General features: G+C 45.6%; 1 protein-coding gene across 1 annotated transcript; it reads right to left on the bottom strand.

The window, feature by feature from the left end:
• Window positions 1-12,426: 12,426 nt before the first annotated feature.
• Window positions 12,427-61,534, bottom strand: LOC144723907 (gamma-aminobutyric acid receptor subunit gamma-2-like). The gene is made up of 6 exons (XM_078602685.1): window positions 61,472-61,534; window positions 44,486-44,706; window positions 41,843-41,925; window positions 40,351-40,488; window positions 32,016-32,168; window positions 12,427-12,656 (listed from the first exon to the last, which is right to left on the bottom strand). The coding sequence occupies exons 1-6, from the start codon at window positions 61,472-61,474 to the stop codon at window positions 12,427-12,429; spliced, it is 828 nt and encodes a 275-aa protein (XP_078458811.1). The 5' UTR covers window positions 61,475-61,534.
• Window positions 61,535-72,089: the final 10,555 nt, after the last annotated feature.

The raw sequence follows: 72,089 nt of genomic DNA, 5'->3' as shown, positions 1-72,089 counted from the left end.
AGGTGCAGGGGGGGTATTGTCCTGCTCCTGCATGGCCAGAGCTGATTTTGCCTCCTGCTGAACCTGAGTTCCTCTTTTGTGGTTGAGTTCTTTTGTGGGCGCATGTGCGAGTAGACGTGATGAGCAACAAGGTCAGCCACCCATCCTACCCTGACACATTCACAGTGATAATTATCACTGTGAATGTCACAGTGATAATTATCACTGTGAATGTCATAATTATCACTCTGAATGTGTCCACAGTGGGCACAAAGAACAATCGAAATTGGTTGGGGTTTGTGAGCTATAAAAATAGGCCTGAATAGAAGGTAACCAACAAACACAATGCTGTTGTACAACTACGCGACGATCACATTTGTTTAATTATTTTCTGTATTGGTTACACGAGATAACGAGTGTATCTTCGCGCACGTGACCCGTTGTCAGTAGGTAAACAGGACCGCCAGTATTAATGCAGTGAATTTGACAAGATGGTGGTGGGCGATGCTGGATCTTAACTATGCTTATGCCAAGAAGTGTTTCACGTAATGGATGTGCATTAATGAGAGTGGAGCACACTGCTGCTTCTCCATATCTCCAGTGAGTCTATAAACAATAAGCACACTTTGCACAGCTGGCTCAAAGCTGTTCTAAAATCTACTGCCATGGCTACATTGCACAATGATAGATGTGATAAGAAATATATATTTTAATGGACTTTCACTGAACGCAACATCCAACCTAAGTGTAGATTACGCACGGGTCTGTGTACAAGATGTGTGATTTATTTTACTGGGAAAATGCCACCGAGTGCCAATATGAAAGCCATTGTGTATATACAATGGCTGCCATCATAGACCGCGGTTGTTGAAAAAGACTGGATATGCAATGCATCATTTTGCTGTAGCTGTTATTATTTGTGGGCTCGACACCCTCCTCATGAAGGCGAAGCAATTTTATATAGTTTTTGCAAAAGTCCATGCAAAATCATTTTCAAAGCAATTGATACATAGCTAATTAGAAAAATGGTCTTAAGTGGAATATGTCTTTTCATACATCAAACTGTCTTAAGTCCAGCCAGTTGCAATATAAATTAAAACCCAACTGGTGTTTCTACTTTTCAAAATATATTTCACTCCAGAAGATCATAGTATTTCCATTATTGAAACTCAAAATCACACTTCCTTTCGATATCAATTGGGTGCAAACATATGTCACAGCATTTGCTGAAAATTGTCTGCCGAAGACAGTCAACATATTAAAAGTTTTCAAAATAAAGTTGACATTTTAATCCAATGCCACAAACGTAACATTGTACCATGTTCGTGGCTGAGGTTGAAGGAATTTGAAGGTCCACTCTTTCCACTGTTGCTGGAACAAGTACGCACTTAGAGAAAGTGGCATAGAATCCAAAAACTGTTTAAGAAGAAAAACATTCTAGCTCAAAAGTGCCAACGCACAATATATTTTATAAATATATTCACAGTGCCACCTTTATTTTTCATGTGTCCAAGTTGCAACACCAATATTCATAAAAATAGTTGAACCCTAAAACCCATTTTCCATGCCCACATTCATTATAGAAGAACGGAGAGCCATGCGACTTACTCTTTCATCTTAAAGGGTAAATCTGGAACCTTGTAAGGGATAGATGTGCAAATCTGTAACATATATTGTTCATAATCAACGTTTTTGGGTTTAGATCGCGTTATTTATAAATGTGTCGTAACCCTCCACCACCCGACACGGCCAATCATTAAAAATGTGTCACGTTGACAAAAGACAAATAGTTCACTGCTTTAGCCCACCGGTGTGTTGAAGCCACAACATTTACAATTTGACACATTTTTAATGATTGGCCGTGTCCGGTGGTGGAGGGTTACGACACATTTATAAATAACGCGATCTAAACCCAAAAACGTTGATTATGAATAACATTGGTCGCGAAAGCCTACGTGTTAAACATATATTGTGTTAACTAATCTCTATTAATGTTCTTATAACTAGAATTAATGAACTGACATTTCATTTAGGTTTTTGAAAGGAACATTCAAAATTTTTTTTATGAAAAAACCTTCATTATATTCTATTGTATTTCTTATTCTGTTATATTAACCCTGCCCTCTAAGATAAAATGAATTAATGTTACAGTGGTCGCAATAATTTAGCTCTATTAAATATATCAGTAAGTCACGTAGAATATAGCAGTGCAGTGCTACACGTTGCCATGCCACGATTTTATATGGCAGAGTTTGTACTCTCAGGCTGCTAGGATTTGGGCCATATATATACCAGTCTTATACATGTGTGTGTGCATATGTAATTAATTCTTAAGTTCACTGAGCCATAGCAAAGCTATGATGAGCTGTGCAACCTTATACTAGTGTCGAGGAGTATTGTGAGTAACCATGAGGGGGCGAACAAAACGAGGTGCGAGCGGGTTGACAGTTATGGATGACGTTATGTCACGGGTGGTGTAAGAGGTACCTTCGGGAACAAAGGTGGGTTCGAGCTAGGGGGAGGAGCTGCCAAAGGGGATCTTAAGGGGGACCCCGTGACAAAGGGGTGGTCGTTGTGTGGAGCCAGGGCAAGGATCTGCTGCAAGGTGTCTCTCCCTCCTCGTCGCGGGTGATGTTAGTTGAACCCCTGCTCCGGGCAGACGAGTGCGAGAGCCAAGGGGATAGCCGAGGGTAGGGTCCTGAGTATTCAGTAAGGGTCGACTGGGAGAGGGTTCCTCTCTCCTCATCACAGAAGCAGTGTTGGCTGAACCCCCGCTCTGGGCATACGAGTGAGAGAGCCCCAAAGGATAGCCGAGGGCAGGACCCAGATAGCATTCAGTGGCTGGGGTAAAGGACCGAGATAGAGAGCACCTACACCCCCCCACCCCCCCCCTGGTGTGAGCATAGTGTTGAGCGTAACAGTTTTAATAAACGGCAACAGCCCTTATAGTATTCCTCATCTCCGCGTGGTTCTACTGCACGACAACTGGTGTCAGAGTGGCCGGAAAACTTCGCCACCATGTCCAAGTCGGCTGCAAAGCAAGAAAACCCACCTGTTGTGCGGTCGGAGGACGAAGACAGCACAGAGGAGGTCCCCACAACGTCCCCGGAGTCCGGGGCCCTAGAGATGCGCCCCGCCGAACTTCGGCAGCCATTTCAAGAGGAGGAGGCTGATCTTGTTGCTCATCACGTCTACTCACACATGCGCCCACAATGGACTCACCAAAAAAGAACTCAACTACAAAAGAGGAACTCAGGTTCAGCAGGAGGCGCCCGCACCAGACTTCAAATCCGGTCCTTTCAAGCTTCGGCGTCTGTCCCCCATTCGCCCATTTATAAACGCCGGTTTGAAGTGGCTTACACCTTGGTGGGAAGGCCTATGGACGAAGCACTCAAGGCACTTGGACGATGATTCCTTGGCTGCCTTCATTTACATTCCGGCTGCGGATCGGGCTACGCTCCCCCTGGTGTGCATTTGCATGGCCACAATTTTCGAGCTGCCCTCGAGTGCTCGCCGGAAGTTCTTGCTGTGGAGGCGAGGGGAGGCTGAGATGCCTCTCGCCATTCACAGCACCTTCTTAGCGCTTGGACGGGCGGCCTACCCCAACATGGACGAGGTGACGCTCGACTTCCTGGCATTGGAGCGGCTGCTCTTGCTGGTGTAGGAGCTCGGCGTCATCTTAGCCATTGTGGAGGAAGCAGACATATCTACTCTGAAGGTGGCTCAAGGGATCCAGGCCCACCTCGAGCTGTGCCAGTGGCCCAGTGTGGCGGCGTGTGCTGGGGTCCTGGGTCCAGCGGAGGTCGTCACGCCACATGACGGTGAACGTCTCGCCGCTTTCAGTGCACGCGACCAGCGCGGAAAGGGTGCTGGTGGACGTCGGCCAGAGCAGCGGTGGCTCCTCTCTCGCATGGGCCGGCACCCACCGCGTGACCAGCCCGGCCACATCGCCAGGGGCTGCCGCAATGCCCCTGGAGCCTTCGGCAGGACCCCATCAGCCTCCGCCTCCACATCGGCGTCGTCAGCAAGGCCACATGCAAGTCGCAACACATCAGCCACTCGGCAGCTTCCCTCACCTCACACATCTAGCGGGGATTGGGTTCACGATCACAGGGGCACTGCTAACGTTCTTCAACCTCACAATGTGAGTTTGCGGTCGGTCGCTGGGTGGCCAAAGCCAGTACACCAATGGGATGCGCTCGCACATCGGGTTGTGGCGGTTGTGGCAGCTGCGGCAGGTTCCTCCACGGTCGTTGGTTCTATTCAAGTGGTAGAAGTATGTATTTTTGTGGATTCGGGTGCGTCAGCCACCATTATATCTGAAATGATCTTCAGCATTTTACCACACAGCGTTGGTCGGTTGAGCCCTGTAAAGGGGGCCTGCATTGCCGCAAACGGAGATAGTTTGGGTATTTTTTGGACACATCGTTGCCTCCATTAGAATTGGTGACATTGAATTGGAGGGCCCTGTCTTGGTCTCAAAGACATTGGCCGTGCCATGCCTCTTGGGCACAGCTTTTTTTGCCAAAATGCCCCTTAAAATCATGATCAACCAAGGTTGTATGGAGATGCCGTCGGGCCGTTGATTAAGCTTTTTAAACTCTCCTACTTTGCTGACTCCTGTTGCCGCCAGTGTACAGGCTTTGGTTAGAGAGTCGGTGAAGGTTCCACCGGGTTCCCAAATGCTGGTACCCCTGAGGTTGTATAAACCCCTGCAATTGCAAATGCCTGAGGTGGGAGTCCTCTTAACTCCCTCTCACTTCTTCTCATGGACCTCCTGCTTGGTGGGTGCCCTGATAGTCGTGTCGAAGGACCAGGAACCCTTTTTGCACATTTTTAACGCGGGTCCTTCGCACGTAGTTATCCACGCTGGTACTGTTTTAGTGCACGCGACGCCTGCTCATTCAGCAGAAGATGCCATGAAGACGCCACTGAATTTCAGTTTTGTGACTGGCGTAGTAAAGGATGACAAATCTGACTATTAAAATGATTTGGTGACGTTTTTAGCCAAAGTAAATTTGATATCAGACACACGTCCCTACTATCTGATCACATAGACATGGGGAATTTGCCCCCCATTCGATTGAACTCTCATCATCTTAGCCCTAGAGAGAAGGATCATGTCCACTTGGCTGTCGATGAATGTTGGTGGCGGACATCATCTCTCCCTCTAATAGCCCTTGGGGGGCCCCCGTAGTATTGGTTAAGAAAGGGATGGAGGTCTCCGATTTTGCGTTGATTTTCATAAATGTAACAAAATTCCGGTGGCAGATGCCTACCCGCTTCCCTGCATGGACGATTCACTTGATGCCCTCTCGGGTGCACGGTTCTTTTCGATGCTAGATTTGCTATCAGGCTTCTGGCAGTTGCCATTGGATGAGGACTCCAAACCAAAAACTGCGTTCCGCACACCCCAGACGCTGTTTCAATTAAATCGGCTTCCTATGGGCCTCCACTCGGCCGCGGCCACTTTTTAAATGCCTCATGGAGAGGGTCTTGGCGGGACTACAGTGGGACTCCTGTCTAATATATTTGGACGCTATTGTTTTCAGCCGCACATTTGACGAGCATTTGCAGCGTCTGGAATCGGTCTTCGTCAAAGTGCGTGCTGCTAACCTCAAATTCAAACCACAAAAGTGCCATTTGCTGCAGTCTTCTGTAAAGTATTTGGGCCATGTGATCAGTGCGTCAGGAGTCGCTACAGACCCGGAGAAAACTGCTTGTGTCCGTGCGTGGCCGACCCCCACATCTGTCGCAGAGGTTCGCAGTTTTGTAGGCTTTGCCTCATATTACCGTTGCTTTGTGTGGGATTTTGCGATTCTCGCAAACAGCCTTTATAGTATTACTCGTCATAACAGTATTTACAGGTATGCAAATTGGAAATCCTCATCTTAATCCCACTAACAAATCCTCCCGTGCACTGTCATATTTCATTGCATTTCAACTCACAGTCTAACATTTGTTTAGTTTGTTGCTGCATTAGAAATGCTAACGTTTTTCTGTTTCCAACATTCACATACATACAATTATTTTCTTGCAATACGTGAAGTTGTATTTTTAAACATTATCTATTGCTCCCTTTGGAATAATACAATGCCCCATTCTGATCCGACGAACCTCATCACATGTTTTTACTGAAAGGACTTTTTCACCGGTGTCCCATCGTCCAGTTCCCCAGCTGGCACTGCAGTGACGAAGTTGCTAAATAGCATACACACTCATCGAAAGCAACACACCAAAACGTGCCAAAATAAGAACGTTTCTAATCAGTGCATATTACCTGATTTTACATATGGATCAGCAACATTGACAATATATAAATACAATGGGGGGGGGGAATGAAAAGTGTGGAAGTTTCACAGACAATCGGAGTTAAAACTAAAATAAAATAATACCGAGGCACCCACAAGACAATGTGGGAGGGGGCATGTGACACAGTTTGGCGCCAGCTATCATAGAGGGAGTATAGTCGTGTTTCTACAGTTATCTGCAGTGAGCACAACGTGTTTAAAAACAATGGCGCTACACATCTCTAAATAAAAATAACACTAACCGCTTGCGTGTTCCGAATTTCAGTGGTGAACGGGACACCCCAGCCTGTAACTTGCAGACATCTCGGAACGGAATAAATGTTAGGAAGATAAAAGTGAGCTTAAGTAGGGCGCCTTGCAATAATGGCAGATAGCGGGTGGGCGAGACAAAAGATGCAGGTGGCAGCAAACAGGGTAGAGGCCGCACCCAAGAGCATGAACACCGTGGCCGTGGAGTCATGAGATCGGCTTGTGCACAGAAGTTGGGTGGATTGTTGCAATGCAAAATCAGGAGGGAAGGCAACGGCTTAGCGAGGCCTTCATTCTGCAGTGGATAAATCATGACTGATGAGCTGCGTGACTTTGCATCCAAGTTATTGCTGCTTAAACACGTGGCTTTTCCTCCGTCACTTATTTTCTTAACTGCCCATTTGGAATTCATGATCTCCATATAAATTTAAATGAACAGAGGTCTCACAGACAAATCCATATTAATGATACAAAGTGAAAAGATGGTGTTAAACAACAATAATTTGCACAACAGCAAAACCAGTCATACAATAAAAATACCAATGTACACTTATAATAACAACTCCCCAAACCATTTGGTTCTTACCCGATTCACCCTATCTCACTTCAACACCGTATCAAGTGTTAACAGATTCAGTCCTGCACTCCAACCATAATTGGTGTCAACGGAGGCAGCCTATTTAGAACAGCACATTCAACTTATCTGGAATCAACAACATCGGGAAAGTTAAACCAAAACACTCGTCAGCATTTTCATGCTATCTACCATCTTCAATTTCACTGTGCTTCCCATAAACAAATTCAGCTTATCTATCATCGACATCCGCCAGAGTGCTGGATCAAGACACACTCCCCCTGCCCTCCATCTGCAATCAGCACATTTCTTGCATTACCACGTTGACCTACACTATAAACCACTCGCCCGACCCACCCTACATCTTGCTAGAATAAATAAGCACACAGATAGGATAGCCACGCATGCTGATAAACAGATGTATGTCAGACAAATGCTCATCAGTGTCCTGCACGGTACCATTACAATTCATGCACAAGTCTCAACTGGAGAGATGTTTCAATGTGACTTTCACCCGGGTCTAATGCACAATTAATCACGAAGTCTACATCCACTTTTAGGTAAAATGATAGTCGTAGTTAATACTTTATGTTGACAACTTATAGATAATAATATGGATAGGTGACACTGGGATAGGCGTACTGGAGGTCAACTCAACCCAACATCCCCCTGTGGTCCATATAATGCCCACCGCTCTTTGGGAAATTAACAGTGGGGAAAATTTGGACGATGCCATAGGATTGTGGAATTCCCACTGCTGGATAGGGCCACCAATGTGGACAGGTCCTCCTCATGCATACTGCAACATGGGTGCACTTAGACCTTTGTCTTGATTATAAACGAAGCACAGAGCTAAAGTATAATGCAGTGAGACATCTGAAATGATAATTATTGACATTTTAATTCTGTATATTCACCGTTGTAATGCTGCACGTGTAGCGATCTATGGATCATGGCTGTGCAGGACCATGATGAATGGCAATGGTGTGGAGAGATATTCATCCAGCAGTGGAAAGAAAATGACAGGTTATCATTAGACAGGTCAATTTTCCCTGTTCCTTCAGTGATGGTAGGGTGCCTGAGAAAAGACTTATCCTAGCCAGTTCAAAGTGCCAGTTGATCTCACAGTACTCAAAATAAACTAACTGCCTGTTAGTAACTCTCACCAACAAATCCATATCGTTAAACTAACTCACCCTGATTGTATTCAATTGCACTCAGCTTCTGCTGTTAAACAAGCAGCTGCAGACCAAGCAATGGAGGTGATAATTATATTTTCTAAGCTAGTTGTTAAATTAACTTCCACAATTATCGCTAAAGACCATCAGAGTTGACAGAGGTGGTAAAGTGAAAAAGAGAACATGGCAAACATTGGATGTTGGGTGTCAACGGTGCAACAATTTTAAATCTCGTGCAAGGAAGTTGTAACCTGTAATGGCTTATTGGCCTCAGCGATCTCTTGGACGTGAATATACTTCAGTGAACTTCAGTGAAACGAAATAAAAAAAACTGTTTTGTCTGTTACCGAATGGTAAGGAAGATTTTAGATCATTTAGATTATTTGGCTGATATACATTTTCACGTGATAAGCCACTTCGTCGCTTCTGAAAAAAAAGCTCAAAGGTCAGTAGGCTTTACCTGGTAAAATGCTCTCAGATTTACCTGATCTTACATTTACATGCAAATGTAATCATTAGCCCCGCCCACTTTGCTTATGACCCTTGGGCTAAACCCATCTCAAACCTCTATAACATCCTGCCTCAGCAGCTCTCCCGCTATTGTTTCACCTGATGACGATTGCTTGTGTTGCGATCGAAACGTCGTGATATATATTTTTTTCTATTTACGTGGCTTTAACCGAGAGACACAAAGAATATGAATTCCTGCAGTCATGAAAGCTTTAAGTCAAGATTTAACCGCCTCTACGGAGAGGGTTTCCACACAACTACTGTATTAGATCTTTTAACAAACTTCGAGACAAGAAGGCTCATCTGATCGAGTCGCTCACTTTTCTGAAGAGATGCCGCGACACTAAGGTAATACTGATCGCCTTTACACTGACATCTGCTGCCGTCTCCTAATGCTAAACGGATCTTGTTCAGGGCCGGCCTAGTCCTGATCTCAGAGAGAATAATACAATACTCTCTTGCAATCATACTTACCATTGACGGAAAACATGTCTAAATCTGATTGGGAACATGTAGAAAACATGACAGCCTCTTCAACTGCCTCAATGTCAGCTAAATGCAAAGATAACCTGATTTCCAAGTTCAACCTCCTGTCGAAGAAGCCACATCCACACGTTAAAAAGTTAGACGGTGACAAGATTGTTATCAATCAGAGTAATAGCCCAATTTCCGACAGCCTAAAATCGGTTCTAGCTAAAGGGTTGAATTTCGCAGTCACCCCTAAACACATCCCAGTTGATGATATCATTGCCCAGGTCGACATAGCCCTTAAGGGTTTGGGACACATCCCTGCAGACGTGGCAAGATCAGAAATCGCTGTAATCCTCAAAAACGACACCTAATAGCAACATCAGTAAAGATGAGCGCTTTGAGCTTTCTCAACAAAAAAATAGAGATGACATAGTCATCCTCTCAGCTGACAAGGGATGCTAGACTACCCAGATTTTATGGCTTACCAAAAATCCATAAAGAAGGTACACCACTCTGTCCTATTGTCTCCACCATTGACTCACCCACCTACAAACTTGCCCAATTTCTGTCTGAGACCTTACAACCATTCACTGGCAAGACCACCTCAGTTGTACTTAACTCAGCTCACTTGGTATCGTTAATTTAGCGCATTACACTATCTCCAGGTGATTTGCTTGTCAGTTTCGATGTAGTATCTTTGTTTACCAAAGTTCCTGTGCCTGACACCATTGCAATCATTGAAGATTTGGTCCAACAAGGACTGAATGCTGATGTACCGGCCCTGGTAAGACACTGCCTCACCAACAATTACTTCACCTGGAATGGAACATTCTACAAACAAGTTTAAGGTACCCCAATGGGTTCTCCCTTATCTCCAGTTGTAGCCAATGTTTCATTGAAAATTTTGAGACAGATGACATCCAGGCATCCACCCTATGTCCTTACTTGTGGAAGAGGTACATAGATGACACGTTCGTGATCTGGCCATATGGTCTACCAGCTCTGGGCCGATTATTAAACCACATCAATTCCATACACCCAGCCATCAAATTCACCATGGAGGTGGAAAAGGATGGCAAGTTACCATTCTTAGATGTTTTAATCGAAAATAGACCATATGGCTCAATGGGACACTGTCTACAGAAAAGCCACCCATACGGATGCCTATCTAAAACCTGACTCTCACCACCATCCATCCCAGAAGAATTCCCTCATCAAAACTCTACACCATAGAGCTCGATGTATTTCCGACCATCACCACCTAGCCAGTGAACTGGAACATGTACACCAAGCCCTCAAGATGAATGGATATTCAGACTACACAACCCGTAAAGCTATCACCCCAACCATTGGGAAAGAACCATCTGAGGGACCCAATCAAAACCATAACCTTGGCAAACATAGCAGGGGTCATGAAAAAGATTTCCAAAATCATGAGCAAACACAAGATCCAGGTTCGATTCAACACAGTACATACAATTTTTTATCCCATCTGTGAAGGATGTGAGCCCTGACATGCAATACCCCGGCGTCTATAAACTAAGCTGTGTCTGCGGCAGTAGTTACATTGGGGAAACTAAGCGACATGTCTTGGACCATGTTCGTGAACATGAGGCAGATCTGAAACATGGTAGGACCAATACCTCAGCCGTGGCTGATTATTGTTGTAATGCTGTGGGCAAACATGAAAAAAAAAATTCCAAGACAAAGGTACTCTGCAAATCCACTGGCTATCAGCAAAGATTCGTTCATGAAGCCATCCAGATATATAAACACAGACACAATTTCAACCGAGAAGATGGGTACAAACTGAGCAATCATTGGAAGGACGTTATTAACCAGTTTAAGTAATAACCGGCTGTGATGTTTCCATCTACCTACCGATGTTAGTAGTTATTTTCGACTCTCTGGTGTTACATTAACAGGTTAAATGTCTTAACATTAACAGGTTAAATGTCTAACTAACACAGCCACCATTGCTCGTTTTCCTCGATGTGGCAGTGGCTCTACGATCTTACATTGACATGCAAATCTCTCACAATAAAATGGCCACCTCTGCAGCTTCGTCGTCGTGGAGGTGGCTCTCCGATTTACCCAATCTTACATTTACATGCAAATTGAATCGCGAGCCCCGCCCACTTCGCTTATGACCCTTGGGCTACACCCATCTCAAACCTTAAAACATCCTGCCTCAGCAGCTCTACCGCTATATTTTCACCTGATGACGATGTCTTGTGTTGCGATTAAAACGTCGCGATATTTTTTATTATTTTTCTATCTACGTGGCTTTACTGAAAGACCCAAAGAATATGAATTTCTGCAGTCACGAAAGCTTTAAGTCAAGATTTTAATAAATATAGTTTAGTCTAATTTGTATGTTTTTGTGCCTTGTTTACCTTTCCAATTATTTTCACTCCTATCGTATTTTTTTTATTGCTTGTTATTGTAACATTCTGACCCATCCCTACTGAACGTTTGTGAAAAAAAGCTTTAAAGCTCATCAGATTCCTCCAAGATAAATAATTATTCGGATTCTGATTCTGAAATGAACTATTTCCAAGTGATAAAAAGGTTTGGAAATGTGATTCTTCAATGCAAAATGAATGTATCAGCAATGAATGACAATATGGGAGGATCACAACTGTAGTGTTGGGGACACAGCCTGAGGACAGATCCCAAGGCGTGGGATGGCAACGGAGAGTTATTCAGACAGACGTCCAACGCAAGAAACCAAGAGGCAGAACGAAGATGAGGTGGACTGGGAATGGCGAGAGTTGATCTAGGGCAGGAGGATGCCGAAAATAGTGCAACGCGAAAAATTAGAGGGGCTGACCCCGTTTAAACAACAAGAAGACGACTGGATAAGACAGGCGCTGTCTTCTATTGCAAAAACAAGAACGATAATTTCAGTGTCCAGATCAACTTTCAGTATCCAGGTCAAAAGAAATAGTGCCAGATATATGTTTTTTTCCCACACATTTAGCTTTGTTTTTCCTCCCTCCTTCAAAATATCAGCACAAAAGCCATTTACGGGGGCGTTGAGGTAGGTTCAACGTCTCTGCAATGATTGACCGGCTCTCTGACACTGCTCACAGCAGCACTGTCACGGCCCCGAGCCACCCAGCCGCCTGTCTGCCCATGGTGTAACAAAGCATCACGGCGTTCCGCGTCTCACCGGCGCGTGCCTTTTCTTCTTTTTCTTGCCACCACTGAGCTTCTTCTTGCTGACGAAGAACGTGAGCATGGCGAACTCGATCATGGCGGCAAAGACGAAGAAGAAGCAGACGGTGACGAAGAGGTCCATGGCTGTTGCATAGGAAACCTTGGGCAGCGACTTGCGGGAGATGGTGCTCAGAGTGGTCATGGTCAGCACCGTCGTGATCCCTGCGATGGGAGAAGCAAAGCATGGCAAGGCAGGGCAGGCGACGCTTCACTCAGTGGAAATCAAACCATCGCCTCAAAAGCCCAACGAGCGATGGAGTCGTGGCCCATCGCTAAAGGTGGACTGAGCGAAAACGAAACCATTTTATTTTTATTTTACGAGGTAAGGCCCACCGAGCTATATAGCTCTTTTTCAGAAATGACCTGGCCACAAATGATCGCTCAATGCAGTGGGCTTATCGCGTGGAAATTCATAGCAGCCCAATACTCTGAAAGCAGGTATCTAAATGTGCAGGGGAAAACTGGAGGACCCGGAGAAAAATCCAAGCGACAATGGGAAGAACATGAAAAGCCAAAATATACAGGGATCAGGGTCGGGATCGAACCCACGACCTCCTGTATACCTGGCGAGGTAGTTAACATCTCGCCACCGTGGCGTCCCTGACTGAGCCAGTGTTACACATTCCACAGTACAATATTTAAGATTTAACCATATCTGGGGAGATGATGGCCCGATTTAAACTCGTGGTATTCTGATGGCTATGACCAAGGCAGGATGCGTGGTTCACATTGGTTGTTCGATTAAACCAGCTGAGTACAGCTCCAGTACCAAAATATAAACATGCAGTGCACTCATATAGTTTACATTCTGTAGGCACAAAGCCCATTATTTGTAAAAAAAATAACAAAACCAAATTGTGGATTTCACATCAAAGTTGAGTGTTTTTTGTTTGATCTACAGTATCAGATTACTCTTGCAGGGCAGAGACAAATATTAGAACTGAACATTAAGAAAAGGCTTCTTATGTATTGCAATCAGCTTGGCCAAATTGTCAATTATTTGTTTGCAGTCATTGTTGAGCAATATTAAGAACATCAAACGAAGCTGCGCATGGGAATATCTGGTCTTCTTCGTATGGCTGATGTTTGATGCACAGCAACAATGATAATTTTAGACTGAGGCGGTTGAGCCAGATGCTTGTATCAGGAGTAGTTGGAGTGTATCACCGCTGTGACAATGCCCCCTTGGTATTTGCGAATTGGGCATTGAATCATTACACGTTCCAGGGTCTGTTCTGGGTGACCAGTCACACACCGGAGAGTGCATCAAGCATCCAGATCTGCCTTGATTCATACGGTTTAGGATTGTGGCCCATGAGCATTGTGGAAGATCAAAGCTAGGGACCTCAATATCTGGTGGGAACCTGGGAGTTGAACTGGGATGAACGCAGTGTTGGGAGCTTCAGGACTTGTGACACTGTCACAGCATTATCCCAATAAGCCATAGAGTAATTTAACAAAAAAAATAATCTTCATGATGAAGAAAATCCGTTACACTGAAGCAGACCAGCAGCAACGAAATAAATGTTGAATAAATGTTCCTGAACATGGCCTCGACGCACTGTCATACACAGTTTGCATGACAATTGCATGTGTTGCAATCGCTCCCACTCAGAGTTGGAATAAGCCAGGCATTGCAAGCGTCTGGAGCACACGCCAAATTGTTGTAAAACTGTAAAAAAAATATGTAACAGGGCAGTGTATTAGACAGTGCGATTGAAGCATGTGCATCGGCTGCCTGCACCAACAACTTACTGAGATCGCTTACAAAATTCAGGTAACACGTTGTGATATTCATGAACCGCCTACAACATCATTCTGAAAGATATATGTGTTTTTAATGTGTCTAAATCGCACAAATTTCCACCAGTATTTCAGCAAAAAGCCCTTTGCTGGCAATAGGTAACACTGAGAGGCAAAAAGGCACATATTATTTTTTAATTAAACACAACGTGGATTGCTTCACCTTTAACCTAAACAGCATTCTCACACAGAGCCTATATTAGAGTTACCATGAGGAACAGTAATATAACACAGGGAATTTCATTTAACACGTCTTATTTTTTAGTATTCAATCATCTTTAACATTTGATGTCTAACATCACTTTTTTTTCTTAAAACGAATATTAATACGGAAAAATATCAATACGTGACGTAAATCATTATAACGTGCCAACTGTAATGTTTCAGATTCGGCATCAAATTCGTATTGCGTTGCCTCAAAAAATAAGGCATTTAAAATAAATGCCATTCTCAGAATCATGCAATGTTTTCTTGATGTAATTTTGAGAGATACAACATCTGCTTTGGAAAAAAAAAATATATATATATATATGTATACACTATGTATAGTATATTTTGTGAGACACTTGGACAGAGACAAATAGTACAAAAAACTCAAAATTATATAGAACAGTTGTTATTAAGGCATGAGAAGACTGATCATTGGTTGAATATATGTCAATGCGCAATTAGTGTTAAGTTGCCATCATTTCACGACTCATCACTTGCTCAGTTTACTTGCAGTGTATTTTGTGAAACACATGGACAGGGACCAATAAAAAGAACAAAAGCTGAAAATTACACAAATAAGCATGAAGAAATGTGTTCTCAGATTTGACACTGAGACACAATAAGAGGAGTTCATGCATTAGAGAACAGATCCAAACCAGCGACATCGTATAAACTGTGAAATTAACATTGTGGTTAGGCAGGATACATTCCCAGAAGAGAGATGGCCATTCTTAAACTATTAAACTGAAGTTTTTTGTTTTATTTTACCAGGTAAGGCCCACTGGACTATATTGCTCGTTTTCAGAAGTGACCTGGCCACAAATAATAGCTGGCTTATCATGTAGACATCTGTAGAAGCCAAATACTTAAAACGCATGTTTATAAATGTGAAGGAAAAAATCCACGTGACCATGGGGTGAAAATGCTAATTCTAAATATACAGGCATCAGGGTTGGGATCGAACCCATATGCTCCTGTATTCCAGGCGAGGTAGTAAACATCTCGCCACCGCAGCAGGAAGCTTTCATAGAGAAGTGGATAAGGCATGGCTGATTATGTTGAAAACATATCAACCAGTTTCCACGATAAAGCACTAATATCCCCAGCAGGGTTGCTCCTCACGGGAACCATATATAATCTATTATACGCATTTCACTGTGGGCATAGTGACATTAAACTTTGGCTTGGCTCAAATACATGAATTAGTTATGCTGGCCTTTATGGTCCTGTAATGCATAGCAAATAGTATCACATTCTGCTTTAAGGAGGGAAAGTTACATGCAGGTTGGACACGTGGACAGCCACAGCTCATTACGGAATAGCTTTTCGAGAAGGCAACTGGGTTCACAAAGGCTTAAGGTCCGTTCTCATGAAGGGTAACCAGTTATTCAATTTATATTTACATGTCATTCGTTGCATTAGTTAAGAGAGGGGAAAAAATACTGCTGGTGATTTGCCATCCGTAAAGTTTGCTCAACAGGTCGACATAAATTATTGGCTGCATACACAAATACATACATATATGCATTCATCAAGAGAACAGATTTTTTTATTACACGAGTCTGAAATAATGCATCAGGGGTTTGTTATGCGATGGAGGTAGAGTGCGGTGAATTTTGCATGCAGCGTCTGCATTGTGAATTCAGCACCCGGGCTTTTTTTTCCCTTCCTCCCTCTCCTCAGCCCTTTGGCTGAACGAGCTCCACATGAGTCACGCTCATCCAGAATGGAATTCAAAACCTTTCAATCATAAGGTACAGTACGTGCCCTGCCACCGACCCACTCACTGGGTGCCTGTTGCAATGTTAATCACGGCAATATTGAAAGTTGCTTTAAGCAACGTTTACGTAGTTGTCGTGCTTTAATGTCGTTCAACAGCATTAGCCTGTTTTGAGTTCATTTGAAATCATAATCTTTTTTTCATTAAATCCAATATAAAAAAACTAAAGACAATGAAATCATACGTCAGCTGCAAAAAGTGTATTTCACAAACGTGGGTCCCAAGTAAGTATGCAATTGTACTGTGTACACTTCACTATATCCTGTGCATATGAGAAATAAACTTGGATTGATTGACTTTCATTACCCGACGTCATCTCGTCTGGTTAGGCATTTTGGAATCGGGAGGATGCGTGGATGTTTTATCGTCACCTTTGCATTCTACACGCAGGCAACTCACTCTAAGAACCCAAAAAAATATCTCCACTTAATGCATTTATGTAACGTACTTTATATATCGAGCTATCGATCTGGGAGCCTTTGTCGGTAAAGCGAGCGCCTTGCGATCGCGAGGGTTGCGAGTCGAAATTGTCTTTGGGTTATTGTGTCCACCCATTGGTTGACTAAACGAGTAGTCTTCTGTAGGGAAGCCATCAGTGGCTGTCTTATGGAGAGAGGTTCTCATCCCTGGCTCAGGCTAGAAACAGGAGATGAGCAATGTCTTGCTTCTCGTTTGAAATCACTTTGACTATCTAATTTGTTAAAGAAAATTGTTCAAGCCATTACTATGGAGTACTTATTTTTACTTTCTTTGAATCATTCTATTTAAACCTACTTCCTAATCTGCCAATGTTTTAACGTGATACCTCAAATATTAAACCAAAACAGCTGCGGTTATAATTGACAAATAATTTCGAGTGATGCTATATTTGGTGAGAACAAGGTCAAAAGTAATAGAGTCTCTCCATGCTCATACAGAAGCCGTGGATTATCGTTCGTCTCTGTTGGTAACCAAGAAATAAATCCCACATTTATATGGTCGAGGCCAAGCCTAGCTCCGGGAACAACTAATGTTGATTCGGCACAGAGAAAAAACATTTATTGAGCTATAAAGCATGATAGCCTGAGCCAACTGAAACATTAATTTGCAATTTCCAAAAGTGGATTGAATACATGCTTTGTTCACATTGTTGCCTGGCAAGAAAATAACAGGCGGTTGTGAAAGGAATGAAGGTCATCAATACAAGTATCGCTATGAGTGGGGGAAGAATGGGCGAGTTTGGAGAATAATGCTCGTGCTGTTGAGGACCAAGGTTAAAATGCGAGGAACTAAATGAGAGAGAAAATCGTATTGTGATGAGTTAGTGCTTAATCGTCACTAATGAATGGCAAAACACAATTACTCAATTGGGATTACATGTAGCAGCCATCACTCCCGACTGAGAGACCGATGCCCACTCACAGGCCAGGAACTGAGCCACCTTGTGCCCACAGGGACAGCTGCCACTGGGTGTGCCCCTTTTCAAATGTGCTCTTATCAGATGTGATGTAAATTGCTTATCGCGTACAAAGCTTTTAAATATATGCCCCGCTGTAATAGGCATTCGATAAAAAAAACGAATCATTAGTATATTGGCATTGATAAGACCGTGATGAAAAAAAATATTCTGCATTTAATTTAGTCAAATTCAGATGTGATGACTTATTTATCAGACAGACAGAGAGACATCTACTCCTCCGAATTGCTGGAGACAGAAACATAGAGATTGTGCTGAGATTGATCAAGCAAGGATGCTACTTGGTATCCAAATCTGACATCACTGCTGAGTTATTGTGCTTCTGATATCATACACTTTCCAAATCTCATTGAATGTAGTTACTTTAGTTATCTTGATATTAAAGTGATATATATATATACAGTGAGGGAAAAAAGTATTTGATCCCCTGCTGATTTTGTACGTTTTCTCACTGACAAAGAAATGATCAGTCTATAATTTTAATGGTAGGCTTATTTGAACAGTGAGAGACAGAATAACAACAACAAAATCCAGCAAAAATGCATGTCAAAAATGTTATAAATTGATTTGCATTTTAATGAGGGAAATAAGTATTTGACCCCCTCTCAATCAGAAAGTTTTCTGGCTCCCAGGTGTCTTTTATACAGGTAACGAGCTGAGATTAGGAGCACACTCTTAAAGGGAGTGCTCCTAATCTCAGCTTGTTACCTGTGTAGTGACATGGGAGGGGCTGCTGGGGGGCTCTGGGACCCTGGGCGGCCCAGGCGCGTGGGCCCCTTGGCGCCGGGCGCTGGGTTCCCAGGCGGCCCAGATGCTTAAGCCCCTTGGCGCCAGGCGCTGGGTTCCCGGGCGGCCCAGGCGCTTAAGCCCCTTGGCGCCACCAACGGGGGGGGGGGGGGGGGGGGGGGGCTGTGTATGCTCTGTCGGATATCTGGAAGCGCACACGGCCCCACCCCTCGTTGGGGACTAGGCATAAAAGGGAAGCTCCCTGGACGATCAGGGCCAGTTGTAGCTCAAGACCCAAGACCCAAGACCAGCCATCTGAGGACCCTGGGACGATGTGAGGGCCAGTGGTGGGACTCTGGAACTCCCGGCTCTATGTCCTTGTGAGGTGAGTTCCAGAGCGTAGCCAGAGTAGTGTACCTAGGCTGTGTACCTAGGCTGTAACAGAGTATCAGGACTGTTGGAGTGCTGTTGGATTGTAATAAAGAAGTTACCTCTACAAGTGTCTCCGGAACCCGTTACACCTGTATAAAAGACACCTGTTCACAGAAACAATCAATCAACCAGATTCCAAACTCTCCACGATGGCCAAGACCAAGAGAGCTCTCCAAGGATGTCAGGGACAAGATTGTAGACCTACACAAGGCTGGAATGGGTTACAAGACCATCGCCAAGCAGCTTGGTGAGAAGGTGACAAACAGTTGGTGCGATTATTCGCAAATGTCAGAAACAATCTCCCTCGCTCTGGGGCTCCATGCAAGATCTCACCTCGTGGAGTTGCAATGATCATGAGAACGGTGAGGAATCAGCCCAGAACTACACGGGAGGATCTTGTCAATGATCTCAAGGCAGCTGGGACCATAGTCAGCAAGAAAACAGTTGGTAACACACTACGCCGTGAAGTACTGAAATCCTGCAGCGCCCGCAAGGTCCCCCTGCTCAAGAAAGCACATATACATGCCCGTCTGAAGTTTGCCAATTAACATCTGAATGATTCAGAGGACAGCTGGGTGAAAGTTTTTCTGGTCAGATGAGACCAAAATGGATCTCTTTGGCATCAACTCAACTCGCCGTGTTTGGAGGAGGAGGAATGCTGCCTATGACCCCAATAACACCATCCCCACCGTCAAACATAGAGGTGGAAACATTATGCTTTGGGGGTGTTTTTCTGCTAAGGGGACAGGACAACTTCACCGCATCAAAGGGACGATGGACAGGGCCATGTACCGTCAAATCTTGGGTGAGAACCTCCTTCCCTCAGCCAGGGCATTCAAAATGGGTCGTGGATGGGTATTCCAGCATGACAATGACCCAAAACACACGGCCAAGGCAACAAAGGAGTGGCTCAAGAAGAAGCACATTAAGGTCCTGGAGTGGCCTAGCCAGTCTCTAGACCTTAATCCCATAGAAAATCTGTGGAGGGAGCTGAAGGTTCGAGTTGCCAAACGTCAGCCTCGAACCCTTAATGACTTGGGGAAGATCTGCAAAGAGGAGTGGGACAAAATCCCTCCTGAGATGTGTGCAAACCTGGTGGCCAACTACAAAAAACGTCTGACCTCTGTGATTGCCAACAAGGGTTTTGCCACCAAGTACTAAGTCATGTTTTGCAGAGGGGTCAAATACTTATTTCCCTAATTAAAATGCAAATCAATTTATAACATTTTTGACATGCGTTTTTCTGGATGTTGTTGTTGTTATTCTGTCTCTCACTGTTCAAATACACCTACCATTAAAATTATAGACTGATAATTTCTTCATTAGTGTGCAAACGTACAAAATCAGCAGGAGATCAAATACTTTTTCCCTCACTGTATGTGTGAGATGCCGAAATGGAAAAAGGGAGCAGTGCATGCGGGACTAAAATGTCTATTAAACCATATTTTTATAATTATCAATGCATCGGTGATTCCTTATTCAGATGGCATGGGTCTAATTACAGTGTGTGTCGTACACCCTCCTCCACCCGACACGTCATGCATGTCCATTGTATACCACACGTGGCGATTTGATCCAAAAATGTATTACGAATCTTACACTGGTGGTAATAGAGCATGCGTTTTAAACGTACAATACCCGTTAGACTCTATGACTTTAAAAAGTAGCCTCGGGTACAGTGACGGACTGGGACTAAAAATCGGCCCAGGCATTTGTAAACATAGCAGGCCCAAATTTATGCACAATCTCATTGGCACATTTGGAGCTGGGTCCAAAAATACATGGGGTACCGGTGAGGAAGAATCTTTGAAGCAGCCAAATATATAGGACTGAATGCCCAACTGAGAGTGTAAATAAGCAATGAAGCCTACACATTTGAGGTAAAAAAAAATTACATTTTGACTTAAAACTTTCGTGACTGCAGACATTTATATTCGTTGGTTCTTTCGGTAAAGTCACGTAGATAGAAAAAAATATAATAAAAAAAAAGTTAGCGTAATGGGAGTCTATAATGTAGACTGTAGCCCGATAGACTGTAGCCTGGTTTTTAAGCTGGTGAGCGTATTGACAGTCTATAATGTTGATACGTTTCGATCGCAACACAAGTGGTCGTCATGATGACGACCGATTGTGTTTATTTTAATTTTATTTTTATTACTTAAAGAACCAGAATAAGTCTACATTATAGACTGCCAGTACGTTCACCAGCTTAAAACCCAGGCTACAGTCTACCAGGCTACAGTCTACATTATAGACTGCCAGTACGCTCACTTTTTTTTCATTATTATCAGTTTTTCTATCTACGTGACTTTACCGCAAGAACCAAAGATTACAAAAAAATGTTATATATTTTTTACTCTGATCACATTTGCAATTTCCCCGCACAGAATGGCCCATCGGCCCTCGGAATGGACCGGCCCACCTGGAATTTGCCCTACTGACTACTGCCCTAAGGCTAGTCTGGGCCTGCTCAGGAATTTGCAATGAATCTGAAGGTAATTCTAAATTTGTCGCAAATTATATAGTGCGTTGGCAATGGTGCACAAGCAAAATCAACAACAAAAACACTTAACACAGCCGTCAATAACACCACGGCCTTAAAAGAAACAATACATAACGGGTGATGTTTGAGGCAAATGGCCCTTCTTCATGGCATATAGAGAGGCCAGAGAGATTGAGTTAACGGTTGGAGACAGCGCTTAACACCATGGAGCCTGATGAGAATAACATTTTAAAAACATTTCTGGCTGACCAGTTTTAAATAGGCATTTTACCTCGTAAAATAGTTACGTCATGTTCAATGTATGCACGTTTGGCTTGGGTAACATATGTAACCCACGACACACATCAGCAGAGAATTGTATTTTTACTGCTTTGAAACTAATGTTGAAAGTGTTGACACATTATTTTTGTCCGTTGTCTGTCTAGAGTAGGGAGTCACAATGACTCTCGTAAAGATAATCTAGTGTAAATGAAGGATATATAAAGTTCTGATGTTATTCTTTGGGTCTTTCGGTAAAGTCACGTAGATAATGACAATAAAATAATAAAAATGAAAATTAAGTGAATAAAAAATAATACAACTATAACGAAGTTTCGATCGCAACACAAGCAATCGTCATCAAGAAAACAAAAAGAGGGGGAAAGCTGCTGGGGCAGGCTGTTTTAAAGGTTTGAAATGGGTGTAGCCCAATGGTCATAAAAGAGGTGGGCTGGGCTAGTGATGCTATTATGAACAAATAGTCCTTGGGCCAGACCAGATATTGGTACCACCCAAGGTGGCAAAACTTTAATGGTGCCATTTTATTTGTTACACCAACAGAAGTGTAGTGAGTTCATCCGAGTCGCAGACGCACTTCTTTGAGGCAATTCATTTATTCAAACCAACACATGGAGTACTACCCCTTAACACATTGACAACCTATGGTGGTGGACCACCAGGCCAACTACACTAATTACACTTGAATAAGCTACGATGGACCGGACCCTGGTGCAGAACCAGGTCCACGTGTTGGTGACTCTTGTAGGACGTAGAACGTAGAACATAGATTCTTCAGGATGAACAACAGGAGCCAGTCACGCTCGGGGACCCGGCTTATATCCTCTGTTATATAAGCCGAGTCCTCTAGCAGGTTCTTGACCCTGACACGTAACCACCCCTAGCCCCCACCTGGGGCCCCTGTGTAGACTTTACTGGTCACATGTCCTTTAGGGTCAACCAGAGTCACATGGCCCTTGGTAACCCCGTTCCCATGGCCGGGACTCTCACAGCCTATCCTGTAGGAGTCGGCACTGTACGCAGAGCGTGGTGCCACTCAGCACTGTCAGACAGCGCTCACTGAGCCCCTTTAGGGCCGGTACTGCACCCACATATACATGGCGCCCGCAATGGCAATACATCGCACGCCGTGCCTGTCTAGAGCCAGCATTACACAGTGACATCTGTGATGTCACTACAGAAGTAAAATAATATATAATAACCTTTCCAAACGAGCAGCTGTTTAATTTTTCTAGCGGAAAACCTGTTTTTGCACCTATCGCAATCACGCATATTTGCCCGGACGTTACAACTGAAAGATTACAACACCTCTGCTGTTTATTAAGACGATAAATAATGTATAAAATAGATGTATGACCCCAATGCATGTATTTCATACATATCCTTGCATTTATGCACGCTTGTTCTTCAATTTCAGTGACTTAGTTAAGTCAGGAATAGATTAGTGATATCTATTTTCCTTCTGTTCCTAGCAGCTTGTTTGCTCATGATCACGTACTGGCAGGTGAGGCAAGTACTGGTGGTTCTGTATTATTTATGTTCAGTAAAGATATATTAAGTGCTAACTTTACCCCCAATGTATTGGTAACGTACCTGTTAAGATTACTGTATTAGTTAAGGCCAGACACTACAGGCAAAAATAAAGATTGTTGCTCAGTTTGTCAATTTTGATATTTTGCTTATGTAAATTGTAAACGTTCATAACATGCACATAATTATTACCATTAACTTTGTTACCATTAACTTTGTTATTGGTAATAATTGATGATTAAAATCATAAAAACTAACTATTTATATTTTATAAATGGTTAGTTTTTACGATTTTATACAAACTTTGCCAAGTACACAAAGCCTGAAATTAGCGTTTTCTAGCATCTTTCATCGCAATTTGTCTTCACATTTAAAGAAATAACCTAGTTGAATTGCATATCATTGTATATTTTTTGTTTGCATTCTGACCACAAGCACGGCGGTTAATTCAGACATAATTCCTTGTTAAAGGTTTCAGTTTGGTGTTTTAACATCTTAACAACTGTTTTGTTGCCAGAAAAAAGGGGAAAAGCTATTATCATATTTTGGTACTGGCAAAGGAGGTCCCATGATGTAGATGCTCGCCCCGAGCTCTCATTACTCTGATAGTGCATTGTCTTTGTGCTGTACGTCTTTTGTCATCCTCTGGTCTAACACCATTTGAGACGAGGCTCAAAAGAAAGCTGTCTCTGGTGTGGACCAATCAGTTTCAAGGACAATGCATATATTATCACAGTATATATTTTTTTGCATTATGACCACAAGCATTGTGGTTAATGCAGACATGATTCCTTGTAAAAAGTTTCAGTTTGGTATTTTAACATCTTAACACCTTCCATGATAACATCGTCAGGCTTGGGGTATTCCGCACCATCTGCACACTGCTGGCAATAATAGGAAAGCGTTTCCAAGATGCTGGACTCCGAGATCTCTGCATTCAGTCTGGAATGATTCTGGTGTTATGGATGGCCGCAAGTACAACAGGGCAGTGCGACTACACAAACACCTGTATGAGGCTCTCATGTGACTGACATGGAATGATTTCCTGTCCTGGTTGGAAACAACTCACATGAACGATATGGTTCATCTGGATGAGACACTGAGGACCATTGACAACCTTGGGAAAGAAGTCTCACAAGCCGCTTTGAAGGAGGTCCTCGAGAACAGCTCATGTACACACATCATGGAACTGTTTGAAGTCTACCGCGAGTTCCTCAGTGGTGGAAATGGCAGCCTCTCGACCTTCTGGATGTCCTATTTGGACATGGTTGAAATCTTGTTGAGGCTCATCTGAGCATCCAGAGAGGGAGACTGGATGCTACACTTGGCAAGCAATGTAACAATGATCCCATGGTGCTTCGCTTATGATAGGATTAATTATGCATGCTACCTCCCCTACTACTACGTCCAGATGTCCCAGCTGCCCATTACACACCTAGATGTGTATACGGAATTCATGGAAGGAGGCTTCTCAGTTCAACTGGGCTCCACCAATCCCTTTGGTCGAATCTCTGTTGTCCAAGCTTTTGAAGAAGCGATGAACAAAGACACCCAGACAGCTGGAGGGACAAAGGGATTCAGCTTGAAGCCAGGAGCCGTGACCAAACAGTTCAGTACAGACGCATGTACCTCAGACAGCTGAGATACCTGATAGGTCAAGGCAGGTCCAAACTGTCCCATCCAGATCTACAGGGTCCAAGGATCAAGAGAGATTAAGCAAATGTCCAGTCTCTCATTGACCTTATGGAGAATAACTGGATCAATCCTATGTCCCCTGATGAGACAGATCTGGAGATAGAAGAAGAGACCTACCAGGTATTTAAGCAAACAATGTTAGCTGAGGACCCACCATCTGTGAAATTCCACGACAAGATGACCAAGCAAAGTCTAAAGACATTCTCCAATATCAGCACAAAAACATCACGTGGAAAGAAGGTACAGGATGTGGTTCTGAAGGCAGATAGAAACCTGTTCAGCCAAATGATCCTGGTGGCTGAAAGCAGGAAGGCGAATATGAAGGATGTTCTTGCCCACCCACTGGGCACACTGCCATGGGCACTGGCAAAAGCTGATGGGTCCCTACGAAAAACAAACAAGGCTGCACTTGCCAGAGAGCTTTAAAAGAATGTGTCCCCTGCAGAAGACATCCAAACCCCATCTACTTCCATCATTGATGGACGTAGATGGGGTTATATCGACAGACTTCGATCAAAGATGCTGAACGACTTAACCGGGGTGCAGACACCACTCTCCAGTACAAGAACCTTGCAGGGGGACACGACGTCCAGCAGTGGAAAAAATTCCCGTGCAGTCCCTCCAACAAAACCAGTCTCATCAAGTGTCTGGTGGAAGAGTGGAAACTCCCACGATACAGAGATATGCTGCATGGCAAGGTGTTGCACATGACCTGTGAGGAAACCTGCTACAAGTTGACAGAAGATGAGTGTGAGGAAGTAGCAGAGATGCACTCCATGCATGACGAAGCTGACACCCGTCTGCTCCCGCATGCATTGCATGCAGCAAATGTGGGCTAAAAGGCAGTTATCATCACAGCGGAGGACACTGATGTCATGGTGCTTTGTCTTGGCTCCCAGAAGGACATCACCTGTCCCATCTACCAGAAGTGTGGGACACAGAACCACACACGGTTTGTCGATATCAGCAAACTGGCAAGGTCACTTGGAGACAGCATCTGTGACAGCCTAATTGGCTTACAGGCCTTTACAGGCTGCAACACTGTCAGTGCATTCGCTGGTCGAGGGAAGCTGAATGCCCTGAAGATGGTGAGAAAGGACACTTCCTGCCAAGAGACTTTTAGTCGACTGGGGCAGTTATGGAATGTGAGTGATGAGCTGTTACAGAAAATTGAGCAGTTCACCTGTCGCATGTGTCGTGACATAGAACGGTCACTACTGTGTCGGCCTGTACGAAGGCTGGGGGCCCCAAGGGGGTGCCTGGGGGGTCACGTGGTGGAGGGATCCGGACCTTCCCAGAGGTGGGGGAAGTGAGGCGTTTCCTGGGAAGGGAGGCGTGGCCTGAAGAGAGCCAGCCACGCCGGGGCGGAGCCAGCCACGCAAAAGCAGATATATAAGCGTGGTGTGAACGCAGAGCGAGGCTGTTGTACTGTACTCCGAAGTGAAGACATCATGGGTCGTCGTCCTGGGCCAGGCAGGCCGTTGCCTGCCTGGTCCAGTCTGTGTCGCGTTCCAGAGTGTTAGTGAGTTGAGGAAGGTGGTCACCACCTCATGTACAGTGTTATATTACTTACCGTTTAATAAATAGTGTTGCCTCCAAGCTGTGTGTGTGTGCACCTAATTCGAACGCACTACATTTGGCGTCAGAAGGTGGAAAAATAAATATTGCTAGGTGTTATCCTAGGGAAGTAAAATGGGCACACGAAAAACAAATATAAAACTCACCTGGACGCCTTCGTACAACGGGGACGGTGTGACGACCATCCTTCGGACAGCCCCGGGGATGGCAGCCCCGGTGACAGAGAGAGAGAGATGGCGCTGCGCGCGGAGCGGCGGGACTGGCATCGCACTGCTGCTTCGCCGCCATCGGGAACGGAGCGACGGAGCCGCGGGGAGAGGACACCATCGTCGCTGCGGGGGCTGGCGGGGGAGGCCCGGGCATGCGGGCCACGTGGTGGGCCCGCCATTTCGGCGGCTGGTCGGGGCGCGGTTCCCGCCAAAACGCCGCTCCCGCCAACTCGGCGGCTGATCGGGTCGCGGTTCCCGCCAAAACGCTGCTCCTGCTGCCGAAATGCCGCTCCCGCCGACATCAACGCCTGCAGAGGGGGAGTTCCAGTCTTCTGCTCGAGCGCGAGAGGTGGATGGGTTCGCAAGAGCAGGCCGTGTTCACCATGAAAGATTCTTCGGGCCGTCCCAGTGCTCCACCTTGCCGCCCTCCGCTATTCACAGTTTGCCAGGCGAGTCGTGACATGACAAGCACCCGGCCTCAAGAAAAATAATAATATCTTCACCCATCTTGCGTGTGCCGGGTTGCGATCGCGTGTTTTTTTAACTCGCTGGTTTGCGGAGCGTGTTCGTCCGGTTGTGTGCGTGATAAATTGACGCGGCGACCATGCGGGTTTCTGCTTGTAACAAGTGTTGTTGTTAATTACGGCGTCGAGATCGGTATCTTCTGGGTGTAGTTAATGATTAATTCGTTATTGGGTGTCCCGAGCTCTGTTGATATCCTGTAGGTTGCGTGTTAATGACTCGTGTTGTTACATCGTTTTGTTGCGAAATCGCCATTGTTATTGTGTATACTGTATGGAGTTTCGCTCGTGATTGTCACGTGTAACTGTAAGAAACTTTGATCGTCATTGTTGCCAAGGTACAGACCGTATGGAGCTTTGCTTGGAATTGTTAACAGTGTATGGACTGTTGGGTACTTGCTTGTGATTATTTACTATGTACGGATTGTCTGGAGTATTGATTGTGTGTGTTGCCATGTGGGGACTGGATGGAGCATTGCACAAAATGATTGACTGTACAAATTTCATATACTGCATATACTGTATTAATCAATTCGGCGATTCTTGGGGTTTGTGTATAGTTTTTTTGCTCTCAAAATTCGAATGCCCTGAGTCCCATGGTTAATGTTGAAGGGGTTTTTGAAATGACAGGATCGGTGTGTTTCAACCTCACTGGTTGGCTCCTGTCCGTTGTTGCACAGATGATGTCTTTTGTGCGGGAATGCCCCTTGTGTTCTACATCGATCGGGGGTGCGTTTCCGTTAATTGCTGTCAAATTGCGTTGCTCTCTCCACTCGGTTGGTACAGCTGCATGCTGCAATGCGAGTCTCGGAGATGATGTGTAAGGATACGGGAAGTGAGGTGTATTGTTGTGTCCATTGAATATTCGGGATCGTCACAAATTGTGCGTACCTGTTCGGCATTGGATCAGTTCTGTGGGGGATCATAATTCAAATTGTATGTGTTGTGATGGTTTTAAATTGCGATGGTGACATGCTGCCAGGGATTTTGAATTGTGGTGCTGGCTGTCACTTATCTTGGGGCGCAGATCCTGACCAGGATGGCCCATTGTGGTCCCGTCATGCTGTGTCTGACGGCTTGACCTGACAGCCCGGAGATCGAGACACTCCGTGGCTTGTCTAGCCTAGTGGGCTGTGCGCTCACATGGCTCAGAGAGTGTGGTCCCGTCATGCTGTGTCTGACGGCTTGACCTGACAGCCCGGAGATCGAGACACTCCATGGTTTGTCTAGCCTAGTGGGCTGTGCGCTCACATGGCTCAGAGAGTGTGGTCCCGTCATGCTGTGTCTGACAGCTTGACCTGACAGCCCGGAGATTGAGACACTCCGTGGCTTGTCTAGCCTAGTGGGCTGTGCGCTCACATGGCTCAGAGAGTGTGGTCCCATCACGAGACACTCCGAGGTGCGTTTAAACAGTGGGCTGGAGATTTGTAAGGTTCAGGTGGAGTTGTCCTGTTACGTTGGGACTGTATCCCTCAGTTGTTAGGGGGCATGTTGTGTAGTGAGTGAACGATGGGTCGTCTCAGCTCGGTCGGTACAGCTATATGCTGCGATGCGAGTCTTGGAGAGAGACTGGGTCGTCTCAGCTCGGTCGGTACAGCTATATGCTGCGATGCGAGTCTTGGAGAGAGACTGGGTCTCAGCTCGGTCGGTACAGCTATATGCTGCGATGCGAGTCTTGGAGAGAGACTGGGTTAAAATCCCCCTGATATGGCCGACGCGTGCTACTGGTTGTGACGCCGCGTCGGAAAGGCGGTGGGGTGGTAACATGGAAATTCCCCCCCCGATATGGCCGACGCGTGCTACTGGTTGTGACGCCGCGTCGGAAAGGCGGTGGGGTGGTAACATGGAAATTCTTCCCCCCGATATGGCCGACGCGTGCTACTGGTTGTGACGCCACGTCGGAAAGGCGGGGGGGTGCTAACGGGTGACTGTCATGTCCGAAGAGCGGAGGCGAGTGTTCGTTGAGTGATGCCTCAGGAGGGTTTGGTTCTCGTCACAGGAGGCAGTATCTACCTGGCACCTTGGAGTCGCCGGTTATGCCGACCGGCTATGGACTGGGGGGGGAGTGGAGCATGCGTCAGCTACTCCTGCTCCTCCTGTTCTGACTCCTGGGGGGAGGGGCCGTGCCCTTTGGGCCGCTTCTGGTTCCCCAGGCCCGGCCACATGGACTCGTTGAAGACTGGCTGCTCTACATGCCTCTCAGACTCCTTGCTCATTGCCTACGCCGTCGTTCCAATGGCCACACTCACATGTCAGTGCATGCGTGATTCTCACAGGGGGGGGCTGTGCTGGAACGTAAGTGGGTTAGCCAGTTTTAATGTATATTTGTTGTTAATTCCCCATTTTCTATGCAGTTCCCTTTTACCCTCGTCGATTCTGTATATATTACGTGATTGTATTTCTTATCAGTCGCCGGTCATTTATTGATGTTGCTGGTTCGGAGGCACACCTTTTCGATGTTTCACAGTTGTGTTACAGCCGGGGACGGCTGTGTGTTTATACAGGGCGGGGTGATGTAGTGACATAGAACGGTCACTACTGTACGAAGGCTGGGGGCCCCAAGGGGGTGCCTGGGGGGTCACGTGGTGGAGGGATCCGGACCTTCCCAGAGGTGGGGGAAGTGAGGCGTGTCCTGGGAAGGGAGGCGTGGCCTGAAGAGAGCCAGCCACGCCGGGGCGGAGCCAGCCACGCAAAAGCAAATATATAAGCGTGGTGTGAACGCAGAGCGAGGCTGTTGTACTGTACTCCGAAGTGAAGACATCATGGGTCGTCGTCCTGGGCCAGGCAGGCCGTTGCCTGCCTGGTCCAGTCTGTGTCGCGTTCCAGAGTGTTAGTGAGTTGAGGAAGGTGGTCACCACCTCATGTACAGTGTTATATTACTTACCGTTTAATAAATAGTGTTGCCTCCAAGCTGTGTGTGTGTGTGCACCTAATTCGAACCCACTACACATGTATGTTGCTAATAGCAGCACTGGTGAACGAACTGCACTACCATCTCTTCTGCACCAAAAGGGGAGAAGTCGAGTCCAGCTAGCTGCCACCATGTAGAGACTGTCTCTTCATGCATGTTCAACGAGCCAACTATCAGGCAGCAGTCTGGAAGTGCCGTCTGCAGGCTAACCCTGTGGTGAGCATGGATAGACAGACGATGATGGCAAGTTGGCCATTTACTGGATGCACTCCCCACCCACACCAGATATGGTCTTGGAACTGGTAGCATGCAAGTGTGTGCGTTTATGCAAAATGACAAATTGCACATGCCTGTCAAATTGACTGACATGCACAGACATGTGCAGGTTACAGACCTGCTGTAACCAAAAACTGCAAGATGATCCAGAACCTGACTTTGACTTCTGGGAGTCAGATGACGAGAAAGACGAACAGTTTGATGAGTGACACAGGGTGGTGATTCTGATAGTATTACTGTGGTAGTAGTATACATTTATGCACAGTGTGGTGATTCTGGACATGGTTACCCTTGTTAACACCATCTAAGTACGCACATAGCTTGATAAAAATGATGTAACCTTCTTCACATATACCCATCACTAACTATATATATATGGGATGACATGTATCATTGACTAAGTATATGCGAATGTTAATGTATTCCTTATTATCCTGTGTTTTCATTGTGTATTTAAACCAATAAAGACCAGTTTGTGACCTAACTGGCTTTGGTCTAGGTAGTTTTTCAGTAATAATGCCCATTTTATTGTTCCAGACGCCTGTCATAGGGTATGGGTATAAAATTCATGGTAACTACAACTAAGCTGCCACTCCGCAAACGTTATCATATCAGAATATGTCCCACACACATGGAGGATTTAAAAAATAATTACGAGACTTTGCCACCTCAGGTGGAACCAATAAGTCATTTTTTTGGTCCAGGCCCATTGACTAAAAACTGGGAAAGGATTTTCTACATGCTCTTGTGAATATTTTCCATTCCTTACACCCTTTCCATTGTATTTGTTGATATCCATTTTTCTGATCCATATTTCAAAGTAGGCAATATGCATTCAAATACTTCCAAGCATAACGGATAATTGGAAAGCATTGCAGAATGCTGCATGTACACGATTATCCTCATGTAAATAAAAACATTACAATTAATGACAATGGTTGTTCAGTAACATACTGCAAAAACACGCGATCTAAACTGCCCACGGTTTCTCCCCTTTGTAATGTTTCAATGACAATAAGAAGATACTAGCGTGAATTAGATTTTCAGCAGGGACAACACCAAATCTTTTTCTTTGTTTTCTATATACAACACATAGTTCGATGTAATTTTAAATACAGATGTATGCATCTCCCTTCCTGCGTGGGAACTCAATAAGTGCTTTGTGCCTGCACAACAACTGGGAATGGTTATATATACAAAGACAAAGATCCCTCGTATAACCAATAACAGACTGTTGAGACAAGTACTGTTCGCGAGCACCTATGAAGGCCGGCACGGCACACGAGAGAGTGGGTGGCCAGCACCACGCCCGGCCGCCTTCGTCTCCCCAGTGACGATGTTTACAGATTGCGCCAGGTACTCATTTGAGGCCGAGCCATCCTAGGAGAGGCCCAGGACTGGTTTAGATAATCATCACTGGTTTTGGTGGCCGTGATCAGGAATCGAACTCGGGTCGCTGAGTTAGTAGCGCAGAGCGCTACACAACCGCTCCTCCTATATATATACACACACATATATAACAATCAACAAGAGTCTAGTTAAAAAATACATCCATATATAACAAAATCATGCAGAAACATTAACACTGACCAAAGTCATCAATTATGGGACTCACCGAGGGATGTTCTGGCGGGAGTGGCATCTTTGTTGATCCAAAAGGACACCCATGACAGCACAACGATCAGTATGCAGGGGATGTACGTCTGAATGGTGAAATATCCCATTCTTCTCACCAAATCAAAATAAACCGTCATGACGATGTAATCACCTGGAAAGAAAGGAAGTGACAAAATGACAAAACACCATAGGCTTACTTGTTTAATAATTCAAGTGCACCCACCACCAATATATAACAACCAACAAGAGGTCCAGCTTAAATAATTCACAAGAGTTAAATACAAGGGCAGTGCTGAGGTTGATAGGTCAGACTGAAGACCTATATGCAATATTGGTGAACTGGCTATAATGCCAGATTTTAATTCGTAATTGTCGGTGTTCACAGTTGACATGAGACATGCAATATTTCAATACACTTAAGTCACAAATTTAGCAAGAAGCTGCAGGTGTAATCTTTGAAAGTCTTTACATTTTTTACGTGCATAAGCAGCCAAAAACCTTTACAAAACTAAAGATGGTGCACCAACTTAATATAAGGATGATCTAAAAACCCACAGTAGGTGCACTAATACATTACTGGTAAGAGATACATTTGGACAGGTAAAGTAAAATGAAAGTATACATTGTGTTTTACCATATCGTTCACAAAACATTGACTTATTGCACAATAGAAAGGTATCCTGTTTAGTATACAGACCAAAGGGGTAAGCGATGTCAGTAACTACCTATCATGGTTGTATTTACACAGCCCATCAAATACTCATTTTAAACCCAAGTTAACCGAGGGAAAATCCATTACCACATTCAGATATAACGTGGCAGGAATGTGTGGGGTTAGGAAGCAATCCAATACCGCTGGGATCATAAGGTGGTGCTTGGTCCACTGCATCACTGCTCTTGCACACGCACACAACTCCCACATCCTCTCCCACATCCTCACACACACAACTCCCAAATGCTCACTCACACACAACTCCCAAAAGTGGCCTTGCACACTGGTGGGGCCAGCACAGCCAATGCCGGGTCAGTACAAGCATGTGGTGGTGTGGTAATCTCTACGCACAACCACTTTTGTCTCCCCAATGCTGATGGGACCAAATCATGGCCATTTTAGAGGCCAAACAATCAAGTCAGGAAAAAAAATTACATTCATCATATACACATTGTCTATCATATCCAATACCATTATGCGTGGCTCTGATTGGTTGTCAAACGACGTTTTAATTCAATGGAGGCCGAAGCAGTCATCCAATTTATCGAAACCACTTACAAAAAAAACATAACACTGAAGAGATGTGCAAAGTTTTGAACTTCACAAAATATTTTACGAAAACGTAAGTTGAAGAAGTGAAGATTTTTTTTAGTATTAGCCATTCAAGATGTGCTGACCATCATAATTGTAGAATGGCATAAAGAAGCCTACATAACAAAATTATGGACAACAATTAAATAAGATCTGAAGGGATATTACCAGAAAACACAGCGGGATGTTTTAACAAATAAAAAATGTTAAAGGCAGATCTGGATAACGATTATGAAACCGATGTGAATGAGAGCAGATGATTTGGCACTGTTGGAAAAGCTCAAATTGACAACAGAAAGCTGCAAACCCACTGTGCCCAATCAAGAAGGTTTTCTATTAAAGCATATAACCTACATTGACACGAGATCAGCAACAGAAACACATGGATCAGAAATCAGGTGCAAATAGCAACCTGGCCACAAATGATAGGTCAATAAAGTGCCAAATACTCTAAATGCACGTTTATAAATGTGGAACGAAAAACCGGAGGACCCAGGGAAAAAATTCCGCGACCACGGGGAGAACATGTAAACTCCAAATATACAGGTGTCAGTCGGGATTGAACCCACGATCTCCTGTGGACTAGGTGAGGTAGTTAACATCTCGCCACCGCGACGCCATTGTGGGCTTGAGCAGGAGACACCACTAGAATAGCCGATGGCCATTGGACAATACGAGCAATGGAATGATCGCCAAAGGAGAGGGCGCTGTGGAGAAGCACAGTGGGAATGAGGCAATGCAATGGGTTTCAGGTGCAGAAATGAGATGGATCATGGCATTGTAAGACAGTGTGGAGAGGCCTTCATCCTGGGCATCATTTTTATGTGTACTGGAGGAATCCGATGAGCTATAAAGCTCCTTTTTTTGCACAGACATCCAGTGCAGATTGGTGATGGTGGGCCCCAGGCAGAGGCGTAGCTAGGGGGGGCAGGGGGGTACATATGTCCCCGGGCGCCAAGGTAAAGGGGCGCCAAATTGAGGCTTGCAACGTTACATTATAACTTATTGCGGCGGGCGCGGCAGCCTGAAACTACTGCACAAATCTACACCTCAACCTAAAAGTTTATATATCCCGCCACACACAGCCTACATGTCATGTAATTACATTTTGGTATGTGATTAAACGGGGGGGGCGCCAATTTTATAGTTCGTCCCCGGGCGCAAAATATCCTAGCTACGCCACTGGCCCCAGGACCAGTTCAAATATCGCTCGCCACCAATGTTGGCCGCGGCTATAAATAAAACGCAAGTGGTCGAGGTTCCGAACACAGTGGGCTAACCATTGCATCACCACTTCATCCCTGCATATAATTATAATCATATAAAAGTAACTGCATGACTAAAAATCCACCCCCTCATCCCAATACCCCCAGGTGTCAAGTGCTCATCACATTCAATAATAAAGGTCATCCTAATACAGTCACATGATTCTTTTTCGATTTAAAGCTTTCGTGACTGCAGGGATTCATCTTCTTGGTTCTTTCGGTAAAGTCACGTAGAAGGGAAGTAATAAAATTATAAAAATAAAACAATAAAATAATTATCACGTTTCGGCTACAACGCAAGCAGCCGTCTTCAGGTGAATAATTATTTTATTATGTTTTATTTTTATTATTTTATTACTTCCCTTCTACGTGACTTTACCGAAAGAACCAAGAAGACATATGATTCTAATTAAAAAAAAAGAGTGGTGTTGTAGTTATTGTATAATTTATAGGAAATTAGTTGTCACAGTCAGAAGAGCACTCACAATGATATGCAAACCACGAGCAACTTGAGCACCAATTTGCATGCATGTTTAAGATATTTTGGAAGGATTATTTTGATTGGATAAATGTAAGGTTGGACGACAGTAAAGAATAATGTGCACCATGTTTAAACATCGGTTAACCATTATATTGCTGGACAATGGTGCAGCACAAGTTCAATAATGTACAGCCCGATCTGGCGTTAAGTCTGCTTTTAAAATGCGTTTTAATGTTAAATCTGATCGCTGTATTAGAGTAGTGCATTGTCATTTCTTTGAATACATTGCCTGGAGGAATGTGCATGATTAGCAGTTAACCACAGGGTAGATTGTGTTGAAAAATCTGGAACGGTCCCATGATGAACGGTCTTGTTATTAACGTGATTATTTCTGGTATCTATAAACGTATTGCTGAATTTAATATTGCGATTGTGCAAACATTTTAAATCTATATTAATTAGAGCAAAGTCGCAAGTCCAAATACCCTTTCATATAGAATCATGTATTTGTAATCTCCTTCGGAAGCCCTTAGTCAGAGGTAAAAAATGCGATATTTCTATGGCAGTGCCAAAAATTATTTCAATATGCATTTAGTGCACATGAACGGTTATATTTTAAACACGTGCAATATAATAACTATTAACTTAGTGTGACCTAGATGCTGTCGGAAATGTAATTCCTGCACCCACCTGATTATATTTGTAGTTTATTGTACGCTGCTACATCATGATTGACAGGAGTTGGCCAATCCATGCCAATGTCAAAGAGAAAATTTGAAAAATATTAGTAAAAATAAACTGCCATAAGGCAGCCTCAGCAACAGCATATCAGGCCAGGATGACATTTCCCTCGCTAACTGTACCCATTACTTCGGCCCCTCGAGTTTAGGATGCTGTTAATTAATAACACCAAAGAGTTCTAAATAAGTGCATAGAATATTCCGTATATGGCATGCACGAACACCTAGTTCGAGACCCAAAACCTCCTGGCTTTGACATTCCCTCGAAGACACCGGTGGAACCATGAACCACCGCAAATAAACAACATGTCGCTGTTACGCATCTCCTCCATTGATGGGATATTAAAGACACAAGTCACGAGCAGTGCGATTATGGCCACCGCAGCCTCTTAACTACGGGTCCCGCAAAGTAAACAACCCGTCGCCTGCTCTCCGTTTCATTGCGTTTGAAGCGGAGCTCGACGTTGTCGCTGCTGCCCATCACGGCGCAAGAATGGACGCGACATCATTGCGCCCTTGCACAATATTGCACGGAGGCACTAAAAACCACGGTCGTGACAATTACCGTGCGTGCGACTCGGCCCCGCCCCCGCCGCCGTTGACGTCACCGCGCCATGATGTCACCGTCTCAGAAGCCCCCCCCGCAGAGCACGAGCGGGGCGCATTGTCGTCCCCCGTGAATGTAAATGAGCTCGTGTGCGGATGATGGTGAAGTGGGGGGTGTTGACGGTGAACGTTTGCCACTGCCCCCGCGCTCTTTCTCTCCTGCGCTGCTGTTACATCCATCCCTTCTGCTCCAACCCACTCCAAGCGCGAGCTCATTTCATTAGTCGCGTCCCACACCTGAACGTTTCATCGCCTCGGGTTATATGCATAGGCACGTTTAAATTAACTTTTAAGAAAAAACGACAAATATTAATACATTTGGAATGTACGCCTTTTCTAGCAATACGCAATCACTACTTTTGCTTGAGCTCAAAGTTGCTGAATTAAGGTCTTACGATTGTGGAGCCTACTGAGATACGGGAAACAAAACCTAGAGCATATCGTATACATATGGCGCCTCAAATGAAAAGAGTAGAGCTGCATCTTCCTGCGGGTGAACTAAAAATAACTCTCCCCCTGTGATGAGTCACAGAGAATTAATGTAGATGGACAGTGGCTTGGCTGATAAAAGTACAACCAGGCATCAATCATAAAGAGCAGGTAACATGTATAGATTAGCTACTGCGTAAACATAGAACAATATTTCTATTTTTGTAATGTTTAATAACCGACAAACAATCCTTATTTAACCATTAGACAGCACATTTAAATGCCATATTCCTTTTTCATGGAACAGCCGAAACAAAAACTCTCCGAGGAATGGATACTATATTCGCAGACAAGAGAGTTGAAGTTTGTTTGGTTGGATGACCACGTTTGTGGAATGGGCAAACAGTGACTTCCTTATGCATTCACGTTTGAACGTTATAATTTCACGGGGTGTGTCCACTTTACAGATCATGCTTCAGAGTTGTTTAGGGGAAACTAAGAGAGATTCATCTTAACAGTTTATTACATGAGTGCAATAAAATTGTTTGAATGTTTAACGTACGTTGTATCGCAACTCTTCTCATGGAAGTTGTGTCATGAAGTGAAAAAGGCCTTCCGGGGAAAAACAACAACTTCAGGCAGCACGGCGTTACATGTCAAGGGAATGGCTTTTGAAGCCACCACCCTTTAAAGAACTATTTTTATGGAGGAACTTCAATAGGCCTCTCTCAGGCAACGCTACTACGCGGTGCCCTTTCTAGTGCTTTAGAGGATGGTTTGGCACTTATCAGTCACAGGGTGCACGCAGTTGGTCCACCCCGACACCGGGCGAGGCTGAGTCGAGAAAGAGGTACGCATCGCGGTTTTATCGTGCCATCTCCGGCTATATCGGGCCCGCGAGACACAGTGCACTGGTTTAAAATCTCAAATGTTGCTGCCAGGATTACAACTGACAATCTCGACAGTGCTGGCTCAGTCTTCCAACAAAAGCGTTAGCCTCCTCATTGAACCCAGACACTGATGTTTAATTTCATTTCATGATACCAGGTGCATTTTCTCAATATATTTATTGCCCCATATGTATTTAATTTTGGGGATAAACAAATGCCCTCCAGAATGAACAGAAACGGCAAACAATTAATTAGCAAGAATGTAATCATTTTCGCAAAAGTAATGTACACCCAAATGAGATGGACTAATTAATATGATACTCTGGTGGCTCGTAAATTTACTTATCAAATTGTGCTCAAATAACACCATGAAATATGTATTCTCATAGGCGATGACAGTGTACCCATCCGTCAGCATGCATGAACATCTCAAGTTGGATGATTTCCCATCTCGTTATAAGAAGCTGCTCGTAGTTCTATATTTATCGTGCTGAAAAAAACTGACAAAATTATAGCAAGGAACATTTTGATATTACAAACTACAATCAAACACAATCATCCCCGTGAAGCAAGGAAAAATAGGGCCTTATATACGTAGGCTTTCACAGCCAATATCATGATTCATAACACTGTGTAACACAATTTTTTTTCATGGGTAGTAACTGTTATTTTCAGTTTTCTTATGCCTCAAAAGTACAGAAAATGACTATTATTCCCCGCAAACTTTGCTTTTGTGACCAGGACAGTCATATTTTGAAATGTACCTATTTTCAATGAGAAAACGTGTGCATTTGTGTCATTCCTTCAAGTAAAGTCCTGGTCACAAAAGCAAAGTTTGTGGTGAATAATAGCCATTTATTTTCTATACGTTTGAGGCATAAGCAATTAGAAAATAACGCTTACTATCCAGGAACAAAAAAACGTGTTACACAGTGTAATAGGTTTCCTTTGGGTTGTCGTCATGTAGGTACAATGCCAACTTTTAACCATGACCTTCCACCACCCGACAGAGCCAATCAAATAAATGTCACGTCATGGGCAAAATGTGCACAATTTTTTGGTTTATTAGCAAAATCAGAATGTTAAAGGACTGGTATGTACAACGTGTACAGGACTGGTATATACGTGTACAGGACTGGTATATACAACGTGTACAGGACTGGTATATACGTGTACAGGACTGGTATATACGTGTACAGGACTGGTATGTACAACGTGTACAGGACTGGTAAATACGTGTACAGGACTGGTATATACAACGTGTACAGGACTGGTATATACGTGTACACGACTGGTATATACGTGTAAAAGACTGGTATATACAACGTGTACAGGACTGGTATATACAACGTGTACAGGACTGGTACAGTGAGGGAAAAAAGTATTTGATCCCCTGCTGATTTTGTACGTTTGCCCACTGACAAAGAAATGATCAGTCTATAATTTTAATGGTAGGTGTATTTGAACAGTGAGAGACAGAATAACAACAACAAAATCCAGAAAAACGCATGTCAAAATGTTTATAAATTGATCAGTTAAGATCCGAAATGGTTTATTACGTCCTTCCAATGATTGCTGAGCCAGAATCCATCTTCGGATCTTAACTGATTGTTGTTCACGTTTACGGTGACTTTCAGACCGCAGTCCACTCACTGGCATTGACTGTGTATCTTGTGTTCTCCACAGGGAATGCATTATTTGCTCCGCTGCGGGTCTTCTACCACCGCTCTCCCATTGACATGTTTCGTGGCTTCTACATACTATTAACATTATCTCCCTTTGTTAATGCTACCCCCTACCCCCTCCCTTTGATGCTGCTAATCCTGCATAATGCATGGGCATAATATGACTTTGAAACCCCCCCGCCCACCTCCTACGCATTTCCCATAAATATGCTAAATTCCTCTTGATATGCAAATTATTTTGTTAAGGCGCTCTTCTTCCACCTCCAACCCAACTTATATATACGCTCCAAGCTTGGCAGTGTTTCATTCATCACCTGAAGACGGCTGCTTGCGTTGTGGCCGAAACGTCGTGAGAATTATTTGATTATGTTTATTTTTATTATTTTATTACTTCCCTTCTACGTGACTTTACCGAAAGAACCAAGAAGGTAGGTCCTAAGATGGGATATCAGCCATCGAACAAAGACGGTTACCGCATCGTACGCTTTCAGATCCGCTTCTGCGGCCGTCTGGAATGCTCTTCCTTCCGATATTAGGAAGACACTGGAGCTATGCACTTTTAAATAATCTAGATTGAATACTAATTTATTTAGAACTGCTTTTGTGTTTCGTTTGTTGTCCTTCCCCTGCACCTCTGATTAGCACGGTTGACAACACACGGTGCAAAAGAAGTTCAACACTTACATGAATTCCACATTACCCTGCCTTTGGTCAGTCTTCCCACGAAGACTCTCCACAGGGTGGTGCTCATTTTATATCAACCCCAGAGGGATGATGGGCTGCGTTGATCCCAAACCTACGGGTGAACTCATTCACGACCTTCTAAATCGCGAGTTGTGCGCTGCCCCATCGCCGCACGTACGGATAGCGCACATGAATGATACAGTACAAGCCACGGGCTTTCACGTGAAGGTGTGATGAGCAAGGGTCTCACCGGAATCAGTCGACAGGATATTGGTGGTGTTCCTGAGGCCCAGGAAGGAGAACTGGTAGAGCTTCCAAGAGCGTTGGTTGGCAACTTCCACAGAACTCTTGCTCCATTTGTAAAGGATCTCATCCTTGGGATAACCGTCTGCAAAAGCAATGGTTGGGTGCCATTGCACTGATCACCTACTCGCTAATATCATGAGTAAACGTTATAATATACACATGTATCTCTTAGATCATAAATAATAGACCACTATAAAACACGTGAATATACTGTACTGTCCATCATAGATGATACTCTACTGTGTATATACTGCATATATAGGACACAAATATTTGTACAATCATTTCACGTTTGCTGTGTGTGTGTCAATCGACACCCTTGCAAACGAGATGTTCCATCTCAAGATACTTCCGAGTTAAAACATTTTCACAAATTTTATTTAAGTATTTAACTCTTTGAAGAATGTTCCCCTTTTGTTAGGCACTGTTTGGCAACGGCCTACGCAGCGCCTTAAGGGTGTGGGTACAGCCATTGGCTGTACCCACACCCTATTGGCGTAGGCGCACCGCACCTCGTACTCATTTCAGGTCGAGTGGATGGGACGAAGGCTACAGCAGGGCCCAGTAACCACTCTGACATTGCCTCTTGCACAGTTTAAATACCCCAACAAAGACAAAGACCCCGTGTATAGCCTTAACAGATTGTTAGGGCAAGTGCTGTTAGCTAGCACTTATAAAGCCTGGCACGGCACGAGGGGGTGGGTGGCCAACAACAACGCCCGGCCGCCTTTGTCTCCCCAGTGGCGATGTTTACACAACGCAGAAAGTACTAATTTAAGGCTGAGTGTCCCTAGGGGAGGCGTAAGACCGGATCAGATAATCGTCACTGGTGTTGGTGGCCATCACTTGGAATTGAACTCGGGTGGCCAAGTTCATAGCGCAGTGCGCTAACGGCTACACTACCGCTCCCCACATGCACGCACGCACCGTGCCCATTACACTACACCGCATAAATAACGATAGCGCATGGTGCTTCAACTTGATAGACAAAGGAGGCATTGATGCAAAATCATTACCTCTAAGAAGTTACCGAATTATAATCAGTATACACATATACCATGCAGACAATGCATTTTAAACAAATTTTATTCATGAAAAACATGACCACATTTTTAAAAATGTGCAAATAATTGACATTGCACGTTCACATGAACTACGCACGCGTCGTGTGTTTAATGGATTTTATTGTGGTTGGGTGACTTTACAGGAATGAATGTATTTCACCCACGTATGGTAGACAAAGCTCACATATATTCACAAACTCACGCATACTTACATACAAACATACTCCATGCACACACACACTGTGAAGAGAATGATTTGTTATCACATGCGATGTTCTGGTTCATATCAAGACAGGTAGTAAATGAGTTTTATGAGTCTGAATGAATCGCAATGATTTTCAGAATCATCTATTAACACGTTTTAATACTTACAACTGGAAAATTCCAGGGGACAGGAATGCTCATCCATAGGAAAGTTATGGAGCTGAAGCTGACATTCTGCATTTATAGTCAATCTAATAATAGAAAGAGGCATAAGAGAAGCATAACCCTGCATAGGTTAGCAGCGCAAAACATAGCATGCAGCAAAGTGAAAAATTTGTGCACAAAATAACGGATAAACAGTTGCTCTTCGAAAGAAAAATACAGCACGGTGTATATACAACGCAATTGTCATGATAGTGAAAAAGCAGTTTCTGTCAATATTCATGACAACATTAGCACATCACACGTATCTAGACCTGGGTGTTGTGCTTCTCGTCAGTGAAAAGTAAATTCCAGAGTGTTTATCAAATGAATAATCCACACCCATGCCTTTTAGAAAATGAAGCTTCGATAGCTGGCTTAACAGGAGCTTGTTTTTACAATTGCCTTGTGGTTCATTTTTTTATGCTAAATATGATCACGTCACGGGCACACTGACCTACGCCTGCAAACGCATGCCTTCTGCTGTGTCCCCCTTAACAGCAGATGCCACCCACGAGGAGCTCCCTGTGTGCACTGCAGCCGGCCAGTGACGAGTCACTCCAGTTTGGACTCACTCATTGCAAGTGCACCAAACTACCAGGAAATACAGTTACCTGGATGTAAAATATCAATAGCAATAGCTGCCAGTGATACCACCAGACAATATGGTCTGAGACCTTCCGCTTGGTTACTTAACCTCAGAGTATCCTCTCCAATACTAAACTATCACTATTTTATTTATTTTAACAGGGAACGCCCACTGAGCTATATGCTCATTTTCATGAGCGACGTGGCCACAAATGCATGCATGTTGAACTTCTTTCACACCTTACAGTGAGGGAAAAAAGTATTTGATCCCCTGCTGATTTTGTACGTTTGCCTACTGACAAAGAAATGATCAGTCTATAATTTTAATGGTAGGTTTATTTGAACAGTGAGAGACAGAATAACAACAAAAAAATCCAGAAAAACGCATGTCAAAAATGTTATAAATTGATTTGCATTTTAATGAGGGAAATAAGTATTTTACCCCTCTGCAAAACATGACTTAGTACTTGGTGGCAAAATCCTTGTTGGCAAACACAGAGGTCAGACGTTTCTTGTAGTTGGCCACCAGGTTTGCACACATCTCAGGAGGGATTTTGTCCCACACCTCTTTGCAGATCTTCCCCAAGTCATTAAGGTTTCGAGGCTGACGTTTGGCAACTCGAACCTTCAGCTCCCTCCACAGATTTTCTATGGGATTAAGGTCTAGAGACTGGCTAGGCCACTCCAGGACCTTAATGTGCTTCTTCTTGAGCTACTCCTTTGTTGCCTTTGCCTTGTGTTTTGGGTCATTGTCATGCTAGAATACCTATCCACGACCCATTTTCAATGTCCTGGCTGAGGGAAGGAGGTTCTCACCCAAGATTTGACGGTACATGGCCCCGTCCATCGTCCCTTTGATGCGGTGAAGTTGTCCTGTCCCCTTAGCAGAAAAACACCCCCAAAGCATAATGTTTCCACCTCCATGTTTGACGGTGGGGATGGTGTTCTTGGGGTCATAGGCAGCATTCCTCCTCCTCCAAACACGGCGAGTTGAGTTGATGCCAAAGAGCTCCATTTTTGTCTCATCTGACCACAACACTTTCACCCAATTGTCCTCTGAATCATTCAGATGTTCATTGGCAAACTTCAGACGGGCATGTATATGTGCTTTCTTGAGCAGGGGGATCTTGCGGGCGCTGCAGGATTTCAGTTCTTCACGGCGTAGTGTGTTACCAACGGTTTTCTTGGTGACTATGTTCCCAGCTGCCTTGAGATCATTGACAATATCCTCCCGTGTAGTTCTGGGCTGATTCCTCACCGTTCTCATGATAATTGCAACTCCACGAGGTGAGATCTTGCATGGAGCCCCAAACCGAGGGAGATTGGCAGTTCTTTTGTGTTCATTCCATTTGCGAATAATCGCACTAACTGTTGTCACCTTCTCACCAAAGCTGCTTGGCGATGGTCTTGTAGCCCATTTCAGCCTTGTGTATGTCTACAATTTTGTCCCTGACATCCTTGGAGAGCTCTTTGGTCTTGGCCATGGTGGAGAGTTTGGAATCTGATTGATTGATTGCTTCTGTGAACAGGTGTCTTTAATACAGGTAACAAGCTGAGATTAGGAGCACTCCCTATAAGAGTGTGCTCCTAATCTCAGCTCGTTACCTGTATAAAAGACACCTGGGAGCCAGAAGTCGTTCTGATTGAGAGGGGGTCAAATACTTATTTCCCTCATTAAAATGCAAATCAATTTATAACATTTTTGACATGCGTTTTTCTGGATTTGCTTGTTGTTATTCTGTCTCTCACTGTTCAAATAGGTTTATTTGAAAAAAATTATAGACTGATCATTTCTTTGTCAGTGGACAAACGTACAAAATCAGCAGGGGATAAAATACTTTTTTCCCTCACTGTAAGGATGAACTCTCTAAATGTACACAGTATATGCAAACATTTCTTTCATTCAAGGCATATATTGAGTAAACCATTAAGGGTATAATAATATTACGTTCATCATTAAGCTCAACCAGCCAGTTGTTTGTGCTGAGAATGGTAGAGGAATGCTTCAGGAGGTAATCTTACCTCAGTGTGTAGAGCACCTTTCCGTTGTTTGATATGCGCAGCAATTGGTTTGGGGTCGTAATCCAATGGGCGTCAGCCTGCTTTGAGTTCCGGAAGAAGGTATCTGGGATCCAGATCTTCCCCACCATGTTGCTGTTCAATCTCAACACTTTCATGGAGCTGTTGAACCGAAGTCTGCTGTCAAACCACGTCTGGGCGAAGAATATATCGATGGTGTACTCCTGCAAAGAACCATAATTATTAAACGCAAGATGGTAAAAAGAGGAGAAAAGCAAACGGTGAAAATACGAGAACACGTGAATAAAGTTGATGATGGTAGACGAAAGAGATGATGAAAAGTAAAGACATTGAAAGATATATATAGCAAAATGAAGAATGATCAGACGAAGGAATTGACAAGAGATGATGCAGATACATATGACGACACGAGTAAAAAACGACAATGACAAAAGGAGAAATGGAATGACCCCCCCCCACCCCCCAAAAAAAAAAAACAAGGGAGAATTATAAGGGAAATAACGAAGAAGGCAGAGAAGAAGAAATAGTGAGAGTATTAAAACCAATAATGGCCAGCGTAATTTAACACGAGCTGAGGAGCGAAGTGTCAATTTCTATAGGCGTGAATGATCACACCGGGGCGAGCAATCAATAAGCTAAATCTGTAGCCAGCACCGATTCCCTGCAAGCAAGATGAATGCTAATGTCTACACGGCGGCTGCTGCTGCTGTTTGCTGCTGCTGCTGCAGCCTTTGCTCAGCAAACACGCTGGCTCCAGACAAAATATTTAAAAAAACGTCGCTCCGTTATTTCAGCGGCAAAGGTGGTGATGCTGGCGGTGCTTTACGCCAATGGGGCCGTTTATTGTGAATCGAGTTTTGGTATTCACCGGTAGTGTGCATCCACGCTGACCAATGAGACCTCTATACTCGAACCACTAATTACGGATTAATGACAGGTTGAAGAGAAGACTGCCGTGTTTGTGCCGAACACGTTTGGAGAGAGATTGTGTGTACCCTCTGTCTTTGTTTACGAACCTCGTCAATATTTGAGGATGGGTAATTTTTTTATCATCCACATTATTAATTGCAATTTAAAATGACAAAAAATGTTCACTATCATTGTTCACCATCTACAAAAAAAATTATGAACGGAGATGGCCAAACATCCCAATACAGGGCCACAGAGTTTGGATCAATTGCTATCAAAACCCACTTCACACGTGCCACATTGGTCTATCGTGACGGTGGCATCCTCTCTCTTTTGCCAAATATGTCATCTCTGATGAACACATAGTCAGCTTTCGCGATGAATATTATCCATAAGAGTTTTTTTGGGGTAGATCGCGAAAATATGAATGTGTTGTTAGCCCCTCCTAACCCTTATCTGGCCTTGGCTCACAAGTGACGATATCACATTTACCTCCTCTATTTAAGACCGAAACAGGAGGATTTCTATACAACTCTGGCTGTCGCCTGATGATGCTGGTTGTAATTACTGGTGAAACGTCGTACTGGAATTGTAAATGTGGGTTTACTCTCCAACACACCGGTGTGCTGTACAAGTAACGGATTGGCATGTTTTGTTTATCTGACAAACCTTATTATGTGGCTGTGTCGGGTGGTGGCAGGTTTAACGACGCATTTATATTTATTCAATGTAACCCAACAACCTCTATTATGTATGGCATTTCTGATTTTTGCTCTGTTCCACAATGTGTGTTCCTAATTCTCCCTCAGTGCAATTCTTAGCACGTGTCTCCATGCTTTCCTGCGCACTTTTTCAGTTTTTGATCCATTTTCTTTTCCAGTGTTCCTGTGTCAGATATGCATACCCGAGCGAGCAATACGCTCCGATTTAAAACATTCTTCTTCCGGCGCATCATTACATTGCTTATCCCCAGCATGACGCCGATGATGGCAGCCTCGGCCGGTTGGTGCACCCTGTTTTGTCTTGTTTTGTCTGTTAATTCAGTGTTCTGTCAAGTTTTTCGGAGTTCTCTAACAAGAGACGAACTTTAAAACATTACGGAAACAACCCCTGTGGATTTATTTCCCACTTTTCTGCTTCCAGGCAGAATTAGTGGGCATTCTAGTCAAAGCCGCGCTCGGCTTTGCTCAAGCAGCGAAACGCCGTCGAAGGGGTAAACGGTCGGGGGCTCTAGTTCGACTACGCAAACGCGGGATCCGAACAGTGCTTCCAAGCTTTTCCCTCTCCAACGTACGTTCACTGTGCAATAAAATGGACGAACTACAGCTACTGATGGTGAAAAACAGAGACTTTTTTATCCTCTGTCTTGTGGTTCACGGAGACATGGCTGTGTGATTTGATCCCGGATACTGCATTACAACTGGCAGGCTTCCAACTCGTAAGATCGGATCGGGACATAGCACTCTCCGGCAAGACGAGGGGCAGTGGCAGAGGCGTAGCTAGGGGGGGGCAGGGGGGTACATATGTCCCCGGGCGCCAAGGTAAAGGGGCGCCAAAATGAGACTTACAACGTTACATTATAACTTATTGCGGCGGGCGCGGCAGCCTGAAACTACTGCACAAATCTACACTTCAACCTAAAAGTTTATGTATCCCGTCACACACAGCCTACATGTCATGCAATTACATTTTGGTACGCGCGCCTATTAAGAACTTACATGGAAGAACGTCCCAAACAACAGAGAGGCGCAGTCTTTCAGCCTTAGTCACTGGCCTGTTTTTTGGTGGCGGAAACTACGACGGCCTGAAACACACTGGAGTGCACTATCAGAAGCTGTTAAAGCTATCTACGAAGGACTGGATGAACTAGTAGGGCTGCTAGACAAATTATCGGAGGACGTAACTATGACGCCTGAAACCAGAAGTGATGCAGAACAGTTACAGGCATGCGTATTAAATTTTAACTTCATAGTTTTATTACATTTCTGGAATGTCATTCTTGGAAAAATTGATCGTATTCAGAAGCGCTTACAGGATCCTACTATGAATTTCAAGGAAGCAGAAACTGATCTTGAATCTTTGGGGCATGCATTTGTGAAGCTTCGTGATGATTTGAGCCAATTTGCTGTAGAAAACGCCAAAACAAGATGCACAGCCTGGGAGATCGATGTGGACAGAAGAATTAGGCGACGTCGGAAGATGCCAGGAGAACTGGCAAGAGATGCAGGACTTTCAGCAGAAGAAGAAATTGTGCGCGTTATGAAGAGCGTATTTTATCGACTTCAACAGGAGATGTCAACACGGTTTTTACGACTAAAAGACCTGAACACAAAATTTGGATTTCTGCTGGACGTCAAAACTCTTCTATCCGACACAGATGTCGATGCAATTCGTCGAAATTGCAAAGATTTTGGAAATTTCTATGACACCGACATCAATGGCCACGAACTTTTCACAGAAATTGGAGATTGCAAAATGCTGCTCAGTAACCGGAATCAAGTTCTACCAGAAACTCCTTTGGATCTTCTTGGTTTGTGTTTTATGGAGACGACATATTTCCGAATTTGCGAATTTCACTGCAAATTTTATTAACAATAGCAGTTTCAATTGCAAGCTGTGAGCGGTCGTTCAGCAAATTGAAACTTATTTTGTCGTATTTGCGTGCTTCAATGGGACAAAATCGTCTCAGCGATCTTGCTCTTCTCAGCGTTGAAAGAGAAACATTGGAAAAAACAGATTTTGATTACGTGATTGACCAGTTTGCGACAGTGAAATCAAGAAAAATGTATCTTTTGTAGACTATGTCAACCAGTCTACGACAGTGACTGAGTGAGCCATGTAATATAATTTCTATAAATTTGCTTTTTTAAATACAATGTTTCATTAAAATTTAAATTATTCCTTATTCGATGTAATAGGAAAATGTGATTAAACGGGGGGGGGGGCGCAAATTTTATAGTTCTTCCCCAGGCGCAAAATATCCTAGCTACGCCTCTGGGCAGTGGTATTTGTTTTTACACTAACAGTGGCTGGTGTGTAGATGTAACAGTGATTCTGCAACATTGTTGTCTGGACCTGGGATCATTTTTTATAAACTGTAAACCTTTTTACTCGCCTCGCGAGTTCGCGTCGCTCATATTGGTCGGAGTTTATTTGCCGCCGGGTCCTCAGGTTAAAGAGGCCCAACGCATGCTCGCCGACCAGATTCTGAATGTGGAGCGAGAAAATCCGGATTCCCTGGTTATCGTACTCGGCGATTTTAACAAAGGTAATCTCCCCAAATACAAACAATACATTAAATGCCCTACCAGAGAAGGGAACACTCTGGAACACTGCTACACTACAGTCAGTGGAGCCTACCATGCTGTCCCCCGAGCAGCACTGGGACACTGACCATGCCATGGTCCACCTGATTCCTGCATACATGCAGAAACTAAAGCTCTGTAAACCTGCTGTGAGGACATCTAAACAGTGGACCAGTGAGGCTATGGAGAATCTGCGGGCGTGCTTGGACTGTACTGACTGGGATATGTTCACGACTGCTACCAATAGCTTGGATGAACTCACAGAGGCTGTGATGTCGTACATCAGCTTCTGTGAGGACTGCTGTATTCCAACACGCACCAGGGTGAACTTCAACAACAAGCCCTGGGTTTCAGCAAAGCTCAGAAGGTTGAGGTTGGAGAAGGAGGAGCGTTTAGGAGTGGGGATAGAGACAGATTCAAAGAGTCGAAGAACAGGTTTAGCAAGGCGGTGAGAGAGGCTAAACGACTGTACTCAGAGAGACTAAAACATCAGTTCTCTGCTAACGGCTCTGCTTCTGTCTGGAGAGGGCTCAGGCAGATCACCAACTACAAGCCCAGAGCCCCCTACACCACTAATGACTCCCACCTGGCCAACGACCTGAACGAGTTCTACTGCAGATTTGAAAGACAATTGGACTGTCCTGTACTACCCCTTCCCACCCAAGAAGCCTCCCCCCTCCCCCCCCACTACAGAGATGACTCTCAATTCAGGAGGGAGAGGTTAACATACTTTTCAAGAGGCAGAACCCCCGCAAAGCAGCTGGGCCAGACTCTGTCTCTTCAGCAACCCTCAAGCACTGCGCTGACCAGCTGTCTCCGGTGTTCACCAACATCTTCAACACCTCACTGAAGACATGCCATGTACCAGCCTGTCTCAAGTCCCCCACCATCATCCCTGTGCCCAAAAAGCCAAGGCCAACAGGACTTAATGATTACAGACCCGTCGCCCTAACCTCTGTGGTAATGAAGTATTTTGAGCGCCTGGTGCTGGCACATCTCAAAGCTATCACAGACTCTCTCCTGGACCCCCTGCAGTTTGCCTACAGAGCCAACAGGTCTGTGGATGACGCAGTTAACATGGCCCTCCACTTCACCCTGCAGCACCTGGACTCCCCAGCAACCTACGCCAGGATCCTGTTTGTGGACTTCAGCTCTGCTTTCAACACCATCATCCCTGCCCTGCTTCAGGACAAGCTTTCCCAGCTGAACGTGCCCGACTCCACCTGCAGGTGGATCACAAACTTCCTGTCTGACAGGAAGCAGTGCGTTAGGCTGGGAACACAAGTCTCTGACTCCCGGTCTATCAGCACCGGATCTCCTCAGGGCTGCGTCCTTTCCCCTCTGCTCTTCTCCCTGTACACCAACAGCTGCACCTCCAGTCATCCGTCCGTCAAACTCTTGAAGTTTGCGGACGACACCACCCTCATTGGGCTCATCTCTGGTGGGGATGAGTCTGACTATAGGTGGGGAGCTGACAACCTGGTGACCTGGTGTAGCCAGAACAACTTAGAGCGTAATGCTCTTAAGACAGTGGAGATGGTTGTAGACTTCAGGAAGAATACAGCCCCACTCACCCCCATCACCCTGTACGACTCCCCAGTCAACACTGTGGAGTCCTTCCGCTTCCTGGGCACTATCCTCTCCCAGGACCTTAAATGGGAACCGAACATCAGCTCCCTCATAAAGAGAGCACAACAGAGGATGTACTTCCTACGGCAGCTGAAGAATTTCGACCTGCCAAAGACAATGATGGTGCACTTCTACACAGCCATCATTGAGTCCATCCTCACCTCCTCCATCACCATCTGGTATGCTGCTACCACTACCAAGGACAAGATCAGACTGCAGCGTATCATCCGCACTGCTGAGGTGATTGGATGCAATCTGCCTACCCTCGAGGACCTGTACACCTCGAGGACCCTGAGGCGAGCGAGGAAGATTGTGGCCTATTCCTCCCACCCTGGACACTCTGTTCCAGCTACTCCCCTCCGGCAGAAGGCTGCGGTCCATCAGGACCAAAACCTCACGCCACAAAAACAGTTTCTTCCCATCCGCTGCTGGCCTCTTCAACAAGGCCAGGGGCTCAAACTGACTTTAACGCTCAAACAGACTTTAACACAATATCTGCACAATGACACCCTTCCATATTTGCACTATGTTACCCTATTTGCATTTTTGTAATTTTATATTGTATATTGTAGCTATTGTATATTTTAGATTTTATTGTATTACATTTTTACATACTTCAGCTCCTTAGTATTAGTTAGACTTGTACCTTTAGTATAGTTAGACTTGTAAACCACTTATTTAAGATTTAAGATTCCTATATGTTTAATGTATGCACCTTCCTGCCAAAGTAAATTCCTTGTCTGTGCGAACTTTCATGGCGAATAAAACCCTTTCTGATTCTGCTTTTCACTATCAAGTTTCATTTACAAAAAATAAATATTGTTCACAGCAACATTAGGAAATTGGTTCTGAATATTGGATTGGAGAAATATATTTTGCTTATTGAGTTTGTTCAGCCAGCTGGCCAGGATTGGCCAAGGACATTAGCCCACTTTACACCCAGACGACTGGAGAACACAGACGATACAGTACGTGAATGGAAAAATGATTTGGCGATCTCGGAAACTGATTGAAGAACCCAGAGAGGGAGAACAGATCTCGGGGTTGGAGTTGACTTGCCCTCTTCAAACAAGGTACATATTGAGCGAAAGCCTGTTTTCACATTTATTTGAACAGGTAATATTAATATTGTGCTAGTTTGAAAAAGTAGATTTTAATAACAGTATGCCAACTACGTATTTTGAATTTCGGATTTACAATTGTGCAACACCAAAAAAACCTATGTATATCGTTTGTGCCAAATAATGTTTAGTGGTAATGCGTTACAGTAGTTAAGATACGTTACTGTAACCAAAAACTATTTATACAAAAAATGATCTGTGACCTTCGGCCTCTCGTTATGGTCATTGGGGAATGGCCACCACAATGCGGGGTCATGGGAGGTCAACCGGGAGGACACATGAACATTCACAACTACTGGGGCCTGCGATCGATGATGATGATTTCTTGTGATTTGAATATTGTTAAACACAGGCTATGATAATAGAATCGTTTATGGTAAGATTAACATCATTGTTTAGGCATTGCACTCATTATATGTGTAATAAAGGACTCTTCCACAGTGTCGATCTCCGTTGTCCTTTATTTGGGTTCGTGTAAATCTCACTCCCACGGCATCCTCGCTCAGGCCCGCGTCTCCTCCGTCGAGCACTCCGCAGCCACACTGCTGCTCCGCCCTGCAGCCACCCTGCTGCTCCACTCCTCCTCGCTCACGGCCAGCCTTCCACAGCCCGCTAGCCCCCCTGCGCCCGGACACCGATGACCGACGGTGCCGAGGTCTCCCAACACGTGGCGATCGCGCCACCCTCCCAGTACTGCCCAGCGTGGCCTCCTCCCGTTTTCACACCGTCTTCTCTCCCCGATCCCTTCCTGTTCTCTCCCTAAATCCTCTCCCCCACGTGACCCTAACTCCTCCCTCTCCTCACGTGACCCAGACTCCGCCCCCCTCAATCCTTGCTCGCATTACATATGTACACACCTTTATCAACATCATCATCTTCAACCATGGTCTATCCAGTGCTGAGTGAAGGCTTCCCCAAGCTGTCGCCATCCCTCATGGTTCTTTAAAGGTGCATTTGAAAAAAATTGATACTCCTATTGATGCTCGTGCTGTTGTGGAGTGACTCATGCAGCCAGCTATGGCTACAGGGTTTGGTGATTCGTGTTGTTTATGTCGTTTATTGTGAAATTTCGGTCACAGTTCCTATGATCACTGTTACATTGCTTATGGCTTTATTTTGGTGATTTCGAAATTTGGCCATGTTTGTTTGTTGTAGTACGGAGTTAGAATGATGGCTTTAATCTAAGTTGTCTTGTGGTTGTTGTTGTTTACTTGCATCCCACTGGGATTTTTGCATAGCGTTGGTGTACGATGCTTTTTTTTCTGGAAGACTGCAGTTTTTTCCCCTGGATTTTTCTGTTTGCGCATAGTCACTTTAAGACGTTTTATTGTTCATGTTTTTGTTTTTTGTTTGTTGCGGTTGCACCCGATTCAAGAGCCGAATGGCTCACAGGGCTATACCAAATAAATGAAACTGAACTGAAACTGGTTTCACTCCTGCACGTCAACTGATCTCATCGCTTCCTCTCCATAATGGTTGTCTTTTCCTTTGACTGTAAAAACTAAACTGACACTAAACTTTTTGTAATTTACCAGTTCAGGCCCATTGAGCTATATAGCTATTTTTTAGAAGCGACCAGGCTACAAATGATAGCCAAATTAATTGTGTTATCATGTGGAAATTATAGCAGCCAAAACTCGAAACGTATGTTGATTCCGAATGTGGAGGGAAAACCCCAAGGACCCGGAGAAAAATCGTCGTGACCACGGGGAGTACATGCAAACCACAAATATACAAGTGCCAGGGTTGGGATCAAACCCACAACCTCCTGTATACCAGGCGAGGTAGTTAATTTTTCGCCACCTTGGCGCCTGTCATTCTGCCACTAGTCTCTTCCATCCGCCATCATCCCTTCTCAGAATGTGTAATGCCCAAGCTCACTTATTTGTCATAACAATTCATTTCTGTGTCTGAGTTTGATTCCCAGAATGCTTTGTTTACTTTCACTTTAAAAAGCAGTTAGGACTAAAGATAAACACAGTATGATTGTGGCCATGCAACACAAACTATGGACCTGATAGTATTCTAGTGGTTTGCACCCCTTCAACGGAGGAGTGAAACTACACAAACTCTCTCCTGAAGCCCTCTCGTGGCTAGCAGACCACGACATAGGCATTGAGCTCCCGAACATATAGTCATACGCAAGAATAGAATGAACAACACATGTGAAGGAAAAGGAGAACATTGTTGGAGGGACACAAGAAATCATCGATGGCAAGAAAAACCAGGATCAAAATCATGAAAAACATGAGCAAGGGAAAGTTGAGTAGCTTTTGAAACATTGAAAATCATCATAAAGAGTGATAACAACAACGTGCCTCAAGAGCAGCGTGTCCAGCAAGTTTATATTTGTCCACGGTGCCATGAATCCGAATCGTGCGCACTTACTCAGAACACAGCGCAGCTAAATGAATTACATTTACGGAAAAAAATATCCTTAACACATTAAACTTTGCCTCATGGTAACATTTTGAAATGAAATGAATATCATCAATATGGACAATAATTAAGGCGGACATTAAGATGGACAATCATTTCTCGGTAAGGACAGATGTTACTTTTTAAAGTAATAACCAGTGGTCTCAGTGGTTAGTTCTTATAGCCTCTGTCTTACGCAAAAAAGACGTGGGAAAACATAATTGAGCTAGCACGGTTTTTCTTTTACAACATAGCGGCCTACGACTGAAAATGATCCGGCGAGGATGTGCACTCGCTAACGCAGAGTGCACACCTGCGGTACGCTGCCGAGATTATTGATGACCTCGCCGCCGAGAAGGTCCAGCAGTATCTCACTAGCACCTCATGGTGGCAGCCAGATGCGGGCTGCCCACACCTCCCATTTAGCACCCTTGTTGAACGTGTGCGTGTATGTGAGAGATTCGCTCATGAGTTTGCGCAGTTCCAAGGGCCGGGATGGGAGCGCACCATCGCAAGCCTTTTTCCAGGGGAAGAGGAGGAGCTCGCCAGGACGGTGAGGTGGGGGGGGGACGAGGGAGCCTCCGGGACCCAAGGAGCAGAGGTGGGACAAAGTCATTGTTATGCAAGTCCAAGTCGAGTCGCAAGTCATCAAATTCATGACTCGAGTCTGACTCGAGTCCAAGTCACATGACTCGAGTCCACATCTCATAGGTGGGACAAAGTCATTGTTATGCAAGTCCAAGTCGAGTCGCAAGTCATCAAATTCATGACTCGAGTCTGACTCGAGTCCAAGTCACATGACTCGAGTCCACACCTCTGCCAAGGAGGCAGCCCCAGGATGGGTGGCAGGGCTACATACCGGCATAGGGGATATAGCCGGCCATGTAACCCATTTACGCGGGGAGGTGACACAAGTACATGGGGAGGTGACCCGAGCACACGGAAATATAAACATGCTGCAATCCACAGTGGAGGTGGTCCAGGCTGAGGTGGGAGGACTACGCTCCATGGTAGAGAGACTAACTGGGCGGGTGTCTCAATTAGAGGCCGAGTTCGGACAAATGTGAATCGGGAGGGGGGAGTGGCCAAGGGGCCTCCTATGGAGCCACCACCTTTCCCCGGACGTGCTATCTATGCGACCGACGGGGACATCTCATGAGGGATTGTCCCCAGATCGCCCATGCTAGACACGTGCCAGGGTTAACCGCCAACGCCCCCTAGAGTAGACCAACTAGGGGTGCAATCAATGCGGTCCCAACACAAATAGACGATAATAATGTTGAGCAAGTGATCCCAACGCAGATGCTGATCACAACACCAAAGAACACGGCAACTGCGGGCGGCTAGCTGCAGCAGCGAGTGGCAGGAATCACGGGGGCCATGTTGCTGGTGGAAGGGCAGGTGAATGGGCGGTGTATCCGAATTCTGTTAGACACGAGGGCGGTAGCCTCATTCGTGAGCGCAGCACACTGCAACGTGGTCGGTGTTGACGTGGGCCGCCTACAGGCCCCGGATTGCCTGCTGCGCACTGGAAGTGAAGCTGGCATGGGACTGCTCTGGAGGGTCACCCTGGAGGTCCGCCTCGGGCACTAGGTGTGTGACCAAGAATTATATTTCGAGCGTGTTGTGCCATGAGTGTATTTCAGGTACCGACCTCCTGGAAAAGTTGGGGCTTAATGTGCAGCCCTGCCAGCGATGCGCCACCGTGGAGAGCAGTGGGGAGCAGATTCCGTTCCTGGGACGGGAGCCGGATCACCCCCGCTTCGAACCCGTGGCCACTATCTTGGTGTCGGCCATCACCATCGGGCCCCTCGCGGAGATGCTGGTGCCGGTAACAACGCCTTCCACCGACCCCTCCCACCGACCATCGGGTGAGGTAATGTTAACTCCTCACCCAGAGTTGGCGGCAAGGTACGGGGTTGTAGGGTTGGCCACGCTGGTAAACACTGTTGGGGGCCGACTGTTTATGCGAGTTTTTAACGCCCACAGTACCCCAGCGAGGCTACAATGGTTCACCATGGTAGCCACACTATACCCCCTGCACGCACGCCACACTAGCAGCTCGGTGTTTGCCCTCTGGGCTGAGGACCTCTGCCGCTCCGAGGACCACCAGGACCTGGCGTGGTGGGTCGGCCTGACCCACCGAGCGGAGGTCGTCCCCCTGCTTGACGCGCTACAGGTACCCTGGGCAGATTTAACCAAGGTGGAGGCCGATCAGCTGCGAGGGTTACTGCGGGAGTACGCCGACGTGTTTAGTGAGCATGATTCGGATGTGGGCCGGACAGACCTCGTTAAGCACCAAAGTGACACAGGTGCAGCCCGACCCATTAAACTCCCCACATACCAAGTGGGCGCACCCGAACGGGCCCAGATTAAAGAGGCGGTCGCGGATATGCTCCACGATAACATAATCTAGCCCTCAGCGAGCCCCTGGTTTGCCCCGGTTGTGCTGGTGCCTGATTTACCTGGATGACATGATAGTGTTCAGTAGGTCCCTGTCTTAGCACTGGTACAGGTTACGGGAGCTGTTCCAACGACTGTGAATGGCCCATCTCAAGCCCAAACGCGTAAGTGTTATATTGCCCAGTGCGAGGTTGGGTACCTCGGACATCGCGTCAGCGAGGCAGGGGTGTGCACCGACCCGGAAAAGATACGCGCCGTAGTGGAGTGGCCACAGCCGTAGAACCTGATGGAGATCAGGTAATGTTTGGGGCTAGCCACTTATTATCATCGATTTGTGAAGGGATTCAGCGAGATTGCATGCCCCCTCACCCAACTAACTTCACCTAAGAACCCCTACCATTGAACGGAGGCCTGCCAGACGGCCTTCACCACCCTCAAGGACTACCTCACCCATACCCCCACCCTGGCCTTCCCTGACTTTTCCACAGATTTTATCCTGGACACTGACGCCTGCAGCAGTGGTCTGGGTGCTGTGTTGTCACAGGCGCAGGATGGGATGGAGCGGGTCATCGCATACGCCAGCCGGACCCTGAGCGGGGCTGAACTGAACTATTGCATGACCCGTCAGGAACTGTATGCCATGATTTTTGCATGTAAGCAGTTCCGGCCTTATCTGTATAGCAGGAAATGTCCCGTGTGCACTGACCATTATGCTCTGCAGTTCCTCCTCACATTCAAGGAACTGCGGGGGCAGATGGCCAGGTGGCTGACGCGCTGACGCAGCTGCAGGAATATAAACTGCAAATCGAGTACAGGGCCGGACGGACGCCCGCAAACGTGGACACATTGTCGAGGCGACCTGCGGTGTGCTCCGAGTCACGGGCTGAGGAGGCCTACCCTTGCTTCATGGGGGAACACTGCCGACAGGTAACGGCCCCCCTAGAATGCCCTGAGACTAACCCCCCTCCAATGAGAGAGAGAGTGCCGTGTGTGCCACAAAGGTCTCTGCGGAAGGAGCCGGGGGCCCGGGGGGCCACCTGGCAGGCACGGACCCCGCAGCCAGGGGCCCGACGGGACACTCTGCCCCGCCCAATCAGATCCAAGAGGACGTCGGCTGTGCATTCTCTGGCCTGGACAATGAACAACTGCGACAGGCCCAGCAGCGGGACCTGGAGCTGGCAGTGGTGGAGGCAGCCCTGCGGGAGGAGAAGGTCGCCGTAAAGGGACCATGGAGTGGTTTGTACCCCCGGTGTGTGTGAAAGATGGGGTGGTGCGGGAACTAGCTGAAGACGGGCAGCCGGGGTGCATCTGTGTTCCCGCCCAGGTGCGACCCCAGCTGCTACGGTTGATGCATGACCACCTGCTTGGGGGCCATGATGGGGAACGGCATCGCCAGTATCTTTGGCCCAAACTGATGCAAGACGTGGCAGCCTGGGTACAGGGCTGCCGCGCTTGTCAACAGTGTGGGCAGAAACCGGCACGGTATCAGGTGCCCCTGAGGCTGTTCCACGTCAGCCAGGTGAACCAGTTGGTTGGGGTGGACCTACAAGGGCCATTCCCGCGGTCCCACCGAGGCAACCGGTACAGGCTGTTCACCTACACCACCACGGTACACACATCCACTGGACAGACCCCCTTCATAATGATGTTTGGTCGTGAGTCTTGCCTACTGGCAGATATGTTGTTCGGCGTTGCCCCGCCATAACCGGAGGAAGGCAGCCAACCCATGGAGCACCTAATGGGGACCCTGCGAGTGACCCATGGCTGGGCCTACCAACAGGTGGATGCCGCCCATCAGCACTAAGAGCAGGGCGCACGCCCCCGTGCGGAGCCCCCCTTCTACTCGGCGGGCTCTAAGGTATGGCTGCATACCCTATGTGTAGGGGCCGGCCAGGTGGGGAAGCTGACCACCTACTGGCATGGACCCTGGACCGTGGTGTGGCAGATCTCCCCCTGGACAGTGCTGATCCAGGGCGGGGAGAGGGGCTGAGAGACGGTGGTGAATATCCGCCGATTAAAACCCTGGAGGGCGGCCCCGGCGGCAGAGGCGCCTGCGTTTCGAGTACCCCAAAACCCCGGAATCCCTGCACCCCACATGCCTCCCATACCCGATGGCTTCGCGCCGTACATGGGCCCTGTTGGGCCCAAGTTACCAATGGACTCCGGCCCAGCACTTAATAAGTGGTGTGTTTCCATAGACAAATAATAATGTGAAGCTCTCCGCCATTGTCAAAGCGTGTCGATGTGAATGTGAGGGCTGCATAGTAACAGTGTTCGATGTCAGGGATAATAATTGTCATAACTGGGGTGGCGCACACCAAGTTCCTACCCCACTGTATCAGATAGAGTTCATACTGAAACAATCAGGGTGATTGATGATCCAGCACTCACTGAGTCACTCGCTCACTGGCAGTCTGTCACCTCCGTATCACTCTTTCACTGCTACTATAATGTTTACCGTTCCCATGAACTTCATTCCTCGATTCCCCCATTCCATATTGAGTACTCAAGTCACCCAAGCTGCGAGACTGAGTCGACTGAGTCTACCAGACTGAGTCGTCTCATCCACACTGTGCTGAACCACCGCACTTCAGGACACGGCACTTCACACAGCTCGACTTTGGAAATCCGTCCCTATTGTCTCATTTCCACATCCTTGCTCAATCCAAGCAATGCGTGAATGCTCATCTATGACAATTTTGACAGTGCTCTTTGTTGCTGGCCACTTTGACGTTGTGGGCCTTCAGGCCTATGCTTAGCGACTGTGATTAAAAGAATGTATAATAACGCAAAAATTCTGGTGATCGACGGTTCGCGAACACATAAAGTGCTCTACCACCGTGGAATGTTAGCGCGGAAGATCCATTCGAAGTTCCTGTGCAGTGAAGATCTCCAACCTGCCTTAGCCATTAGTGGTCCTCGTGCCTTGTTGCCTCTGCGAAATTAACCTTGGGGCTATACACTCATTATGACCCCTACAATGCCACAGCGGTAATATGCTTTATTTTTTTTTATTAAATTAGGTGCGATTCCATTAATACTCGATGTATATTTTACAAGGCAGACCTTGTTTACCCAAGCAACGTGACACATGCTGTATAAATATGTATATAATTTGATCGAGGGTAATTTTCTTATTTGGGAGTTCTTGGGTTCAGACTATAAAATCCGCAGCCAAATTTGTACATGTGTCGATAATACAGCACGGTGGTTATACTTATTTTTGCAGTGTACTTGGTATTTTATGAATACTACTATTTACTATGATATTTATTTTATGAGGTAAGGCCCACTAAGCGATACAGCTCTTTTTCAGAAGCAACCTGGCTACAAATGATAGCTCAACGAAGTGGCTTATCGCAAGGAATTTTATAGCAGCCAAATGCTCTAAACACATGTTTCTAAATATGGAGGGAAAACCCAGAGGATCCGGCTTACTGGGCTCCTGGAGGAATATCCACGCAATGCAAACTCGTTCAATCTGAAAACTTGTTCCATTGGATATAAATAGTAACACAAGGTGTGACCTAAAGTTGTTGATGATGATCTGACCAACGTTTTAAATTATTCTTGTAACGTATGGCAAGAAAGCAAGTTTGTTTAGATGTTATAGTTGAATATTAAGGTCCTTCAACCATTTCAAGGCAGCAGTAGGCGCTGTGTGGATTGCAGCGATACTGCCAAGGTATGTGCGTGGATGGCGCACTCGTCGGTGATGCGTATGATTGTTTGGGCTTCACCACAGTCATACATTGGTGAATCTGAGATTTTTCATTCATGGAACACAGTGTACGCACATCTCCCATCCTGCAATCGAGCATGGTTCAGTGTGGTCGACAGCCATCGTGAGAGAGAGAATCCCGGCAATGATATATACAATGCACAATGCCAAGTACACTTGCCGAAATGTCACTATGTTTTTTCTTTCTGTTTTAAATAATGAGGGCCATTTCCCAATTTGTTCACTCATCTGTTATATGGCAGCATTAATGAAGACAGTTGCAAGAAATCTTAAATCTGGTCACAACACAGACATAACTTCAACCGTGATGATGGGTACAAACTGAGTAATCATTGGAAAGATGTTATTAACCATGTAAAAAATATTTAACTAAACATATTTGGACCATCTTATTTGACAGGTACTATTCTACTTTACCGATTGTTGACATCCCCAGCGTTTAACAGTACTCTCCTTTTCACAGTTGGTTTGCCAACCAACACCGGGTAAAACAACATGTGCACCTATTGTTCTCTTTTAGCCACCCCCTCAACACGTTCTATTCATTGGCTACCACATTCAGATAAGCCCCTCCCCCCTCCCCCCATTAACTTGTATTTAAGAGCCTGTCTCTTAGAATTTTGCCTCACTTGATACAGTAAATCTAGCCGTGACGGTCCACCCTGATGATGGAGACTTGTGTTGCCTCCGAAACGTCGTGATTTATAATTTAATTTATATTAGTTCTATTATTTTTATTATTTATTCTTACCTACGTGACTTTACCGAAAGAAAAAAAACCTAAGAGTATGGTCACAAGAACAACAACTCAAACTTTGCCGTTCAAGGAGTTCTGTCTCAGTGAAAAGCTCACTAAATATCCATGACACTCCATTGCGAGCCAAGAATGGCAATGGTCAGAGGTGAAATATAACATTCATCATTGATAATGATGGTACCCAATTAACAACCACCTGATGAAATGTGATTAAGGCCCGGTGTGTGTTGCTGCCAGCTTAAATCTTGGATGCCCTCCTCCCGAGAGACCCATCCAGCTGGGGTACTTACTCTCTTCAAATCTTAACTAATCGGGGGGTTGTATTTTTACGAGCATTAAAGAAAACGTACACTACAGGAAACAATATGGAAAACCTTGACTTAAAGCTTTCATGACTGTAGGAATTCATATTCGTTGGGTATTTTGGTAAAGTCACATAGATAGGTTCAAATTAATAAAAATAACAAAAACTACGACATTTCAATCGCAACACAAGCGGTCGTCAATCAGGCGGAGAGACGACCGTTTGTGTGATGACGACTGCTTGTGTTGCGATCGAAACGTCGTAGTTTTTTGTTTATTTAATTTTGATTAATTTTAACCTATCTAAATGACTTTACCGAAATACCCAAAGAATATGAAAAACAGTAAACAAATAACCGTGGGCCGAATGGGCTTACTCACCATGTTAATAGCTGACACTGGGCCGATGCTGTTGACGTAGATGTCCGTTTCAACGGTAATCGGCTGGACTGTCGCAGACGCACATAGGGAGATATAGTCAGTACTCGAGAAACAGGATTCAAGTGACAGTTGAATGTATTTGCAGTACACCGGTAGTGGTGCATGGTATAACAAAAAGTAAAAAAATAGCAATAATTATTTCATTTCCTGCGATTCGCAACTCCGGTCAGAAATTCGTGTGGGGTGGTGCGTCCAAATCAGTTCTCGTGATGTGGAAGCAGTTGGAAGACGAACGTTATGAGCAGCTGAACACGAAGCTTCAGTCTGTTGCCGTATAGCAGTACCCAGCCTGATGATGATTGGCTCCCTGTTCCAAAGGCAGATTTGACTCCTCGTGCCCTAGACTTGGTTGGGCGGTCCCTCGATTCAGATTTATTTCGTCTTAATAAGACTGAATAAACCTTGGCGACTGGATCAATTAAATATCGATAAACAGATACATTTAGTCATTTCAAATTTAGATGTTGGACAGTTTTATGAGGACCAGTGTGTTATGCTGCACCGGTGTACCGCCAATCGTCCATTTACGAACGCAGGCACTGGTGAACACCACGATGTACACGGAGTAAGAGACGGCGCATGTTTATATTGCATGCCCCATGAATACATGTTGTACAGTACAACGGCAAAGTAAAACGTAAAAAAGAAAAAGTGTTTTGCATGATAATCCTATGGCATTTTGGCAATCTCTGCTCTAGAGAAGGGCCAATACCTAAAGCGTTAGCGTCTTCCAGTATATATCTTCACATTTCATAGTCATTGTTTATAAATTGAGATATTAACAATTTATTTCAGCTTGTTTGAGGATATGCGTTTCTTGAAATATATGTAAGTGCATATACGTACACTGAATGTATTTAAAGGGTGCCTCAATACATCTGAACGTGCATTAATGTACTTACAAAGAAATAATGTGACCAATACTCCAAGAGCTTCCATATCTGCGTGAAATTTGACTATTATTCCCTAAATGCTTAAAGTAGAAATACCAAACATTTACCAAACATCTCAATCAGGATCGCCAAGGAAAACATGTTGAGACTTGCTGATGCTTCACATTGACACTCACATACACGTAGTGTTCAACACTGCAACGCACCGACATTTGTTTCGCAGCTTCATACAGCTCTTACTGACATGATTGCTATGGGTGTCAACACCAGTCCTGTCTTGTCACAATTTCCCAGTGAAAGCAAAGGACTCTGGCATGCGTTGTCCGTGGAAGCGTCTACTCCTGATTGAGCTATCAAGCGTGGTTTGTTCACTCGACACTTGTGGCGGCTTTGCCATGCGCGGATCATCGACCATATACAATTGGAATCTTCCCAGTGGGTGTCACTGAGGAGGATGCTCTTCGCCGTTTTCCTCGGGAGTTATGAAAGTGTCAGGAATAAAAAAAAATAGTGAGGCGATATTCACGTGGCGGTTTATCGCTTAACACTTTTCCAGCGTGAAATTCACGTCTCAATTTTCGGCGTATGTAATGGACGGACGAAGTGCCATTCCGCAACAAGTCACCGCAGCCAATCGGCATCGGGGGGGGCGGAGAGAACGGGGACCTCACGCTGTGACGTCGGTCACATGCACGCATGACACACCAAGCCGACCAATCGGGTGCCGCCGCTCCACCTCACGCAATGAACTCACTCGCAATGAAGGCGCTCACTCGCAATGAATTCACTGGCAATTAACTCAATCACTCACAATGAACTCACTCACTCGCAATGAACTCACTCACTCGCAATGAACTCACTCACTGGCAATGAACTCACTCACAATAAACTCTCAAGGGTGCGAGTTAGTGCTGCATGAAGGCAAAGGCAGCGTTAATTAAATACAATGACTATGCTATTTAGAAAAAAAAACATGATTGCGGTTTTGTAATGACGGTGGCGATTAGTTAATTTAAGATAATTGATGATGCTGTTGCAGCTGATTAATGGATTGCCAACACTCAATCCAACGAACCACGCCAGGGAAACACCCGCAACCAACCCTTTACGCACGGTGGTCCACCAACTCTTGCCTCTGAATTCCATGCAATAAGCTACCAACGATGTGCAACGCGCCGCGCGACGTACCTGGGGCACCCATTTGAAATGCAGAGACGTCTGCGGAATCGTTGTTATCATCCTTACTTAAGCGGGAGATGAAATAAACCCACTGAGACGCATGAAACAATGCATCTTGCAAGAGCGACCTAGGTGGCATTCACAATTGAGGCGATACGCTCACACAGACACGGGCCAGCGTGCCCTGTCAGCACTCCCCGCACAAAGCCATGCCACACCGTGTGATTGATGCATTTCTGCACGATCATAATTTAGTTACGAGGATTTGTTTTTTGATAGAGGCTGCCCCCCTTCTCGTCGAGACATCTCACATCGCTTCTACACCGCATCTCATCTCACACACTGGAAGAGGATCCCCCCAACCCAGTGGCAGCTGTCCCTGTGCGGCACAAGGTGACTCAGAACCTGGCCTGCGAGCTAAGCATTTGTCTGTCGGTAGGGGGCGGTGATTGCTGCTACTAAGTGTAATCACAATTGATTCATTTGAAGGTGATTTTTTTACGTGGAATTTTTTTAGCACGAGATGCAAAATTGTCTACTCAAATCAAATAACATTACAATTTATTATTTTATTTATGGGATTCTTTAAAATCCACGTGAAGCAGATGGAGCATATATTTATGGTTAATACAACTGCAGTAATAACCTGGGCGCCATGATAGCGAGATGATAATTACCTCACCTGGTATGCAAGACGTCCGTGGGTTCGATCCCAACCCTGACACCTGCTGTATATTTGGAGTTTGCTTGTCTCTCTCCCCGTAGTTGCGAGGATTTTTCTCCGAACCAACATGCGTTTAGAGTAATTGGCTTCGAGAAATTCCCATGCGATAAGCCACTTCGTTGAGCTATCATTTGTTGCCAGGTTAGTTGTGAAAATTAGCTATATAGCTCAGTGTGGACCTTACATGGTAAAAAAATATTAGTTGAATCCCAAACCTCTAAAACAAGCGTTGATGTCACCGCCCATACTGGAACAAACTTCTCCACATTAAACAGCCATCTTCGCTCACTAGTTTACGCTCCGCACTCAAAACTCACTTATTTTCCCTAGCGTTAATCTCCACCTCATATCCGCCACCATTGCTTTTCCATCTTCACATTCTCGTATGGCTCCCACTCATCCCCCATTCATTCAATCCATTCATCATCACCGACTGTCATCAATTTAGCTTTCACCGATTTAACGCATCATCATAAATTTGCCCATTGCTTCCTTCCATCTATTTCATTCACCTTGTCTCCACCACTACTAATTATGCGCCTTGAATAAGGCGCTATATAAATTCGTTAAAGATTAGATAGTATCCACCAAAAATTTTCGCCACCGTTTCGCTAGGCCGGATTCCCCACATTACTCAATGGCGGCACGGAGCAGCGGGATGGACCTGGGGGCGTCTCGGCTCAGAAACAGGAGGCACGTGAATTGCAAAATGCCAAATGGATCAAATTTTCTACAAAGCGGCCCTCGCGTCGATGGGTAGAGACAGAACGACGGACACAAAATAGCCGCACGAATCGAGCGCAGAGCGGGAAGCAAGCCTGCAGGCCCTTGTCACGGAGGGGATATCCACGTTGTGTGAATATCCATACACTGTTATTTTTGTTTTTCTAGATGAGAAATCCGGCATTCTCACATCGATACCAAGCACTGGCATGCAAATGTGTGAATGTCAAGTGTGCAAATATACTATCAGTTAACTGCTCCCACACACACATGCACTCACACCTGCATCATCATCATTCTCAGCGGGAACAATGGAGTTGGAAAATCGAGCAAATGGGGGTGCATATGGTTCCACAATATTGAATGCGATTTGGCATATGCTGCATATAACTGCAATATATGAACACAAAAGACTGCATATTTTGAAATATATAGCATTGTTGTAACTCGGTATGTAATTATATATCTAAAAAGTTTTTGATTCCAATATATTGCACATGTACAGCTGTCTGTGTATCCACTGATGAATCAGGGCCTCCCCATGCCACTGCAGTTAATGTGGGTTATTTGACCAATACTTTACCACTCTGGTCAGTGTGGGTTGGTCAAGGTGAGGGACACAGATGTAGGAGCATACAAGTACAGTGCAACAATGTATTTTACTGCACTGCCCTCTGCTGTCCACCACAGCACTGGAGGTTATAGCCTATAGCACCTGTCATGCATGGTGGTCGCCTATCCTAGCATGATCCAGACTTAACTCTGCTTCTGAAATCGGACAAGATTAGACACGATAATTGTTTTTTTACCCTTCCATCTGGCATCAAAACTGACACCTTTTTTACAAGGAGTCATGTTTGCATAGACCACAATACTTGCAGTCATAATGCAAACAAAAAACATAACTCTGATAATGTGCACTGTCCTTGGAAGTTGATTAGTCCACACCCGAGACAGCTTTCCTTAGAGCCTAGTCTCACATGGGTTGGACCAGATGACACCAAAAGGCATAATATTGGAACAATCCGCAAAGCCATCACCCCAACCGTGAGGAAGGAGCCATCTGAAGATCAAATCAAAACTATCACCTTACCTTACATAGCAGGGATAACCAAAAATAATTCCAAAATCTTGAACAAACACAAGATCCAGGTCCGATTCAACACAGTGCATAAAATTCGTGACCTCATCCCATCTGTGAAGGACAAGATTCCTGACATGCAATATCCCGGCGTCTACAAACTAAGCTGTATCTTATTCTTAGGTTTTTTCGGTAAAGTCACGTAGGTAAAAAATTTAAGTTAATAAAAGTAAAATAAAATAAAAATCACGACGTTTCGGAGGCAACACAAGCTTCCGTCTTCAGGTGGAACTGTCACAGCCATGACAGCTGTATCACGTAAATGAGAGATTACAAGAGCTACCACTCCGTATCTATAATGGTTGAAGAGGGGAAGGGCCAAGTACGGCACACTTTTTATTAATATGGAAAGGTGAGGCTTAAGACTAAGAATAGACTGCATAACAAAAGACTGAGCCTTTGTTATGGAGAGGTGCGGTTTGTCACTACGCCTAGCCTACTTAACAAAAGTGTGAGAAAAGAAAGAAAAAGCTAAACGTGGTAAAACAAAACTGGCTGTCTATCAATAACCTGTAATAGTTGTCTGTCAAATAAGATGGTCCAAATAAGTGTAGTTAAATCTGTTTTGCATGGTTAATCACATCTTTCCAATGATTACTCAGTTTGTAACCATCATCACGGTTGAAAATATGTCCGTGTTTGTATATTTGTATGACTTCGTATACAAACCTTTGATGGTAGCCAGGAGGTTTGCAGAGCACCTTGGCCTCGGAAAAGACAATTTCATGAGAGCCCACAGAGTTGTAGCAATGATCGGCAACGGCCGAAGAATCAGTTCTGCCGTGTTTCAGATCTGACTTGTGCTCGCGGACACGATCAGAAACATGACGTTTCCTTTGTCCAATGTAGTAATCACCACAACTCCAACTCAGTTTGTAGACACCAGGATACTGTAAGTCAGGAACGACATCCTTCACAAGTGAATCAGATCACGGATTTTATGCACTGTACTGAATCGGACTTGGATCTTATGTTTGTTTAGAATTTTGGAGATCTTTTTGGTCACGCCTGCTATGTATGGTAATGTGATAGTTTTGGTCAGAGTTTCATGTGGCTGTTTCTGTATGGTGGGACAGCTTGGCGGTTGGTGCGGTCAAAGTATCTGTTCATCCTGAGGGACCGATGTACATGTCTTAATTCACTGGCCAGGTGGTGTTGGTCAGAAATGCCATGGGCTCTGTGGTATAGCGTTTTGATGAGATAATTCTTTTGAGATGGGTGGTGGTGGGAATCTGGTTTCAAGTAGGAATCTGTGTGGGTGGCTTTCCTGTAGACAAAATGTCCCAAGGATCCGTCAGGTCTCCTCTCAAACTGAGTTGCAGTTGTGGTGATTGCTACATTGGAGAAACGAAACGTCATGTTTCTGATCGTGTCCGCGAGCACAAGTCAGATCTGAATCACGGCAGAACTGATTCTTCGGCCGTTGCCGATCATTGCTACAATTCTGTGGGCTCTCATGAAATTGTCTTTTCCAAGACCAAGGTGCTCTGCAAACCTCCTGGCTACCATCAAAGGTTTGTACACGAAGCCATACAAATATACAAACACAGACAAAATTTCAAACGTGATGATGGTTACAAACTGAGTAATCATTGGAAAGATGTGATTAACCATGCAAAAAAGATTTAACTACAATTATTTGGACCATCTTATTTGACAGACAACTATTACAGGTTATTGATAGACAGCCAGTTTTGTTTTACCAGGTTTAGTTTTTTATTTATTTTCTCACACTTTTGTTATGTAGGCTAGGCGTAGTCACAAACCGCACCTCTCCATAACAAAGGCTCAGTCTTTTGTTATGCAGTCTATTCTTAGTCACAATACCATATTAATAAAAAGTGTGCCGTACTTGGCCCTTCCCCTCTTCAACCATTATATATACGGAGTGGTAGCTCTTGTAATCTCTCATTTACGTGATACAGCTGTCGTGGCTGTGACGGTTCCACCTGAAGACGGAAGCTTGTGTTGCCTCCGAAATGTCGTGATTTTTATTTTATTTTACTTTTATTAACTTGAATTTTTTACCTACGTGACTTTACTGAAAAAACCTAAGAATATGAATCCTTGCAGTCACGAAAGCTTCAAATCTAGAATTAAGCTGTATCTGCGGCAGCAGTTACATTGGGGAAACCAAACGACATGTCTCGGACCATGTTCGTGAACATAAGGCAGATCTGAAACACAGCAGGACCAATACTTCTGCTGTGGTTGATCATTATTTTAAGCGGCTGGCTCACGTGAAATTGATTTTTCTAAGACGATGGTACTTTGCAAGCTGACTGGCTATCAACAAAGATTCGTTCATGAAGCAAACCATACATACAGACACAGACACAATTTAAAACCGAGGCAACGGTTTTAACTAAGCAATCATTTGAAAGATGTCATCAACCACTTTCGGTCATGACTTCATTTGTGTTTTCTTGTCCACCTCCACCGTCAGCAGTGAGGGTGTATGGAGCGAAGTGCAATGCTTTGATTGGTGTAGACCTACTGCTGGTGTCGGAGCCTTCTCCTACATTAACATCAGTTACCCCGCCCATCTCTAAACCTTTATAAACAGCTCTTTGATTGATGTAGACCTACTGGCGGTGTCGGAGACATCTCCGACATTAACATTAGATGCCCCGCCCATCTCTAAACCTTATTAAACAGCTTGCCCTCAGACGCTAACCTCCCTGTTCCTGATGACGACTGCTTGTGTTGCAATCGAAAAGTCGTGAAATTTCTATTATGTTTTATTCACTTTATTTTTATTATTTCATTGTTATTATTTTTTCTATCTACATGACTTTACCGAAAGAACCATATAATATAAACTAAAGTAGTTTTATTTTACTTGTGTAATGCGAGCGTAAACGGGCTCGCTGGATGTGACGTAACAGGTGGGAGGAGTTAGGGTCACGTGGGGAGAGAGAGAGCTTTTAAGGACAGGAACCGGAAGGGCTTCAGGAGAGTGTGAGAGTAGAGACAGAAGGAGGCCACGCGGGGCAGGAGAAGGAAAGTGGCGTGATCGCCACAGGGTTGGGACTCGACACCGTCGGCCATCGGTGTCCGGGCACAGAGGCGACAGAGAGCCAGCAGCGGGGCTGCATAGTGAGCAGCAGTGGGGCTGCAGGTCGGGAAGCAGAGAGGCTGTGTAAGGAGCCAGCAGCGGGGCTGCATAGTGGGGCAGCAACGGGGCTGCAGGAGCAACGGCAGCAGTGGGGCTGCCAAGCGGGAGACGGAGGAGACACTGAGCGAGACGCCGTGCGGGCAAGTTGTACGAACCAATAAAGGACAACGGAGACAGACCCAATGCAAGAGTCCTTTATTACACTGGTGTCAGAAGTGAAACGGCATGTCAAAACAGCTCAGAAGAAAGAATATCCCCGCACCATCGTCTGCTACATTTACCGACGATGACGACCTTCCTCAGGTAGTGGCGCTGCCAACGATGGAGGGAGGAATCGACGCGGGAACGAGTGACGGCCCGGGGGTGCAGGAGGTCGCCGCTTCGGTGGATCCGCCCGCTCTGGGGGACGCTGACCAGAGATGGCGACAGATGGCGGCCCAGCTGGAGACGTTAAAGACCATCTTGGCGCAACTGTGCGACCTTGTCACGCCGGCGACGGGTTCGGGGAGGCCCGGAGGTGAACAACAGACCAGGGCCTTGCCTGCGCCGCCAGCGCCCTCCACCACGCGGCACGAGGACGCCATCTTGGGCGTGGCGGGAGAAGAACCGCGGGAAGCCGCCATCTTGCGCCCTCCGCGGCGGGAAGCCGCCATCTTTGACACGTTGCGGTGCAACGCCATCTTGAACATGCCATGCGACGCGCCGTCTGCGGAGGACAGCAGAGCGAGGACCCGCAGCCGCCATTTGACGACAGTTAAGAAATTCTCAATTGGCGGGGACTGGAGTGCGTTCGCCTGCCGATTTTTGGCGGCGGTACGCTCCGCCAGATGGACTGACGCAGAGGCCCTGGAAGTCCTGCCAACTCTTCTCGACGATGAGTCGGTCAGATTTTTCCGTTCCATCAAGGCCGAGAAGAAGAAGACACTGAGAGGGGTTTTTGATGAGATGGCGGACGCGTACGAGCCTCCGGATGATGCTCACCGACGATTCGTTCAGCGCCAGTGGATACCCGAAGAGTCGCCGGTGGCATACAGGGGTGCTGTTCTGGAATTGGCCATGGCCGCATACCCTGAGACGGAGCCTGACCTATTGGAACCCCTTATTTTGGGCAAAATGCTGGAGCTATCGAGAGACTTGGGGATCCCTATGCCGGTGTGCGGCCATGAGAAGTTGACGTCACGGGCTGCTGCAAAGTGTTTGGATGCCCAGTTTAATCTGCGCCGTTGGAAACAGGTGACAGCGTGGACGGGGGGGCCTATCGTTGAAGGGGGTGCCGCGGGTTGGGATCCCAAGAAGGCGGTCTACGTTCCTGACGGCGGGGGCCCGCAGGAATTGACGGCCGCCTCCGCGTAGTGGCCTGCCCGGGGAGGGCCGGGGCCGCGGTCTGCACCACCGACGCAGGAGTGTCGGGACGGAGGGAGTGCTGTGCGTCGCAACGACGTCGAGTGTTTTCGCTGCGGTCGCAAAGGCCACTTCTCCAGGGATTGTTGGGCCCGTATCCCGGGGCCACCCCAGCAGGAGGCCTCGTACACGGACGTACCGCGGAAGGACCCTCCAGGACAGACGAACCGGCCGTGACGCTGGCGGAGGCAGCGGACCCTGCTCTGGGTGGGCCTACCATGGCTGCGGGGACACCTGACCCCGCCGCCCCTCCAACCCCACCACAGACACAGTTGCGGGACACCCCGGACTCAGGTTCTTCGGGGGAACGGGACCTTGGCGTTGGCGGGCCTCCAATAGCGACGGGCGGTTTTGATCCCGTCGCTCCTAAAACCTCGTCGCGTTCTCAGTCTGCAGGGGGGCCGCCGCTCGTCCGGGACGGGCCGGCGACCCGCACGCGTTCAAAATCTCTTTCTTTTCGTTGATTGTTGTTGTTGTTGTTGTTATTGTTATTATCGTTATATTCTCCGTTGTCCGGTCGCGGCTGATGGTTGGAAGTCGCTCGCATTACTTGTTCTGTTTCAGCCAAGGACGGCTGGAATTTTCTCTACGGGGGAGGGTGGTGTAATGCTTGCGTAAACGGGCTCGCTGGATGTGACGTAACAGATGGGAGGAGTTAGGGTCACGTGGGGAGAAAGAGAGCTTTTAAGGACAGGAACCGGAAGGGCTCGAGGAGAGTGTGAGAGTAGAGACAGAAGGAGGCCACGCGGGGAAGGAGAAGGAAAGTGGCGTGATCGCCACAGGGTTGGGACTCGACACCGTCGGCCATCGGTGTCCGGGCACAGAGGAGACAGAGAGCCAGCAGCGGGGCTGCATAGTGAGCAGCAGTGGGGCTGCAGGTCGGGAAGCAGAGAGGCTGTGTAAGGAGCCAGCAGCGGGGCTGCATAGTGGGGCAGCAACGGGGCTGCAGGAGCAACGGCAGCAGTGGGGCTGCCGAGCGGGAGACGGAGAAGACACTGAGCGAGACACCGTGCGGGCAAGTTGTACGAACCAATAAAGGACAACGGAGACAGACCCAGTGCAAGAGTCCTTTATTACACTTGGAAAAGCCAACTGAGCTATATAGCATTTTTTTCAGACACGACCTGGCCACAAATAATAGCTCAAAGAAGTGGCTTGTCATTATCAATAGACTAGAGGGAAGCACCCAGTGTCCCCCGGGCGTAAAAGATACACACATACACACATCGACTTACAAACACACATATATCGACCCACACACACAAACACATCGACTTACACACACACACATCGACTTACACACTCACATCGACTTACACACACACATATCGACTTACACAACAACAACCGCCATTCGCCACTAAGTGGCGGTGACGTCA

The sequence above is a fragment of the Lampetra planeri genome, chromosome 19, assembly GCF_965212315.1.
Source record: "Lampetra planeri chromosome 19, kcLamPlan1.2.h2, whole genome shotgun sequence".
Lineage (NCBI taxonomy): Eukaryota > Metazoa > Chordata > Hyperoartia > Petromyzontiformes > Petromyzontidae > Lampetra > Lampetra planeri.
This window is presented reverse-complemented; position numbering and strand designations above follow the sequence as displayed.

Excerpts from the sequence above, each read along its gene's own strand:
- LOC144723907 (XM_078602685.1), bottom strand. Across the intron at positions 41,926-44,485 it reads AAGGTGCTCTACACACTGAG|ATTGACTATAAATGCAGAAT; the intron begins GTAAGATTACCT and ends TTCTATTATTAG. Across the intron at positions 40,489-41,842 it reads TCCCCTGGAATTTTCCAGTT|ACGGTTATCCCAAGGATGAG; the intron begins GTAAGTATTAAA and ends TTGCTTTTGCAG.